Source organism: Rattus norvegicus, chromosome 2 (assembly GCF_021556685.1).
Source record: "Rattus norvegicus strain SHRSP/BbbUtx chromosome 2, alternate assembly SHRSP_T2T, whole genome shotgun sequence".
In the NCBI taxonomy this organism is placed as follows: Eukaryota; Metazoa; Chordata; class Mammalia; order Rodentia; family Muridae; genus Rattus; species Rattus norvegicus.
Window position 1 is genome coordinate 180,486,909 of NC_141535.1, and position 64,697 is coordinate 180,551,605.

The 64,697-nt window shown below is 38.5% G+C and overlaps 4 long non-coding RNA genes and 1 pseudogene across 4 annotated transcripts; 1 reads left to right on the top strand and 4 right to left on the bottom strand.

Annotated features, from left to right (window-relative positions):
* Nucleotides 1-9,406: 9,406 nt before the first annotated feature.
* Nucleotides 9,407-10,908, bottom strand: LOC147996374 (uncharacterized). The gene is made up of 2 exons (XR_015678147.1): nucleotides 10,829-10,908; nucleotides 9,407-10,016 (listed from the first exon to the last, which is right to left on the bottom strand). It is a non-coding gene; the product is annotated as an uncharacterized LOC147996374 (long non-coding RNA).
* Nucleotides 10,909-20,618: 9,710 nt separating this feature from the next.
* LOC102549828 (late cornified envelope protein 1E-like) lies at nucleotides 20,619-22,296 on the bottom strand. The gene is made up of 2 exons (XR_015678148.1): nucleotides 22,211-22,296; nucleotides 20,619-21,232 (listed from the first exon to the last, which is right to left on the bottom strand). It is a non-coding gene; the product is annotated as a late cornified envelope protein 1E-like (long non-coding RNA).
* An 8,283-nt stretch (nucleotides 22,297-30,579) lies between these two features.
* Fam136a-ps2 (family with sequence similarity 136, member A, pseudogene 2) lies at nucleotides 30,580-37,443 on the top strand (annotated as a pseudogene).
* LOC102551936 (late cornified envelope protein 1C-like) lies at nucleotides 34,463-36,137 on the bottom strand. Its single transcript, XR_015678153.1, has 2 exons — nucleotides 36,039-36,137; nucleotides 34,463-35,081 (listed from the first exon to the last, which is right to left on the bottom strand). It is a non-coding gene; the product is annotated as a late cornified envelope protein 1C-like (long non-coding RNA).
* Nucleotides 37,444-51,811: 14,368 nt separating the features above from the next.
* Nucleotides 51,812-53,550, bottom strand: LOC147996375 (uncharacterized). Its single transcript, XR_015678159.1, has 2 exons — nucleotides 53,405-53,550; nucleotides 51,812-52,412 (listed from the first exon to the last, which is right to left on the bottom strand). It is a non-coding gene; the product is annotated as an uncharacterized LOC147996375 (long non-coding RNA).
* Between the last annotated feature and the right edge of the window lie 11,147 nt (nucleotides 53,551-64,697).

Here is a 64,697-nt window from a genome sequence, read left to right on the forward strand (position 1 = left end):
ATGAATCCTTAAACATTCTTGCAAGTTTGCATCCATTCTGATACTTTAACAGTTGTGCCTATGTGGGTGCCCTTTAGACATCTACAGCAGTAAAACTCTGCATGGTGTATTTGGCTCAGCACCAAGACATGTTGAGGTCTCATTCTGAAAGTATTTTAGCCCATATCATGTCCCGCATAAACTACTACCATGGAATATTAAGGATAATATTTATGGGAATATATGAAAATCAATGAAATTTCAAGACAAGGATAAAAATGTTTCACAGAAACAGAATATCCTCTTACATGTTTTCCAACAAGCATATGTTCAAATGCTAAATATTTTGTAGGTAATATGCAGTTTAAACACACAATTGAGAGATAGCTCGTCTGTGGAGAATGCACACTGCTCTTAAAGAGAATCTGAGATTGATTCTAGCACCTAAGTGGGGCAACTCTGGACAAATTGTAACTTTAGAGTCAGAGCATGCAACAACCTCCTTTTAACTACAATGGTACTATAATACACTCAAACAAACTTGTACACATAATCACACACTGTAATCATACATACTGATCAAGTAAATTGACTCACATACATAGTGTCAAACACAAACACATAAAAACAAAGTTCAAATATATTTTAATATTTTATATATATTAAATAAAAATTAAATATTTGCCTTGGAAACAATAATTAAAAACAGCTGACTCAGACAGATACAAACAGCTACAGCCTAACAGAGAATGGAACCTGTGGCTTCTTATGAAGGAAGGATTGTGGGCTTTAAATGGGATAGAAACTCCACAGGAAGACTAACAGAATCAACTAACTTGTACACGTGTGGCTTTCAGAGTCTGAAACACCAACCAAAGAACATACATGGACTGGACCTACAAGTTCATGCACAGATGTAGCAGTTGTACAGCTTGCTATCCAAGAGGGTCCTGAAGAGCTAGAATAGGAGCTTTCCCAAAAGCAGCAGCCAGTATGAAGGATATGGTATTCTAGTTGAACTAACACGTTGGGCATCAGTGGGAGAGGAAGTACCTAGCCATACAGAAACTTGCAGTGCCAGGTTTTGGGCTACCCAGGAAGCCCTCACATGTTGTGAGGAGAAGAGAAGGACTACAGTAGTATTGTGGGGGATGGGTGAGTTGACTGGAAGGTGAGAGGTTATCAGGATCTAAAGTAAATATGGAAAAAAGTTAATATAAAAATGAAAATATTCAATACACAATGTATATAAAAAGGACCAAAGAAAACACAAAATTTTCCAAAATAATATTCCCTAATAATATTAATGGGGTGGTTAATACTAGAAATAATAGGTTTCCTTATTTTTGTCTGTTTCATTGTATTTGTCTTAGAAAATATTTTTATGTTAAACTTTGCATGAATTTGCATTTAATCCTCCTTTAGGTATATGCTACTCTGGTGTTAATATTAGAATGTTGCTGGATGTACAGAAGCCATGAGTTATGTCTAATGGAAATTGAATATGATTACTGGTACTGTCAGATGTCACATCACTGAGAAGAAAATTAGGAAAAGGATTAATATGGTGTTGAGAGAATGATGTTGATCACCTATAAAAATTAAAAACAGAGACTGAAGGAACACCCATTCAGAGCCTGCCCCACATGTGGCCCATACATATACAGCCACCCAATTAGACAAGATGGATGAAGCAAAGAAGTGCAGACCGACAGGAGCCGGATGTAGATCGCTCCTGAGAGACACAGCCAGAATACAGCAAATACAGAGGCGAATGCCAGCAGCAAACCACTGAACTGAGAATAGGCCCCCTATTGAAGGAATCAGAGAAAGAACTGGAAGAGCTTGAAGGGGCTCGAGACCCCAAAAGTACAACAATGCCAAGCAACCAGAGCTTCCAGGGACTAAGCCACTACCTAAAGACTATACATGGACTGACCCTGGACTCTGACCCCATAGGTAGCAATGAATATCCTAGTAAGAGCACCAGTGGAAGGGGAAGCCCTGGGTCCTGCTAAGACTGAACCCCCAGTGAACTAGTCTATGGGGGGAGGGCGGCAATGGGGGGAGGGTTGGGAGGGGAACACCCATAAGGAAGGGGAGGGGGGAGGGGGATGTTTGCCCGGAAACCGGGAAAGGGAATAACACTCGAAATGTATATAAGAAATACTCAAGTTAATAAAAAAAAAGTTTTTTTCTGGTACATAAGCTCAAGGCAAGCCTGATCCACTTGAGACACATCTCAAAAATCAATCAATCAATCAATCAATCAATCATTTAGTAAATAACTTTATACAGAAAAATTGTATTTTACTATCAAAAAAGTATCAACAACACTAAATGATTATTTAGTTTATCATACTATTTCTTAACATGAAATATAAAATTTATACCCAAACAGTTCTTTAAATAATCCTTTTGTCTTTACCTGAAAGTGTTTTTCAAATATCAGAGATGCCTTTCCTATTATAAAAAGATATTAAATATTTGTATTTTCGGAATTCAAAATCATTTTACTTTAGAATTTGTTAATAATGCTAATTAAAGTGTTACATGTAAAAAAAATACAGTCAGTGTACTTCTGCATAGGAGACAAGATCTAATGCCCATATGAACTCCCAAGAATGACTACAACAAATTAATTAGCAAAGACTTGTTCAGCCCCATATGTCACCTAGGAGAAATAAAGAGTTTCATGATATCAATAGCTTTCAGTATTTTATCTGAAATATTTTCCTTCCGACTCACAAATTTGTTTTTAGATGAATGATGTGATTTTTGACTCTTTGTTTATGATTTTTTCTAAAATGTATATTACAACTTTAGAAGCCTTAATAATGTAGCTTGATTCCACCTTTCTTTCTTTAATCTATTATGTTTAATATGTTCAAGAGCATTCCTTAAACTTTTTTGGGTTTATATTTTTTTCTTATAATCTCTAATTGAACACATTCATCCTGTACACATTTGGTGATGCATAAGCCTCACATTACCATCTTCGTTGATAGCTTAGGAACAGATATTGCTAAAGACTTGGATCACACTAATGGAACCTAACCTCTGAGACAGACTGAGGTATGTGTGGTCACATGACCTTGAAGGGTCAGTCACTGTTTTATCAGGGTTGACTTTATGCTTCTGCTCCCAGTTACTGGGAGAGGTCAGGAACTGATTCCTGATTTATCCAGTGGCGGTTATGCCAGGCTCATCTTGAGATTTCTAGGATGATGTGGCTGAGGCAGCTAGTCCATATTTGTGCTCTGGGCAAGACAACACCCAGGTCCTCAGCTGACTTGCCTAACCATAGGAATGTATGCGTAGCAGGCTTTCTGGAAGAAAACTAGAATCTAGCTTTCAGTGTAATCTTTGGAGACATAAAACTCTAGCCAATGTGAACACCATAGCTAGTAAATTGTGGTCAGACAGAGAGCTTCAGTAATGAGGTGGCATCTTTCATAACTGCCACCATATAGAACCAACCTAGAGATCCCTCACAGGTGGGGAAAAAGAAAAGAGGTAAAGAAAAGAAAAAAATATATTGTGCTACTACAAAGGAACGATTTTTTTCACTTGTTTGGTTAGAGTTACGCTACGATATTTTATTTTGTTTGTGGCTGTTGTGATGTGTTTTCCCCCTAATTTCTTTCTTAATGCCATTGTCATTTGTATACAGGAAGACTATTGATTTCTTGAGAGTTAATTTTATATTCAGTCACTTTGCTGAAGTTGTTTATCAACAGGAAGAATTCTCTAGTAAAATTTATATGGTTGCCTATGTATACTATCACATCTGATACATTTACTTCTTCCTTTTAAATTTGAAGCACTTGATCTGCTTTTCTTGTATTATTGCTGTACATAAAACCTCTAGTACTATATTGAATAGACAGGAAAAAAGTGGGCACTCTGTCCTTGCCCCAATTTTAGTAGAATTGTTTCAAGTTTCTCCTTATTTAATTTGATATTGTCCTGGTGTGTATTTCTTTAATTATATTTAGGTATGTACCGTGAGTCCCTAATCCCTCTTATAAAATGAAGGGGTGTTGGATTTTCTCAAAGGCTTCTTCAGTATCTAATGAGATGATCATGTGATTTTTTTCCTTTTAGTTAGTATGTATAACGGGTTACACAAAAATCTCATGTTCCAGAAGAAAAAATTAAAGAAGTTATCAGAAGATGGGAAGATCTATGCTTATGGATTGGTAAGATTAACAGAGAAAAGGTCATTCTTAGACAAATCATTCCTCATGTTCAACAGAATTCCCATAAACAAAATCCAACACATATTTTAACAGACCTTTAAAGAGCAATTCTCAACTTCATATGGGCATACAAAAAAAAAACAGATAGTAGAGAAAACAAACAATTCTGAACAACAAATTCATCTGGAGAATCACTATCCCTGACCTCAAGCTGTATTACACAGCAATAGTGGTAAAAATAATAAAAAATAATAACTCCCATGTTATTGGTACTGAAATATCCAGGATAATTAACAAAATTTATTCAAAGACTGAAAAATAAACCTATGCAACTATGGACACTTGATTTTTTTTCACAAAGAAGCAAAAAACAACAACAACAACAACAACAACAACAACAGCAACAAAACAATACAGTGATCAAAAGAAAGCATCTTCAGGAAAGAGTGCAGCCTGCAGGAAAATGCAATTGGGTATATATCACGCTGGACAAAACTCAAGTCCAACCGGATCAAGAAACTGAACATAAAACAAGGTACAGTAAACTTAATAGAAAAGAAAGTGGGAAATAGGCTTGAAGTCATTGGTATAGGAGAAAATTTTATGAACAGAAAAGGTACTAAGATCAACAATTAAAAATATGTGACTCCATGAAACTGAAAAGCTTCTGTAAGGCAAAAGGCACTGTCTTTAGGACAAAGTGGCAGGTTACAGACTAGGAAAAGACTTTCAGCAACTCCTCATCTGACAGAGGGCTAATATCAAAAACATATAAAGAACTCAAGAAGTTAGACACAACAAACAAAGATACAATTAAAAACTGGTTCTACAAAGCTAAACAAGGGAATATTTAAAGAGGAACCTCAAAGGGCCAAGAAGCATTTAAGGAAATCTTCAAAATCTTTAGTTAACAGGAAAATGCAAATCAAATAGACTCTGAGATTCTATCCTACAACAATCAGTAATGCTAAGATCAAAAAGTCAAGTAACAGCACATGCTGGCTAGGTTGTGGAGAAAGGCAGACACCCCTCCATTTCATATGGATTTGTAAACCTGAACAACTATGAAGGAAATCAAATCTGGCATTTTCTCAGAAAACTAGAAATAGTTCTACCTGAAATGCAGCTATACCACTCCTAGATATATACCCAAAAGATGCTGCACCAAACCACATGCACATGTCCTCCATGATGTTCATAGCAACCTTATTTGTAATATTCGAAAGCTACAAACATCAAAGATGTCCCAAATCCAAAGAATGGGTACAGAAAATGGGGTTCATTTACACACTGGAATACTATTCAGCTATTTAAAACAAGGGCAGCATGAATTTTAAATGAAATTAGAGAATATCATCCTGAGAGAGGTAACACAGTCTCAAAAGGAAAAGCATGGTATATACTCACTGGGAACAGGATATTAGCCATAAAGTACAAGAAAGCAGTGATGCACCCAAAGAACGTAAAGAGGAAGAAAGGCCCAAGTGAGGATGCTTGAATCCAACTTAAAGGGGGAAATATTAGTCGTAGGAGGCAGAAAGAGGGAGAGATCTAGTTGTTAGAGGGGATGGGAAAGGAAGTTCTGGGACAGGATCAGGTATGGGAAGAGACAAGAGGGCCAGAGAGCCAGGAGAATGATTGACAATATATGTCTTCCTATGGTGGAGGTGAGGGAATTAGGAGTTCTGGGGTGGGTTAGCCTCCTAGGACTCAGTGCGGGTGACCTCAACGAAGATGCCTTACAGTGGGGACATGGAAATTGAAATAGCCATGCAGATCCCTCAGTAGAGATATAATGACACAAACACAACCACAAAACTTTCTACCTAAAATTTGTTCAGTGTAAAAAGAAACAATGGCACAAAGACAGAGCTTTGGCAAGCTTGAAGGAATTGCCAACTAATAACTTGCCCAACTTGAGACCCATCCCATAGGCAAACACAAGACCCTGAATCTATTGATGATACTGTTATACTTGCACACACAGGAGCCTAGCATAGCTGTCCTCTGGGAGTCCCTACCCAGCAGCTGACTGAAACAGATGCAGATACCTACATCAACATTGGACAGATGATGGAGACACTTTTGCAAGACTTGGGGGGTGGATTGCATTGTCTGTTTTGGATAAGAAGCTCACCCAACGAGCTCTCAGAGTCTGAGCCACCAGTCCAAGAGCATATACTGGCTGGACTGAGAACCCTAGCACACATGTGGCAGAGATGTATCTGACAATCAATGTGGGTCTCCCAACAATTGGAGCAGTCATTGCCCTTAACACTATAGCCTGTCTGTACAAAACTTTTGACAATTGGTCTCTCTTGTATGACTTCAGCGGAAGATGATATTCCTAAAACTGCAGAGTCATGATGCAACAGGGTGGGTGATACCTACAAGGTCTCCACCCTGTCAGAGGGAAAGGGCTTGGGAGAAGTTTCAGGATACTGAGAGGTATGTGAGTATTAAAACGTAAGCAAATAAATAAGGATCTATAATAGTCCAAAAATGATTAATTAATTTGCAAGAAAATGGAGACAATAAATTATAATATTACATTAAAAATTTGATGTACTGAGGTGAAGTGATGTGTGTTCTCATATATGAAGAAATTTTTGTGGTTGAGTTTGTGTCATTATCCCCCTACTGAGGGATCTTCATGGCTATTTCAGTTTCCATGTCCCCACTGTAAGGCATCTTGGTTGAGGTCACCTGCACTGAGTCCTAGGAGTCTAACCCACCCCAGAACTCCTAATTCCCTCACCTCCACCATAGGAAGACATATATTGTCAATCATTCTCCTGGCTCTCTGGCCCTCTTGTCTCTTCCCATACCTGATCCTGTCCCAGGACTTCCTTTCCCATCCCCTCTAACAACTAGATCTCTCCCTCTTTCTGCCTCCTATGACTAATATTTCCCCCTTTAAGTTGGATTCAAGCATCCTCACTTGGGCCTTTCTTCCTCTTTACGTTCTTTGGGTGCATCACTGCTTTCTTGTACTTTATGGCTAATATCCTGTTCCCAGTGAGTATATACCATGCTTTACCTTTTGAGACTGTGTTACCTCTCTCAGGATGATATTCTCTAATTTCATTTAAAATTCATGCTGTCCTTGTTTTAAATAGCTGAATAGTATTCCAGTGTGTAAATGAACCCCATTTTCTGTACCCTTTCTTTGGATTTGGGACATCTGTGCTGTTTGCTGTTTTTAGTATTACAAATAAGGTTGCTATGAACATCATGGAGGACATGTGCATGTGGTTTGGTGCAGCATCTTTTGGGTATATATCTAAGAGTGGTATAACTGCATTTCAGGTAGAACTATTTCTAGTTTTCTGAGAAGATGCTAAATTTATTTCCTAAGTAGTTGTTCAAGTTTGCAAATCCACCAGAAATGGAGGGGTGTCTGCCTTTTCCCACATCCTAGCCAGCATGTACTGTCACTTGACTTTTTGATCTTAGTCATTCTGATTGTTGTAGGATAGAATCTCAGAGTCTATTTGATTTGCATTTTCCTGTTAACTAAAGATTTTGAAGATTTCTTTAAATGCTTCCTGGCCGTTTGAGGTTCCTCTTTAAATATTCCCTTGTTTAGCACTGTAGAACAGCCACCACAGACCCTGCAGATCTCTCCATCACCATCATCACAGCTCTGCATGCTGTAGCAGTGGTGGCAGCAGTGGCTGCTATGGCAGCAGTGGTGGCTGCTGTGGCAGTAGCCAGCAGGCTGGGGACTGCTGCTGACTTGGGTTTGGAAGATTAAGACAAATGATGCTGAAGGAGCACATGCTCAGAAGACTCCCCAGGCCTTGATGCTCTGTACTCTTGCTTCCCGTCTTGCCTTGCCCTCTGAATGCCTGAGATTTCATGGGAAATGTTCTGTATTCTCCTCAGAAAATGGCAATCCCTCTTTTCCTCTTTGTTGTAAATTAAAAAAGCCTTGATAATCATCCCTGACAAGATTGCTTATTTTTTTGTGGCTCATCCTATTTCTGATCTCGTAGTCGTCTTTTCTTGCCGCAGACCATGTTACCTAGAGCTATTGTCCTCCTTTTGATGTCTATGTATTTTTATGACGTTTTATTAACTGCTATACACTATGTGTACAACTTTATTTCTCTTTGTAATATTAAACTTGTTTTGATTAGGTAGAAATAGCAAGTCATTTCTCACAAATAAAAAACCAGGGGACAAACTCAGTTTCAGGTAATTTGAAGGTACACATCCACCTTATAAAGATATGCCCTTGTATGCCTTATTCAATTTGCAAGTGGTGGGTTCTCAATATTATTCAATGTGTACATTACTCTTTGAAGCATGCATTCTAAATAGTGTGAAAATATAATTTAACTGTACATTTGAATTACTGAATTTTATTTTGCTTAAGTTGTACATAGCAATGTGAACAAATATTACATTAACATCTATTTAAGAGAAGTGGACACTTGGGGCTGAAAGAGTAAGACAGAGCTCAGAAAACCCCTTTCTGTAAAAGTGACAGTAATCAATGATGACAAAATCTCTTTCTTACTAAACACAGAGTACAGACTTAGAAGGAAACCACAAGAACAAAGACAAATTAGTCTGAGAAACACTGCAGTGACTTTAATTAAATTAACACACAGAATAAGGAGGAGGCATGTGAGAAGACTTCCAGTCATTTAACTCTCCTCTAATGACCTCAACATTTGTGAAGGTTTCAGCAGGCACTAACAGAGGGGTAAGAAGGAGCGCATTGCCAATGGTCAGCTGTACAGAGTTCCCACACAATAGCACAGCAGTTACAGCAGCAAAATGACTTGAAGAAAAATGTAAGTCTCTGCATTTCTGTGCACCAACTTGGTTTACAGGATATGAACAAGCGTGTAAAGAGGAAAAGAATTGTGCTCCTTAAACCCATTTAATCTCAGTGTAGAATCATGGTCCTTCTAATGAGTGGCTAACGTGGACATACATATACCTTCAAATTAACTGAAAATGGGTTTGCCGCCTGGTATTATGTTTGTGAGAAATGACTTGCTATTTCTATGTATTCAAACCAAGTTTAATATGAAAAAGAGAAATAAAGTTGGACAGCTAGTGTACAGGAGTTAATATAACGTCATAAAAATACATATACATCTAAAAGAGAACAATAGCTCTGTGTACCATGGTCTTTTGGAAGAAAAAGATGACTACGAGATCGGGAAGAGAATGTGCCATGAAAAAATAAGCACTCGTCTTGTCAGGGATGATTGTCAAGGCTTTATTAATTTATAACAAAGAAGAAAGGAGGGATTGACATTGTCTGAGGAGAATACAGAACATTTTTCATGAGAATTCAGGACATCAGAGGGCAGAGCAAGGAGGGAGGCAGGGGGAGACAACAACAAACATTGCATATGTTTGTGCTTTCCAGCACCATTTGACTGAAATTTTCCACACCCAGGTCAACAGCAATCTCCAGACTGCTGGCTACTGCCACAGCAGCCACTGCTGCCACCACTGCTGCCACAGCAGCCACTGCTGCCACAGCAGCCACTGTTCCCACCACTGCTGCAGCATCCAGAGCTGTGGCGATGGCGACGGAGAGATCTGCGGGGTCTGTGGTGGCTCAGGCAGCAGCCTCCTCCCCCAGAGCTGCAGCAGCCACCAGAGCTGGAGCCACAGCAGCCACCAGAGCTGCAGCAGCCCCCAGAACCCAGGCTACAGCAGGAAGACACAGGCGGGCACTTGGGAGGACATTTTGGGGGGCATTTTGGAGGGCACTTTGGGGTTTGACACTTAGGAGGGCACTTGGCAGGGGGCTGGCACTGCTGCTGGCTCTGCTGGCAGGACATCTCAGATATGGGTGTTCAGGAGCTGTGAGAGAGTCATATATGCACATGAGATATAGTTATATGAAATCCAGCAGCACTGAATAAATATCTGGTGAAGATTAGAGAGTTTTGCTGTTCTTAATCTTCATACATGAAAGTGTATATACTATTTCTGAAATAATTAGCTGTTGGGGAGAGTACAATCATACCCTGAAGAATAATATTGTTTATGGTCAGTATCTTAAAGAGCTTTCTAGCACACTTAGAGAGCATAGTCTGCCCATGACAGAAAAATATGTAAACCCTGTTCAGACCATCAAGGAATATTAGCTTATGTTGTAAGATGAGAGGTCAGATGTACTCCAATTACCATCTGCTCTGAATAAGGGTAGAAAGGTTATTATAATTCTAGCACTGTCCTACTGATCAGAGAAATATGTGGACAAATCCTAGAAACAACAATTTTTTCCCAAGTCAAACTGAGATCCTGTTGGCTTTCCTTGCTCTAGCGTTTCAGTGCCAAGGAATGTAACCATTTTTATCTAAACATCAATTATCCTGGCTAACCTGTCTACATGCACAGTTATCTGTGCTGGATGTCCCATCCTAAGCAGCCCTATAAGCTAAAGGTTCTTGGTGCTCCACAGAGCTAAATAACACAAAGCTTTTCAGTTCTCTGAGTATCATGGCTGTACCTAGTGCCTTTCAAAGCCACCATGGTCTAATCCCACAGACTTAACGATGTGTTCTGATATACCAATGTGGCCAAAAGGAAGAAGGACCCTTCCCAGTGCCTCTCTAGCTCTAATCTGGCTCCCTCTGAAGTCTCTGCCCTTAATTCCAGTATACACTTACCTGGATGAGTGGCAGCAAAAGATCTGTGGTTACCTCAGCCAGTGAGTGGATGTAAGAGTCCAGTCCACAGGTCCTTTTATTCTGACCCTGGACTATGTCCCAACCTGTGAGACAGAGCCTGGAAATGAGATGCCCTGCCTCCTGACCCACATGGTTTTATGACAGATCATGAGAACATATAACTCATCAGCCTTCCTCTTTGCAGGCAAGGCAAGCTGCATCTTTCTTAGAGCATGACTTAGACATGAGATGAGGAAATGTATTCCTAGATCCTTAAACCCAGCATTTCTACAGAGTGTCTGCATTAGGCACCACTGATTTCCTTATCATTCTCCAAATCTGATGCTTCTTACTGTAATATGTGCCAATGGTAGGCAATGCTAAGCTAATAAAACCTTAAAGAAAATTGCATGTTGCTTCCTTTCTGGTACATTGACACCTGTGCCTATTTGGGTGAACTGTAGACATCTAGAGCAGTAAAACCCAGCACAGTAGATCTAGCTCAGCACCAAGATGTTGCAGTGTCCTTCTGAAAGTAGTTTTAGCCACTGATATTTCCCACTTAAACTACTGCCATGGAATACTAAGGACAGTATTTATGGGAATATATGAATGTCAATGAAATTTCAAGGCATGGATAAAAATGTCTCAAAGAAACATCACATCCTCTTATATATTTTCCAACAATCATCTGCAAAAAGCTAAAAAGTTGTCGATAATATGCAGTTTAAACACAACAATTGAGAGATAGCACACGAGTGGAGGATGCACACTGCTCTTGAAGAGGACCTGAGATTGATTCCTAGCACCGAAGTGGGGCAGTTCAGGACCAATTTTAACTCTAGATCCAGAACATGTAACACCCTCCTTTTCACAGTCAAAAAACCTGTACACATAAACAAACAGGTATACACAGTGATTAAATATAACTGACAAACAGACAGACAGGCAGACACACACACATTCGTAACAGTCTCAAACACATGCACATGAAAACCAAATTCAAGTATATTTTAATATATTTAAATATATTAAATATAAAACATTTGCCTTGTAAAAAATAATTAAAATCACCTCACTCAGACAGATAAAAACAACCTCAGCCTAACAAACGATGGAGTCTGTGGCCTCTTCTGGAAGTATAGGGAAAAGGATTGTGGGTTTCCAATGGGATAGAAACTCGACAGGAGGATTAACAGAATCAACTAACCTGGACAATTGTGGCTTTCAGACACTGAAACACCAACCAAAGAACATGCATGGGTTGGACATAGGACTTCATGCACAAATATAGCAGATGTACAGCTTGGTCTCCAAGTGGGTGCCAAAGAACTGGAATAGGTTCTATGCCAAAAGCAGTTGTCTATATGCAGGATATGCTATTCTAGCTGGGCTGCTATGTGTGGCCTCAGGGAGAGAGGAAGTTCCTAGCCTTACATAGACCTTAAGCCCCAGACATTGAGGATACCCAGAGCCCCCACATCTTTTAAAGAATAGAAGAAGAGGACTACAGTAGGATTGTGTGAGGGTGTGAGGTGACTATGAGGGGAGCAATTATCAGGATCTAGAGTAACTATGGAAGAAAATTAAATTAAATACAAAATAAAAAGATGAAAATACTCAATACATAATATATATGAAGTGAACAAAAGGAAATCCAAATTTTTCCAAAACAATATGCCTTAATAATAATAAAGTGGTGGTTGTTACCTGAGAGAATGTTTCCCTATTTTTATCTGTTTCAGTGCATTTGTCTTAGAAAATATTTTTATATTAGGCTTTTCATGAATTTGCATCTAATCCTCCTTTACATATATGCTTCTATGGTTTTAATGTTTCAACGTTGATGTATTATAGAAGTCATGAAATATATCTCAGGGAAATTGAATATGATTACTGGTAATGTAAGGTGTCACAGTACTAAGAAGAAAGCCAGGAAAAGGGTTAACATGGTATTGAGAAAATGATATTGATCACCTATAAAAATACAGTCAATTTACTCCTACATATGAGACAAAACAGTTAATAGACCATCTGCACTCCCAAGAATAACTACAACAAACCCACTAGCAAAGACTTGTTCAGCACTGTATGTTACTTAAGAGAAGTAAAGGCCTTTATGACATCAATGGTTTTTACCACATCATCTGAAATATTGTCCCTTCTGCTTTCAAATTTGCTCTTAGATGAATGATATGATTTTTGTCTCTTTGTTTATTACAACCTTAGGTAACTTAAAAATATAGCTTGATTCTAGCTTTCTTTCTTTTAATCTATGAAGTTTAATATAATCATGATGAATTCCTTAAATGTTTAGGAGGTTTATGTTTTTTCTTATAATCCCTAATTGAACACATTCATCCTGCACACATTTGCTGATGTGCACTACCATCTTCACTGATGTCTAAGCTTAGGAACAGATATTCCTAAAACTTGGATCGCCCTTTGATCCTTTGAGACAGAGTGAGGTATGTGTGGTCACATGACCTTGAAGAGTCAGTCACTGTATCATCTGGGTTGACTTATTCTCCTGCTCATATTGTTACAATAGCCTTAGTTACTGGGAGAGGTCAGGAACTGATCCCTGATTTATCCAGTGTCAACTATGCCAGGCTCACCCTGAGATTTTTAGGATGATGTAGCTGAAATGGCAGCTACTCCACATTTCTGCCTCTGGGCAAGACAACACCCAGGTCCTCAGCTGACTTGCCTGATCATAGGTATGTATGAGTAGGATGCTTGCTGGAAGAAGACTAGAATCTATCTTTGAGTGTGACGTATGTAGACTTATACCTCTAGCCAATGTGAACATAATTTCTAGGACACTGGACAGATTGAAGGCTTCAGTTATTAGATGATTCCTATGAGGCACAACAAGGTGAATCAAGACGAAGAAGCCCAAGGTTGCAATTGTGGAATAGTTTGTTGTTATCCATCTGCTCCCTAACTTCAATTAAGATCAATGGGAGAAAAATCATGCCAGGTACTAAAACCTAGACAACTATCCAGGGCCCATGAGTTCATAAATCTTTGACGAAAACTCACCACAATCACATTACTTCAGCAGCATAATCCCCAACTGCACTCTAAATATCTGTCCCTATACCCCACAGAAAAGTGCAGTTTTCAATCCCCATTAAGGAAAACTCCCTTCAAACAAATAGTCCTTAACGAAAACAACAGCAATTTGAACTGCAGATGGAGAGGACCAAACCCAACAGGAAGGTCTGTATAACAACGTCAGCAACTGAGGCTCAACTGTCAGTACGGAAGAGCCAGTGAAAATCTTGTAAGTCCAGATCAGAGAGTCTGCTGTAAGAATGTGTGTCCCAGTAGTACAATAGGTTAGATCCATAAAATCTCATAAACTTGGCTGCCTAAAAATGAGATGAACAAGAACAACTACAATAAACATTCCAAAGTATACAGAGGAAAGCCCTTGAGCCTCTGCCATACGGAAAGGACTACAGGCAAAAAAGGAATCCTGAGAGCAGAAAAAAATATTTCTCCCTTGGGAAGAGCATATCAATAAATTATCCAATACCAAATTGTTACCTATAAAAATGTACGTACAAATAATTTTATACTAACTGAGAAAGTTAAATTTAGGAATGTGTTTTAATTGTCTTGAACAGCAATTGCAAGAAAAAAAAAGAGAGTGATCAAGAATTTGAAAAGGTTCAAGGAGGGATGGATATGTGGTAGAGGCTACAGCAATAAAAGGAAATAGGAAGACAATATAGATGAAATGTAATTTCAAAATTTAGGAAAACTGTTACATTATACGCAATGCAAAAATTACCATGAAGCTACATAAGGACACAGTAAAATACAACTGAAAAAACAATTTTCATAGTGAGCTCAAACAGTAACATTCCATTTCTCAAAGTAATGTATAAAGCCCAAATTTCTTAGTGGCTATTATTCCTCCAAGAAGAGGTTGGTTACTCTCATAATATCTATGCCACTATTGAACCAAGGAGTCCATTACACCATCCCTGTCATTAGTATCGCTCTCTGGGTACACAGTCAGTTAATATTTTTGAAGAGATTTTTATCTTACCATTGGACAGAAACTAGCATAGCATGTTTTTACACTATTAAAGGTGTCCAGCAGGTTGTTTCTTCCCCCATCAGTACCAATGTGTTTTCCTATGCACTGTAACAAAAATAACTGGACCTTTCATCTAAAGGGTCTTAAATATCAACCCCTGGGCACAGCCCAAAGCAATTGCACTAGTTTATATTCTTTTCATTATCTCAGGAACAGATTGACCAACAATATGCATATCTAGGCTGAGTGTGAACCTATCCTATGCTATTCTAAATTTCAGAGAATCATTTTACCCTGGTGGTAGTAATACACACATATACATATTTCCACATGACATTATTAAACATCTATTGTGTTAGATTTTTTTCTACCCTCCCTTCACTGTCCTCTTCTCCTACTTCTGCCCTTTTGAATTTAGATGATATAGCAGGGGCTCTTAAATGACATAGTGGGAGGAATAAAGGCGGATATCCTCACACTTGAGGAAATCCATGAGCCAAAATATAACCAAGAAATTACAATTATATTAAATTATTAAAAAGGAAGCACATTTAAACACTTGTATTATCATGGTTGGTGTGATAGTATGGATGAACAGATTTTGAAACAATTACGAAACAGTAAATACATTAGAGCATCGAAATAGACTTAGGCACAGAGTTGTGATACTAATCTCCCTTGAGGTCAAAAGGGCTACAGAGCAATGAAACCTCATTCTCAGCCAATGTTATGAAGATTCTGGAAAAAGCAAGGATATATCAAACAGGGTGTGAATGAGATTATTTCATTAAAACTTGAGAATATGCAAGGGTGTGCATGTTCTCTACTCTTAAATTTGTTGCAGGACGTCTGAGAGGAGGGGAGGAGAGAATCAGGTCAAAAATTAGGAAAAAATGACCACTGTTGAAATGCCCTAAAATGAACCAAGAAAAAGGTCTTATACAATGTTTTACAAGTTTGATAGTGCAAGTTCAGTAGTATTGATAAAAGGGAAAACTGTATATACCATTAAAGAACTCAGGAAACATCCTTTTTCTATTGTAGAAGGTCAAAAATAAGAATGCTGTGAAATAAAATAAAGGAGGCAAAAGAGTTCTACACTGATACTTTATGACACTGAAGAAAGGCATTGGAGACAACATGTAAGATGGGAAAGCTTCCAACTTACATACTAAGAAAGTTACTATTGTGAAAATAATTATGTTATAGAAAGTAGTGTCCAAATACAATTCAATCTACACCAGATACAGCACAATAGAAATTTCAACTGAAATTTAAGAAAGCAAACATAATACTTATGTGGAATTGAAAAGAATGTACACCAACAAAGAAAGCACCATGCAAAGAATGAAAAGCACAATGCAGAGTATCACAATAGATACCTTCAAATTATATTTCAGAACTAGCTTGTTATATTAAATAGCATAAATTACCATAAACTGCCAGAAAATAATGTGTACACCAGTAAAGTAGACTTCAGGACACAGAAATAAATCAATGCAGGGTCAGACAATCTTTCACAAAAGTGCCAATAACATTAGAGTTGATTTTTGTGTACAAGAGCTAAGACTGAAAACCACTCAAGACAATGGCGGAGAAAAGGCTTCAAAGCATATAAATAGAGAAGTAATTTCTAAAAACAAACAAATGAAAAAACACAAATAGAGCTTCATTTTTAGGAAAAGGAATGATAAAGATTGAGGCTAACTTCAAAGTGTGTTCTAGGCGGATGGAGGTAGCAGGAAAGGGGCGGTTAACAGAATGAAGGAAAACTGTGGATCAGTATATATTTGGAGGAGAATTGGTGCCCAGACTACACAAAGAAGTAAAAGATTACCATGAAATCATGAAACTAATAAAAGGGAAATTGAAAACCAACACTATTCAGAGAAAGATAAGCAGTGACATATGGAAAATGTTTACTGTTTTTAGCCATCAGGAACATGAAAAAGAAACTGAAGCTCAGATTCCAGCCCACAGCAATCATCATGGCCACCATCAGAAGAGCCAATGGCAAGAAATGCTGGTGAGGATGGTGGCGAAAAAGAACCTCAAAACACAAACAAGAATTATTTTGGATCCAGTTACACCAACTCCAGGTATACACCAAAGACATCAGAGTCACCAGACCACAGCGACACCTACAGACTGCTGCGTATCACTGCATCTTTCATAACAGCCACCATACAGAACCAACCTAGAGATCCCTCACAGGTGGGGGGGGGGGGGGGGAAACAGATAAAGAAAAAAAAATGGGGTTGGGGATTTAGCTCAGTGGTAGAGCGCTTGCCTAGGAAGCGCAAGGCCCTGGGTTCGGTCCCCAGCTCCAAAAAAAAAAAAAAAAAAAAAAAAAAAAAGAGAAAGAAAAAGAAAAACATGTTGTGATTATACAAAGGAACGATATTTTTCACTTGTTTGGTTACAGTTATGTTAAGATATTTCATATTTTTGTGGCTATGGTGATGTGTTTAACTCCTAATTTCTTTCTCAGCCCCATTAACATTTCTATAGAGGAAGGTTATTGATTTCTTTGAGGTAATTCTTTGTCCAGCCACTTTGCTGAAGTTGTTTATAAGCAGTAGTAGATCAACAATTAATAAATGTGACTCCATGAAACTGAAAAGCTTTTGTAAGGCAAAAGGAACTGTCATTAGGACAAAGCAGTAGGTTACAGTTTAGGAAAAGACCTTCAGCAACTCTAAATCTGACAGAGGGCTAATATCAAATATATATAAAGAACTCAAGAAGTTAGACAACAACAAACCAAGCAATACAATTAAATACTAGTTCTACAAAGCTAAACAAGGGTATATTTATAGAGGAACCTCAAAGGGCCAAGAAGCATTTAAAGAAATCTTCAAAATCTTCAGTTATCAGGAAAATGCAGATCAAAATGACCCTGAGATTCTATCCTACAACAATCAGAATGACTAAGATCAAAAAGTCAAGTGACAGCACATGCTGGTTAGGATGTGGGAAAAGGCAGACACCTCTCCATTTCTGGTGGATTTGCAAACTTGAACAACTACTTAGGAAATAAAGTTAGCATCTTCTCAGAAAACTAGAAATAGTTCTACCTGAAATGCAGTTATATCACTCTTAGATATATACCCAAAAGATGCTCCACCAAACCACAAGCACATTTCCTCCATGATGTTCATAGCAACTTTATTTGTAATTCTCAAAAGCTACAAACATCACAGATGTCCCAAATCCAAAGAATGAGTACAGAAAATGGGGTTCATTTACACACTGGAATACTATTCAGCTATTTAGAACAAGGGCAGCATGAATTTTCCAGTCAAATAAATGGAATTAGGAAATACTATCGTGAATGATGTAACACAAACCCAAAAGGAAAAGCATGGTATATACTCACTGTTAACTGTATATTACTGTTAACTGGATATTAGCCATAAGATACAAGAAAGCAGTGATACACCCAAGGAACTTAAAGAGGGAGAAAGGCCCAAGTGAGGATGCTTGAATCCAGCTTAAAGAGGTGAAATGTTAGTCATAGGAGACAGAAAGAGGGAGAGATCTAGTTGTTAGAGGGGATGGGAAAGGAAGTCCTGGGACAGGATCAGGTATGGGAAGTGGCAAGAGGGCCAGAGGGCCAGGAGAATGATTGACAGTATATGTCTTCCTATGGTGGAGGTGAGGGAATTAGGAGTTCTGGGGTGGGTTAGCCTCCTAGGACTCAGTGCAGGTGACCTCAACCAAGATGCCTTACAGTGGGGACATGGAAACTGAAATAGCCATGAAGATCCCTCAGTAGGGGGATAATGACACAAACTCAACCACAAAAATTTCTACCCAAAATTTGCCCTGTGTAAAAAGAAACACTGTCACAAAGACAGAGCCAAGACTGAAGGAATTACCAACCAATAACCTGTCCAATTTGAGACCCATCCCATAGGCAAGCACCAGTCCCTGAATCTCTTAATAATACTCAGTTACACTTGCACACAGGAACCTATCATGGCTGTTCTCTGGGAAGCTCTACCCAGCAGCTGAATGAAACAGATGCAGATACCGACATTCAACATTGGACAGATGTTGCAGACACTTAAGCAAGATTTGTGGAATGGATTGAAGGGTCTGTGTTGGATAGGAACTTCACCCAAAGACCAGCAAGGTTAACTAACCTTGATACCTATGAGCTCTCAGAGACTGAGCAGCCAGTCCCAGAGCATATACTGGCTGGACTGAGACCCCTAACACACATATGGAAGATATGTATCTGACAATCAATGTGGGTCTTCCAACAACTGGACCAGTCTCTGCCCTTAACACTATAGCCTGACTCTAAAATACTTTTGACAACAGGATTCTCTTTTCTGGCCTCAGTGGAATATGATATTCCTAATTCTGCAGAGTCATAATGCAACAGGGTGGGATGATACCTTGAAGGTCTCCACCACATGGAGGAGAAGGGCTAGCGGGAAGTTTCGGGATACTGGGAGTTGTGTCATAATTTAAAATGTAAGTAAATAAATAAGGAACTATAATCTGTCCAAAAAATGATTAATTGATTTGCAAGACAATGGATACAATCAGTTATAATATTTTGTTAAAATTTTGATATATTGAAGATAAGTGATGTATGTTCTCTAATACAAAGAAATATTATTCATTATATATTCAAAATAAAATGTTATACCAGTTAACTGTTTTAACATATATTATTAAAATTTATTGTATTTCTGTTTATAATATTTTCATTTACATTTTATAATAAAGATATGCCCTTGTATGGCTTGGTCAATTTGCAAGTAGTGGGTTCTCAATATTATTCAATGTGTACATTACTCTTTGAAGCATACATTCTAAATAGTGTGAAAATATAATTTAACTGTACATTTGAATTACTGAATAATATTTTGCTTAAATTGTACATAGCAATGTGAATAAATATTGAATTAACATTTATTTAAGAGAAGTGGACACTTGGGGCTGAAAGAGTAAGACAGAGCTCAGAAAACCCCTTTCTGTAAAAGTGACAGTAATCAATGATGACAAAATCTCTTTCTTACTAAACACAGAGTACAGACTTAGAAGGAAACCACAAGAACAAAGACAAATTAGTCTGAGAAACACTGCAGTGACTTTAATTAAATTAACACACAGAATAAGGAGGAGGCATGTGAGAAGACTTCCAGTCATTTAACTCTCCTCTAATGACCTCAACATTTGTGAAGGTTTCAGCAGGCACTAACAGAGGGGTAAGAAGGAGCGCATTGCCAATGGTCAGCTGTACAGAGTTCCCACACAATAGCACAACAGTTACAGGAGCAAAATGACTTGAAGAAAAATGTAAGTCTCTGCATTTCTGTGCACCAACTTGGTTTACAGGTTATGAACAACCGTGTAACGAGGAAAAGAATTGTGCTCCTTAAACCCATTTAATCTCAGTGTAGAATCATGGTCCTTCTAATGAGTGGCTAACGTGGACATACATATACCTTCAAATTAACTGAAAATGGGTTTGCCGCCTGGTATTATGTTTGTGAGAAATGACTTGCTATTTCTATGTATTCAAACCAAGTTTAATATGAAAAAGAGAAATAAAGTTGTACAGCTAGTGTACAGGAGTTAATATAACGTCATAAAAATACATACACATCTAAAAGAGAACAATAGCTCTGGGTACCATGGTCTTTTGGAAGAAAAAGATGACTACGAGATCGGGAAGAGAATGTGCCATGAAAAAATACGCACTCGTCTTGTCAGGGATGATTGTCAAGGCTTTATTAATTTATAACAAAGAAGAAAGGAGGGATTGACATTGTCTGAGGAGAATACAGAACATTTTTCATGAGAATTCAGGACATCAGAGGGCAGAGCAAGGAGGGAGGCAGGGGGAGACAACAACAAACATTGCGGATGTTTGTGCTTCTCCAGCACCATTTGACTGAAATTTTCCACACCCAGGTCAACAGCAGTCTCCAGACTGCTGGCTACTGCCACAGCAGCCACTGCTGCCACCACTGCTGCCACAGCAGCCACTGCTGCTGCCACAGCAGCCACTGTTCCCACCACTGCTGCAACATCCAGAGCTGTGGCGATGGCGACGGAGAGATCTGTGGGGTCTGTGGTGGCTCAGGCAGCAGCCTCCTCCTCCAGAGCTGCAGCAGCCACCAGAGCTGGAGCCACAGCAGCCACCAGAGCTGCAGCAGCCCCCAGAACCCAGGCTACAGCAGGAAGACACAGGCGGGCACTTGGGAGGACACTTTGGGGGGCATTTTGGAGGGCACTTTGGGGTTTGACACTTAGGAGGGCACTTGGCAGGGGGCTGGCACTGCTGCTGGCTCTGCTGGCAGGACATCTCAGATATGAGTATTCAGGACCTGTGGGAGAGTCATATATATACTATATGATATATATATCAGACACAAGACAATGTTGTAACTTGTGCAATGCTGGTCCAACAGAAGCATTAGTGATCACCATAGAAACACCATCTACAGTCACTCCATTTATAATATGATCAGATTGTCAAGTCCTGTTCATCTTGTCTTTAAACATCAGGAACCATGCACATGAGATATACTATGTGAAATCCAGCAGCACTAAATAAATATCTGGTGAAGATTAGAGAATTTTGCTGCTCTTAATCTTCATACATGCAAGTGTATATACTATTTCTGAGATAATTAGCTGTTGGGGAGAGTACACTCATACCCTGAAGAATAATATTGTTTATGGTCAGTATCTTAAAGAGCCTTCTAGCACACTTAGGGAGCAAGCTCCGCCCATGACAGAAAAATATGTTAACCCTGTTCAGACCATCAAAGAATACTAGCTTATGTTGTAAGATGAGAGGTCAGATGTACCCCAATTACCATCTGCTCTGAATAAGGGTAGAAAGGTTATTATAATTCTAGCGCTGTCCTACTGATCAGAGAAATATGTGGACAAATCCTAGAAACAACAATTTTTTCCCAAGACAAACTGAGACCCTGACTTTCCTTGCTCTAGCGTTTCAGTGCCAAGGAATGTAACCATTTTTATCTAAACATCAATTATCCTGGCTAACCTGTCTACATGCACAGTTATCTGTGCTGAATGTCCCATCCTAAGCAGCCCTATAAGCTGAAGGTACTTAGTGCTCCCCAGAGCTAAATAACACAAAGCTTTCAGTGTCTCTGAGTATCATGGCTGTACCTAGTGTCTTTCAAAGCCACCATGGTCTCATCCCACAGACTTAACCATGTGTTGTGAAATATCAATGTGGTCAAAAGTAGGAAGCATCCTTCCCAGTGCCTGTCCACCTCTAATCTGGCTCCCCTCTGAAGTCTCTGTCCTTAATTCCAGTGGAAACTTACCTAGATGAGTGGTAGCAAAAGATCTGTGGTTATCTCAGCCAGTGAATGGATGTAAGAGTCCAGTCCACAGGTCCTTTTATTCTGACCCTGGACTATGTCCCAACCTGTGAGACAGAGCCTGGAAATGAGATGCACTGCCTCCTGACACCCACATGGTTTTATGACAGATCATGAGAACATATAACTCATCAGCCTTCCTCTTTGCAGGCAAGGCAAGCTGCATCTTTCTTAGAGCATGACTTAGACATGAGATGAGGAAATGTATTCATAGATCCTTAAACTCAGCATTTCTACAGAGTGTCTGCATTAGGCACCACTGATTTCCTTATCATTCTCCAAATCTGATGCTTCTTACTGTAATATGTGCCAATGGTAGGCAATGCTAAGCTAATAAAACCTTTAAAAAAATTGCATGTTGCTTCCTTTCTGGTACATTGACACCTGTGCCTATTTGGGTGAACTGTAGACACCTAGAGCAGTAAAACCCAGCACGGTAGATCTAGCTCAGCACCGAGATGTTGCAGTGTCCTTCTGAAAGTAGTTTTAGCCACTGATATTTCCCACTTAAACTACTGCCATGGAATACTAAGGATACTATTTATGGGAATATATGAATGTCAATGAAATTTCAAGGCATGGATAAAAATGTATCAAAGAAACAGCACATCCACTAATATATTTTCCAACAATCATCTGCAAAAGCTAATAAACGTGGTGGGTAATATGCAGTTTAAACACATCAATTGAGAGATAGCACATGAGTGGAGGATGCACACTGCTCTTGAAGAGGACCTGAGATTGATTCCTAGCACCCAAGTGGGGCAGCTCAGGACCAATTTTAACTCTAGATTCAGAACATGTAACACCCTCCTTTTCACACTCAAAAAACCTGTACACACAAACAAACAGGTATATACACTGATCAAATAAAACACACACACACTACCACACACACAGTGTCAAACACATACACATAGAAAACAAAGTTCAAATATATTTAAACATATTAAATATAAAATATAAAAGTATTTGACTTGGATACAATAATTAAAAGCAGCTGACTAAGACATATACAAACAACTACAGCCTAACAGGAGATGGAGCCTGTGGCCTCTTATGAAAGAATAGGAAAAAGGGTTGTGGGTTTCCAATTGGATAGAAACTCGACAGGAGGACTAACAGAATCAACTATCCTGGACACTGTGGCTTTCAGACACTGAAACACCAATCAAAGGACATACATGCGCTGGATCTAGACCTTCATGCACCTATGTAGTAGATGTGCAGCTTGGTCTCCAAGTGGGTACCAGAGACTTGGAGTAGGTTCTAACCCAAAAGCAGTTGCCAATATGCAAGATATATGCTGGGCTGTCACGTGTGGCCTCAGTGGGAGAAGAGCACCTAGGCATACAGAGACTTGAAGAACCATTCATTGTGTATAACCAGAGAACCTCCACATGTTTTATAGAATAAGAGAAGAGGACTACAGTAGTATTGAGGGTGAATGGGGATGAGGTGACTGGGAGGAGAGCAATTATCAGGATCCAGAGTAACTATGGAAGAAAGTTAAATTAAATACAAAATAAAAAGCTGAAAACATTCGATATATAATATATATGAAGTGGATCAAAGGAAACCCAAATTTTTCCAAAATAATATGCATTAATAATAATAAAGTTTTGGATGTTACCAAAGAGAATGTTTCCTTATTTTTGTCTAATTTTTTCATTTCATTTGTCATAGAAATATTTTTATATTAGACTTTAATGAATTTGCATCTAATCCTACTTTACACATATACTACTTTGTTTTAATATTTCAACATTGATGGATCTATAGGAGCCATGAGATATCTCTCATGAAAATTGAATATGATTACTAGTGATGTTAGCTGTCACATTACTAAGAAGAAAGCCAGGAAAAGGGTTAATATGGTGTTGAGAGAATGATGTTAATCACATATAAAAATACAGTCAGTCTACTCCTGCATATGAGACAAAACAGTTAATGGGCCATAAGAGTTCCCAAGAACAACTACAACAAACTCATTAGCAAAGACTTGTTCAGCACTGTATATCACTTAAGAGAAATAAAGACCTTTGTGACATCAGTGGTTTTTGCCACCTCATCTGAAACATTGTCCCTCCTGCTCTCAAATTTGCTCTTGGGTGAATGATATGATTTTGGTCTCTTTGTTTATGATTTTCCCCAAAATGTATATTACAACCTTAGGTGACTTAATAATGCAGCTTGATTCCAGCTTTCTTTCTTTTAATCTTTGATGTGTAATATAATTGTGATGAATTCCCTACACATTTATTGGGTTTATTTTTTTCTTATAATTCCTAATTGAAGACATTCATCCTATACATATTTGTGTGATGTGCATTACAATCCTCACTGATGTCTAAGCTTAGGAACAGATATTCCTAAATCTTGGATCACCCTAATGGAACATATCCTTTGAGACAGAGTGACGTATCTGTGACCACATGATCTTGAAGAGTCAGTCACTATTTCATCTGGGTTGAGTGTATTCTCCTGCTCAGGTTGTTAACAGTAGCTTTAATTACTGGGAGAGGTCAGGAACTGATCCCTGATTTATCCAGTGGCAGTTATGCCAACTCACTTGGGATTTTTAGAATGATGTACTGAAATGGCAGCTACTATACATATCTGTCTCTGGGCAAGACAACACCCAGGTCCTCAGCTGACTTGCCTGACCATAGGAATGTATGAGTAGGATACTTCCTAGAAGAAGACTAGAATCTAACCTTGAGTGTGACCTATGTAGACTTATCCCTATAGCCAATGTGAACATCATGGCTAGTAAAATGGACAGACTGGAGGTGTCAGTTATTAGGTGATTCCTGTGACCCATAACAAGGAGAATCAAGGCTATGGAGCTCAACGTTGCAGTCGTGGAATAGTTTGTTGTTATCCAACTGCTCTCTAATTTCAATTAGGATCTACTCAATGGGAGGAAAATCATGCCAGGTACTAAAACCTAGACAACTATCCAGGGCCTGTGAGTTCATAAATCTTTGAGGAAATATTACCACAATCACATTACTTCAGTAGTGTAATCCCCAACTGCACTCTAAATTTTTATCTGTCCCTATACCCCACAGAAAAGTGCAGTTTTCAATCCCCATTAAGGAAAACTCTCTTCAAAAGAATAGTCCTTAAGGAAAACAACAGCAATTTGAACTGCAGATGGAGAGGACCAAACCCAACAGGTAGGTCTGTATAACAACGTCAGCAACTGAGGCTCAACTGTCAGTACGGAAGAGCCAGTGAAAATTTTTTATTGGCTGCCTAAAAATGAGATGAACAAGAACAATTACAATAAACATTCCAAAGTATACAGAGGAAAGCCCTTGAGCCTCTGCCATACGGAAAGGACTACAAGTATCAAAGGAATCCTGAGAGCAGAAAAAATATCTCTCCCTTGGGAAGAGCATATCAATAAATTATCCAACACCAAATTGTTACCTATAAAAATGTACATACAAATAATTTTATACTGACTGAGAAAGTTAAATTTAGGAATGTATTTGAATTGTCTTGAACAACATTTGCAAGAAAAAAAAGTGAGTGATCAAGAATTTGAAAAGGTTCAAGGAGGGATGGAAATGTGGTAGAGGCTACAGCAATAAAAGGAAATAGGAAGACAATATAGATGAAATGTAATCTCGAAGTTTAGGAAAACTGCTATATTATATGCAATTTAAAAATTACCATGAAGCTATGTGAGGACACAGTAAAATACAACTGAAAAACAATTTTCATAATGAGCTTATTTCTTAAACTAACATATAAAGCACACATTTCTTAGTGGATATTATTCCTCCAAGGAAGAGGTTGGTTACTCTCACAATATCTATGCCAGTATTGCACCATCGAGTCCATTACACCATCCCTGTCATTAGTGTCGGTCTCTGGCTACACAGCCAGTTAATAATTTTGAAGAGTTTTTTTTTTGTACCTCACAGAAACTAGCATAGCATGTTTTTAGACTATTGAAGGTATCCAGCAGGTTGTTTCTTCCCCCATCAGTACCAATGTGTTTTCCTATGAACTGTAACAAAAATAACTGGTGCTTTCATCTAAAGGGTCTTAAATATGAACCCCTGGGCACAGCCCAAAACAATTGCAGTATTTTATAGTCTTTTCATTATCTCTGGAACAGATTGACCAACAATATGCATATTTTAGCTGAGTTGTGAACCTATCCTATGCTATTTGAATTTCAGAGAATCATTTTACCCTGGTGGTAGTAATACACACATATACATATTTCCACATAGCATTCATTATTAAACATCTATTGTGTTAGACTTTTGTCTACCCTCTCCTCACTGTCCTCTCCTCCCACCTCTGTCCTTGTGAATTTAGAATATGATATAGCAGGGGCTTTTGAAGAAGATAGTGGCAGGAGTAAAGTGTGAATATTCTCACACTTAAGGAAATCCATGGGCCAAAATATAATCAAGAAATAACAATTATATTAAATTATCAAAAAGGAAGCACATTTAAGCAATAGTACCATCATGGTTGGTGTGATTGCATGGATGCAGAGATTCTGAGACAACTACAAAACAGTAAATACTTTAAAGCATAGGAATAGACTTAGACACAGAGTTGTGATACTAATCTCCCTTGAGATAAAAAGGGCTACAGAAAAACCAGACCTCACTCCTAGCCAACGTCATGAAGATTCTAGAAAAAGCAAGGATATCTCAAACATTAAGTTAACGGGGTGAGAATAAAATTATTTCATTAAAACTTGAGAATATGACAAGGGTGTACACTTTCTCTTATCTTATATTTGTAGCTAGAAGCCTGAGAGGAGGGGAGGAGGAAGAGAATCAGGTAAAAAAAATCGGAAAAAAAATGACCACTGTTGAAATGCCCTAAAATGACCCTACATAAATATCATATACAATGTTTTACAAGTTTGATAGTTTAAGTTCAGTAGCACTGCTTAAACTGAAAACTGAATATGCTGTTAAAGAACTCAGGAAACATTCTTATTCTAATGTAAAAATTCAAAAACTAAGAATGCTGTAAAGTAAAACCAAGGAAGCAAAAGAGTTCCACACTAATACTTTATGACACTGAAGAAAGGTGTCAAAGACATAACAGAAGATGGGAAAGCTTCCAACTTACATACTAACAAAGTTATTATTATAAAAATAATTATATTATAGAAAGCAATGGTCAAATATAATTAAATCTTTACCAAATACAGCACAATAGAAATTCCAACTGGAATTTAAGAAAGCAATCATAATACTTATATGGATTTGAAAAGATCGTTCACCAACAAAAATATCACAATGCAAACTATGAAAAGCACAATATAAAGAGTATCACAATAGTTACCTTCAAATTATATTACAGAATTAACTCGTTTTATTAAATAGCATAATTACCATAATATGCCAGAAAATAATGTGTACACCTGTAAAGCAGACTTCAGAACACAGAAATAAATCAACACAGGGACAGACAATCTTTCACAAAAGTGTCAGTAACATTAGCGTTGATTTTGTGTATAAGAGCTAAGACTGAAAACCACTCAAGACAATGGGGGAGAAAAGGCTTCACAGCATAAAATTGGCAAGGAATTTCTAAAACAAACAAATGAAAAAATAAATAGAACTTCATTTTTTAGGAAAAGGAATGATAATTATTATGGCTAGCTTCAAAGTGCCTTCTATGCAAATGGAAGAAGCAGGAATGGGGAAGCTATCAGAATGAAAGAAAACTGTGCATCAGTATATATTTGGAGGAGAATTAGTTCCAAGACTACACAAAGAAGTTAAAGATTACCATGAAATCACACAACTAATAAAAGGGAAAGTGAAAACCAGTACGCTAAAAGAAAAGTAACCAGTGATATATGGAGAATGTTTAGTGTTTTTAGCCATCAGGAACATGAAAAAGAAACAAGAAACTGATGCTCAGATTCCAGCTCACAGCAGTCATCATGACCACCATCAGGAGAGCCAATGGCAAGAAGTGCTGGTGAGGATGGTGGCAAAAGAGAACGTCAAAACACAAACAGAATTATCTTTGGATCCAGTTACACCAATTCCATGTATACACCAAAGACATCTGAGTCACCAGACCACAGTGACGCCTACAGCCTGATGTGTATCATTACATCATTCTTGACAGCTAACATGTAGAAACAACCTAGAGATCCCCACATGTGGGGAAAAAAGAAAATAGATAAAGAAAAGAAAAATATGTTGTGCTTGAAGAAGAAACGGTATTCTTTCACTTGCATGGTTAGTGTTAAGCCAAGATATTTTACATTATTTGTGGCTATTGTGATGTGGTTTCTCCCTAATTTCTTTCCCAACCCCATTATCATTTATATAAAGGAGAGCAATTGATTTATTTGAGTTAATGTTATATTCATGCACTTTGCTGAATTTGTTTTTGAGCAGTAGGTATTCTTTAGTAAAATTTTTGAAGTTGCTGTTGTATTCTATTACATTGTGCAAAAACAATTATATGATTACTTCTTCCTTTTAAATTTGAAGCACCTGATCTACTTTTCTTGTCTTATCGCTGTTCCTCAAACTTCTAGGACTATATTGAATAGACAGGGAAAGAGTGGGCACCCCGTCCTTATCCCAGATTTTAGTGGAATTGTTTCAGGTTCTCTTTATTTAACTTGATGTTGGTATTGTCTTGGTGCATATTGCTTTTATTATGCTTAGGTATGTGCCTTGACTCCCTAATCTCTCCAAAACCTATAACATGAAGGGGTATTGGATTTTCTCAAAGGTTTTTCAGTATCTAATGACATGATCATGTGATTTTTTTCTTTCAGTTGATTTATATAATGGGTTATAAAAGAAACTCATGTTCCCGAAGAAGAAAATTGAAGAAGGTGTCAGAAGATGGGAAGATCGCCTATCCTTATGGATAGGTAAGATTAAGAGAGAAAATTTCAATCTTAGCCAAATCATTCCACATGTTCAACAGAATTACCATAAAAAATCCAAAACAGTTTTTTATAGACCTTTAAAGAGCAATTCTCAAATTCATATGGACATACAAAAAAACAAAAAAAAACTAAAAACAAAACAAAAAACAAAAAACAGAACATGGAGAAAAGAACCAATCCTGAACAGTAAGTTCATCTGGAGAAATCACTGTACCTTACCTCAAACTCTATTAGAGAGCAATAGTGTTTAAAAGAATAACAACAAAAATAATAATCTGCATGTTATTGGTACTGAAACATCCAGGATAATTAATAAAATTTAATCAAAGTCTGAGAAATAATTCTACAAATCTATGGACACTTGATTGTTTACAAAGAAGGAACAAAATGCATACATCGGAAAAAAGAAAGCATCTTAAGGAAATAGTGTTGCCTGCAGGAAAATGCAAGTAGATCTATATCACCCTGGACAAAACTCAAGTCCAACTGGATCAAGAAACTGAACGTAAAACCAGGTATACTAAGTTGAACAGAAAAGAAATTGGGATATAGGCTTGAAGGCATTGGTACAGGAGAAAACTTTATGAACAGAACAGGCACTAAAATGAAAACTAATAAATGTGACTCCACGAAACCGAATAGCTTCTGTAAGGCAAAAGACACTGTCATTAGGGCGAAGTGGTAGGTTACAGATTAGGAAAAGACCTCCAGCAACTCTACATCTGACAGAGAGCTAATATCAAAAATATATTAAGAACTCAAGAAGTTAGATACCAACAAACCGAGCAATAAAATTAAAAACTAGTTCTACAGGACTAAACGAGGGAATATTTAAAGAGGAATCTCAAAGAGCCAAGAAACATTTAAAGAAATGTTCAAAATCCTTAGTTATCAGGAAAATGCAAATCAAAATACCCTGAGATTCTCTCCTACAACAATCAGTAAGGCTAAGATCAAAAAGTCAAGTGACAGCACATCCTGGCTAGGTTGTGGAGAAAGGGGAACACCCCTCCATTTCTGGTGGGTTTGCAAACCTGAACAACTACTTAAGAAATCAATTTCGAATTTTCTCAGAAAACTAGAAATAGTTCCACCTGACAATGCAGCTATACCACTCTTAGCTATATACCCAAGAGATATTCCATCAAAGCACCAAGACATGTGCTCCATGATTTTCATAGCAGCCTTATTTATAATACTCAAAAGCTGTAAACAACACAGGTATCCCAAATCCATAGAATGAGAATAGAAAACGTGGTTCATTAACATATTGGAATCCTATTCGTTTATATTTAAAACAAGGACAGCATGAATTTTCCAGTCAAATAAGTAGAATTAGAAAATATGATTCTGAGTGCACGAGGGCATTGGCACGGAGCAGCTCAGGATCGCCAAGGCGGAGGTGCAGCAACTCCGAGTTCAGGAGGCTGTGGACGCCATGGTGAAAAGTGTAGAGAAAGAGAACATCCGGAAGATGCAGGGCCTTATGTTCCAGTGCAGTGCCAACTGCTATGAAGACAACCAGGCGTCTATGCAGCACTAATGCATAGAGCGCTGCCATGCACCTCTGGCTCAAGCCCGGGCCCTGGTCACCAGCGCTCTGGAAAGGTTCCAGGACTGCCTGGCCCGGTGCACCATACATTGCAATGACAAAGCCAAAAACGCAATGGATGCAGGAAATAAGGAGCCTCAGGTGAAGTGACAGCTAGACAGCTGTGTGGCCAAGTGTGTGGATGACCACATGAACCTCATCCCAGCAATGACCAAGAAGATCAAGGAGTCTCTGTCATAAAAAATGGCATTAAAATTGTTTGCCAGTGACCATTGGGGCTGAGGACAGGCTATTTACGGAAGAATGGAAGTTTAATATGTTAAGCAATGTTTACGAATGAGCAAAACTTAGGACACAGCAAGTTCCAGGCAAACTAAGCTCACTGCCAGAAACTGGTTCCTTTACATCTGGATCTTAGAAAATGAAGTGGAAAGAAGCTGCTGCTGAGATTTGGATCACAAATAGCTCAGAGGAGAAGTCTAGATCCTAAATATTTATGTGCAATGTTTGTTCTGTAGTAGAGATCAACCTTATTCCAAGGGCTGAGATTTCTACTACAAACATCCAGGCTGGTGGCTCTCCTAAAACCTGCTGGTAAAACCTGAGGAGAGGTGGGTCTCCTCAGAGAAGCTTGGCAAATCCTGTTCACCACAAGTAACACCACACCACCATGCATATGCTGTGAAACAAAACCCAGTAGGCTAGGGATTTAGAGAGGAAAGGGTCTCCTTTCCAAATCTACAGTTTGCTTGGTTTTGTCTTCTGTGCAAGGGCACACAGTGGATTTAAGATACAGGAGGGAGAGTGCTTTGAATAACTTCTAAAGGTTCCTAGTATTTTCTGGCCATCAAGATGGGAATGTCCATTTCTTCAAATTCTGTTATTCTAGAAGCCCCAGAAAAGCCAAACAGTGTCACAGTGTACATGGGAAACAGCTTTCTTCACTGACTTGTACACCAAAGTGACACATCCTCAGGAAAAGCAAGGGGGGCGGGGGTTGGTTGTCACTCACACGCCAGTCGCTGAGAATAAACAGGAGCTGTTGAGAAGTATTGGCCTTGGGTTCACAAAATAAAAGTGCAAACCCAGTATTAATCAGCTCTGAATTTACAGAGCCTTGTAGCCACAAGGAGACCTAAAAGTAAGCAACTTCAGCCAAGGAAAGCTATGGCCACTAAAGCAGGAGAAACACACACTTTCTTACCAAATGCCATTTTTTTTCTGGGGGTTTTGCAGTGCAGTGTTGCTGGGCCATCGTGGCACCTTATCTTTTGTATGAGTACTATGTTGAATTTATACTAATTAATTACTTGAAACATTAATACATCTGCTGTTTGCTGTGTCAAGCCAGCAACATATTTTCCAAGTGGATTGGTTTTTAAATAGTTTCATTGTTTCCAAAAAAAAGGAAGAAAAGAAAAAGAAAATATCGTTCTGAGAGAGGTAACACAGTCTCAGAAGGAAAAGCATGGTATATACTCACTGGGAACTGGATATTAGCCATAAAGTACAAGAAAACTGTGATGCACCCAAAGAGCTTAAAGAGGAAGAAAGGCCTAAGTGAGGATGCTTGAATCCAGCTTAAAGGGACTTTGCAGTTTATTTTTCTTGGCCAACACATTACAACCATTCTTGGATTTCAAGTAAAAAAAAAAAGAAGGCGGAAATATTAGTCATAGGAGGCAGAAAGAGGGAGAGATCTAGTTGTTAGAGGGGATGGGAAAGGAAGTCCTGGGAGAGGATCAGGTGTGGGAAGAGACAGGAGGGCCAGAGGGCCAGGAGAATGAATGGAAATATGTGTCTTCCTAGGCTGCAGGGGAGGGAATTAGGAGTCCTTGGGTGGGTTAGCCTCCTGGGACTCAGTATAGGTGACCTCAACCAAGATGCCTTACAGCGGGGACATGGAAACAGAAATAGACTGCCAGACCCCTCAGTAGGGGGATAATGACACAAACCCAACTACAGAACATTCTTCCAAAAATGTGTCCTGAATAAAAAGAAATGCTGGTGCAAAGACGGAGCCAACTGAAGGAATTGCCAGCCAATAACCAGTCCTGAATCCATTAGTAATACTCTGGTGCACTTGTATGCAGGAGCCTAGCATAGCTGTCCTCTGGGAGGCTTTACCTAGCAGCTGACTGAAACAGATGCAGATAATCACATCAAACACTGGAAATATGTTGGGGACACTTATACAAGACTTGGAGAGTTGGATTAAAGGGTCTGTGTTAGAAAGGAACCTCACCCAACGAGCTCTCAGAGTCTGAGCCACCAGTCCAAGAACATATACTGGCTGGACTGAGACCCCTAGCACGCATATGGCAGAGATGTAACTGACAATCAATGTGGGTCTCCCAGCAACTGAAACGGTCACTGCCCTTAACACTATACCCTGAAAAATACTTTTGACAGATGGCCTCTCTTGTCTGGCCTCAGTGGGAGATGATATTCCTAATACTGCAGTCATGATGCAACCGGGTGGGGTGGGGATACTTAGAAGTCTCGACCCTGTCAGAGGAGAAGGGCTAGGGGAAGTACAGGATCCTGAGAGATGTGTCATATTTTAAAACATAAGTAAATAAATAAGGAACCTAAATCTGTCCAAAAAATGATTAATTAATTTGCAAAACAATGGATACAATCAGTTATAATATTACATAAAAATTTTGATATACTGAAGTGAAGTAATGTGTGTCTCTAATACAAAGAAATATAAATTATTATACTTGTTAAAAAATAAAATGCACTACCACTTATTTGTTTTAACACATATTGTTAAATTTTATTGTATTTTGTGTTTATCATATATTCATTTACATTTTATACTAAAGCGATGCACTTTTAAGACTTCTTCAATTTGTAAGTGGTGGGTTCTCAATATTATTCAATGTGTACATTGCTCTTTGAAGCACACGCTCAAAATAGTCTGCAAATATAACTGTACATTTGAATTACTGAATTTTATTTTGCTTAAATTGTACATAGCAATGTGAATAAATATTACATTAACATTTATTTAAGAGAAGTGGACACTTGGGCTGAAAGAGTAAGACAGAGCTCAAAAAGACCCTTTCTGTAAAAGTGACAGTAACCAATGATGACAAAATCTCTTACTAAAAACAGAGAACAGACTTAGAAACCTGAAGGAAACCACAAGAACAAAGACAAATTAGTCTGAGAAATACTGCAGTGACTTGTATTAAATTAGCACACAGAAGTAGGGAGGATGCACATGAAAAGATTCCCAAACATTTCACTCTCCTCTAATGAGCTCAACATTTGTCAAGATTTCAGCAGCTACTAAGAGAAGGGAAAGAATGAGAGTAATGCCATTGCTCAGCTGTACAGAGTTCCCACACTATAACACAGCAGTTACAGCAGCAAAATAACTTGAAAATTGTAAGTCTCTACATTTCTGTGTAGCAGCTTGGTTTGCAGGATACCAATGAGAATGTAAGGAGGAAAGGAATTGATTGACCAATGAGCTGCTTGCTCACATTTAATCTCAGTGTAGAATCATGGTCCTTCTAATGAGTGGCTAACATGGACGTGTACCTTCAAATTACTTGAAATTGAGTTTGTCCTCTGGTTTTATATTTATGAGAAATGACTTGCTATTTCTACCTTCTCAAACCAAGTTTAATATTAACCATGGTCTGTTGTAAGAAAAAGATGACTCCGGAATCAGAAAGAGGATGACCCATGAAAAAATAAGCAATCGTCTTGTCAGGGATGATTATCAAGGCTTGTTTAATTTGCAACAAAGAGGAAAAGAGGGATTGCCATTTTCTGAGGAGAATACAGAACATTTCCCATGAGATTTCAGAACTTCAGAGGGCAGGGCAAGATGAGAAGCAGGAGGAGAGAGCCACAACCATTAGGGAGTCTTCTGAGCATGTGCTCCTCCAGCACCATTTGTCTAAAGTCTTCCACACCCAGGTCAGCAGCAGTCTCCAGACTGCTGGCTACTGCCACAGCACCCACTGCTGCCACCACTGCTGCCACAGCAGCCACTGCTGCCACAGCAGCCACTGCTGCCACCACTGCTGCAGCATCCAGAGCTGTGGCGATGGCGATGGAGAGATCTCCGGGGTCTGTGGTGGCTCAGGCAGCAGCCTCCTCCCCCAGAGCTGCAGCAGCCACCAGAGTTGGAGCCACAGCAGCCACCAGAGCTGCAGCAGGCCCCAGAACCCAGGCTACAGCAGGAAGACACAGGCGGGCACTTGGGAGGACACTTTGGGGGGCATTTTGGAGGGCACTTTGGAGTCTGGCACTTGGGAGGGCACTTGGCAGGGGGCTGACACTGCTGCTGGCTCTGCTGGCAGGACATCTCAGCTGTGGGATTTCAGGACCTGTGAGGCAGTCATAAATATATAAGACAAAAGACAATGTGGTAACCTGTCCAATACTGGCCCCAGAGAAGCATTAGTGATCATCATCGAAACACCATCAATAGTCACTCCATTTATAATATGATCAGATTGTCAAGTCCTGTTTATCTTGTTTTTAAACATCAGGAACCATGCACATGAGATACAGTTATTTGAAATCCAGCAGCACTAAATAAATATCTGGTGAAGATTAGAGAATTTTGCTGTTCTTAATCTTCATACATGCAAGTGTATATACTATTTCTGAGATAACTAGTTGTTGGGAAGAGTACAATCATAGCATGAAGGAGAGTATTGTTTATGGTCTTAAAAACCTTCTAGCACACTTAGGGAGCAAGCTCACCCCATGACAGAAAATATGTAAACCCTGTTCAGAGCACTTAGGAATATTATCTTATATTGTAAGATGAGAAGTCAGATGTGTGCCAATTACCAACTGCTCTGAATAAGGGTAGAAAGGTCATTATTATACTGGTACTATCGTGTTTATCAGAGAAATATGTGGACAAATCCTAGAAACAACACTTTTTACCCAAGCCAAACTGAGACCCTGTTGATTTTCCTTGCTCCAGCTCTTCAGTGCCAAGGAATCTAACCATTTCCATCTGAATATCAATTACCCCCCATAACCTGTCTAGATGCACAGTTATCTGTGTTGAATGTCCCATCCTAGCAGCCCTATAAGCTGAAGGTACTTAGTGCTCCCCAGAGCTAAATAACACAAAGCCTTTCAGTGTCTCTGAGTATCATGGCTGTACCTAGTGCCTTTCAAAGCCACCATGGTCTAATCCCACAGACTTAACGATGTGTTCTGATATACCAATGTGGCCAAAAGGAAGAAGGACCCTTCCCAGTGCCTCTCTAGCTCTAATCTGGCTCCCTCTGAAGTCTCTGTCCTTAATTCCAGTGGACACTTACCTAGATGAGTGGTAGCAAAAGATCTGTGGTTACCTCAGCCAGTGAGTGGATGTTAAGAGTCCAGTCCACAGGTCCTTTTATTCTGACCCTGGGCTATGTCCCAACCTGTGAGACAGAGCCTGGAAATGAGATTCCCTGCCTCCTGACACCCACATGGTTTTATGACAGATCATGAGAACATATAACTCATCAGCCTTCCTCTTTGCAGGCAAGGCAAGCTGCATCTTTCTTAGAGCATGACTTAGACATGAGATGAGGAAATGTATTCATAGATCCTTAAACTCAGCATTTCTACCGAGTGTCTGCATTAGGCACTGCTTATTTCCTTATCATTCTCCAAATCTGATGCTTCTTACTGTAATATGTGCCAATGGTAGGCAATGCTAAGCTAATAAAACCTTAAAGAAAATTGCATGTTGCTTCCTTTCTGGTACATTGACACCTGTGCCTATTTGGGTGAACTGTAGACATCTAGAGCAGTAAGACCCAACACAGTAGATCTAGCTCAGCACCAAGATGTTGCAGTGTCCTTCTGAAAGTAGTTTTAGCCACTGATATTTCCCACTTAAACTACTGCCACGGAATACTAAGGATACTATTTATGGGAATATATGAAAGTCAATGAAATTTCAAGGCATGGATAAAAATGTATCAAAGAAACAGCACGTCCTCTTATATATTTCCCAACAATCATCTGCAAAACCTAAAAAAAGTGGTGGGTTTAAACACATCAATTGAGAGATAACACACGAGTGGAGGATGCACACTGCTCTTGAAGAGGATCTGAGATTGATTCCTAGCACCTAAGTGGGGCAGATCGGGACCAGTTTTAACTCTAGATTCAGAACATGTAAAACCCTCCTTTTCATACTCAAACAAATCTGTACACACAAACAAACAGGTAAATACACTGATCAAATAAAACACACAAACACACACACACACACACACACAAACAGAGGACTACGGTAGGATTGTGGAGGGGTGAGGTGACTGGGAGGGGAGCAATTATCAGGACCTAGAGTAACTATGGAAGAAAGTTAAATTAAAAAGAAAATGAAAAGATGAAAACATTCACTACATAATATATATGAAGTGGACCAAAGGAAACCCAAATTTTTCCAAAATAATATACTCTAATAATAATAAAATGGTGATTGTTACCAAAGAGAATATGTTTCCTTATTTTCGTCTAATTGTTTCATTGCATTTTTCTTAAAAATATTTTATATTACATTTTCATGAATTTGCATCTAATCCTCCTTTATATATATGCTATTCTGGTTTTAATACATTAACATTGCTGGATCTAAAGAAGCCATCAGATATCTCTCCAGGAAATTGAATATGATTACTGGTAATGTCAGATGTAACATTACTAAGAGCAAATTTAGGAAAAGGTTGAATATGGTGTTGAGAGAATAATGTTAATCACCTATAGAAATACAGTCAGTTTACTCCTGCATATGAGACAAAACAGCTAATGGCCATATGAGCTCCCAAGAATGACTACAACAAATTCATTAGCAAAGACTTCTTCAGCACTGTATGTCACTTAAGAGAAATAAAGACCTTTATGATATCAATCGTTTTTGCCTCTTCATCTGAAACATTGTCCCTCCTGCTCTCGAATTTGTTCTTGGGTGAATGATATGATTTTGGTCTCTTTGTTTATGATTTTCCCTAAAATGTATATTACAACTTTAGGTGACTTAACAATGCAACTTGATTCTAGCTTTCTTTTCAATCTATAATGCTTAATATAATTATGAGGAATTCCTTAATTATTTATTGGGTCTATGTTTTTTCTTATAATCCCTAATTTAACACATTCATCCTGTACACATTTGGTGATGTGCACTACCATCTGCATTGATGTATAAGCTTAGGAACAAATATTCCTAAAATTGGATCACCCTAGTGGAACATATCCTTTGAGACAGAGTGAGGTATGTAAGAGTCAGTCACTGTATCATCTGGGTTGACTGTATTCTCTTGCTCACATTGTTAACAGTAGCCTTAGTTACTGGGACAGGTCAGGAACTGATCCCTGATTTATCTGATGGCAGTTATGCCAACTAGCCTATGGATTTTTAGGATGATGTAGCTGAGATGGCAGCTACTCCACCTTTCTGCCTGTGGACAAGACAACACCTAGGTCCTCAGCTGACTTGCCTGACCATAGGTATGTATGAGTAGCATGCTTGCTGGAAGAAGACTAGAATCTAGCCTTGAGTGTGATCTATGTAGACTTATACATCTAGCCAATGTGAACATCATGGCTACTACAATGGACTGACTGAAGACTTCATTTATTAGGTGATTCCTGTGAGGCACAGCAAGGAGAATCAAGACTAAGAAGCCCAAGGTTGCAGAATAGTTTCTTGTGGAATTGTTTCTTGTTATCGAACTGCTCTCTAATTTCAATTAGGATCTACTCAATGGGAGGAAAATCATGCCAGGTACTAAAACCTAGACAACTATCCATGGCCAGTGAATTCATAAATCTTTAAGGAAAAATTACCACAATCTCATTATTTCAGAAGTGTAATCCACAACTGCACTCTAAATATCTGTCGCTATACCCCACAGAAAAGTGCAGTTTTCAATCCCCATTAAGGAAAACTCCCTTCAAACAAATAGTCCTTAAAGAAAACCATGGCAATTTGAACTGCAGATTGAGAGGATCAAACCCAACAGGTAGGTCTGTATAACAATTTCAGCAACTGAGGCTCAACTGTCAGTACGTAAGAGCCAGTGAAAATCTTGTAAGTCTAGATCAGAGAGTCTGCTGTAAGAATGTGTGTCCCAGTAGTATTATAGGATAGATCCATAAAATCTCATAAAAATTATCAGAAAGCTACATAAGGGCACAGTAAAATAAAACTGAGAACAATTTCCATAATGAGTTCAGACACTAACATTACATTTCTCAAACTAACATATAAAACACAAATTTCTCAGTGAATATTCTTCCTCCAAGGAAGAGGTTGGTTTCTCTCATAATATCTGTGCTAGTATTGCACTAAGGAGTCCACTACACCATCCCTGTCATTAGTGTCGCTCTCTGGGTACACAGTCAGTTAATATTTTCGAAGAGATTTTTATCTTACCATTGGACAGAAACTAGCATAGCATGTTTTTACACTATTTGAACGTATTCAGCATGTTGTTTCTTCCCCCACCAGTACCAATGTGTTTTCCTAACTGGTCCTTTCATCTAAAGGGTCTCAAATATCAACCCATAGGCACAACCCAAAACAATTGTAGTACTTTATATTCTTTTCATTATCTCTGGAACAGATTGACCAACAATATGCATATCTTAGCTGAGTTGTGAACCTATCCTATGCTATTCTGAATTTCAGAGAATCATTTTACCCTGGTGGTAGTAATACACACATATACATATTTCCACATGGCATTCATTATTAAACATCTATTGTGTTAGACTTTTGTCTACCCTCCCCTCACTGTCCTCTCCTCCTACCTCTGTCCTTGTGAATTTAGAATATGATATAGCAGGGGCTTTTGAAGAAGATAGTGGGAGGAGTAAAGTGTGAATATTCTCACACTTAAGGAAATCCATGGGCCAAAATATAATCAAGAAATAACAATGACATTAAATTATCAAAAAGGAAGCACATTTAAGCAATAGTACCATCATGGTTGGTGTGATTGCATGGATGCAGAGATTCTGAGACAATTACAAAACAGTAAATACTTTAAAGCATAGGAATAGACTTAGACACAGAGTTGTGATACTAATCTCCCTTGAGATAACAAGGGCTACAGAAAAACCAAACCTCATTCCTAGCCAATGTCATGAAGATTCTAGAAAAAGCAAGGATATCTCAAACATTAAGTTAATGGGGTGAGAACAAAATTATTTCATTAAAACTTGAGAATATGACAAGGGTGTACACTTTCTCTACTCTTAAATTTGTAGCTAGAAGCCTGAGAGGAGGGGAGGAGGAAGAGAATCAGGTAAAAAATATCGGAAAAATATGACCACTGTTGAAATGCTCTAAAATGACCCTACATAAATATCATATACAATGTTTTACAAATTTGATAGTTCAAGTTCAGTAGCATTGCTAAAATGGAAAACTGAATATACTGTTAAAAAACTCAGAAGACATCCTTTTTCTAATGTAAAAGTTCAAAAACTAGGAATGCTGTAAAGTAAAATCAAGGAAGCAAAAGAGTTCTACACTGATACTTTATGACACTGAAGAAAGGCATTGAAGACAGCACAGAGGATGGGAAAGTTTACAACTTACATACTAAGAAAGTTATTATTATGAAAATAATTATATTATAGAAACCTATGTTCAGATTCAATTCACTCTTCACCAAATACAGCACTATAGAAATTCCAACTGAAGTTTAAGAAAGCAATCATCATACTTACATGGAACTGAAAAGAGCAGACACCAACAAAGAAAGCACAGTGCAAAGCATGAAAAGCACAGTGTAAACAGTATCACAATAGATACCTTCAAATTATATTCCAGAACTAACTCATTTTATGAAATAGCATAAATTACCATAAACTGCCAGAAAATAATGTGTTCACCAGTAAAGTTGACTTTAGAACACAGAAATAAATCAATGCAGGGTCAGACAATTTTCACAAAAGTGTCAATAATACATGTTAAAAACAGACTGCCTCTTCACTACCTGGGAAAGCAAAAGCTGAAAATCCTCATAAACAAGAAAAGAACCACATCTCTTTCACTACACTGTACAAAAATCAATATTAGAGGTATTTTTGTGTACAAGAGCTAAGACTGACAACCACTCAAAGCAATTGGGGGAGAAAAGTCTTCAAAGCCTATAAAAAGGCAAGGAATTTCTAAAACAAACAAAAAACAAATACAACTTCATTTTTATGAAAAGGCATGATAAAAATGGAGGCTAACTTCACAGTGCATTCTAGGCAAATGGAAGAAGCAGGAATGGGGAAGCTAACAGAATGAAAGAAAACTGTGGATCGGTATATATTTAGAGGAGAATTAGTGGCTAGACTACACAAAGAAGTAAAAGATTACCATGAAATCACGGAACTCATAAAAGGGAAATTGAAAACCAGTACGCTAAAAGAAAAGTAACCAGTGATATATGGAAAATGTTTAATGTCTTTAGCCATCAGGGACATGAAAAAGAAACAAGAAACTGATGCTCAGATTCCAGCTCACAGCAATCATCATGACCACCATCAGGAAAGCCAATGGCAAGAAGTGCTGGTGAGTATGGTGGCGAAAGAGAATGTCAGAACACAAACAGAATTACATTTGGATCCAGTTACACCAATTCCAGGTTTACACAAAGACAACAGAGTCACCAGACCACAGTGACACCTACAGACTGATGTGTATCATTACATCATTCTTGACAGCCACCATATAGAACCCCCCTAGAGATCCCTCACAGGTGGGGAAAAAAGAAAAGAGATAAAGAAAAGAAAAATATATTGCGCTATATATTGTGCTTGAACAAAGGAATGGTATCTTTTAACTTGCTTAGTTAGAGTTATGCTAAGATATCTTATATTGTTTGTGGCTACCATGATGTGTTTTCCCCCTAATTTCTTTCTCAACCCCATTATCATCTGTACAAAGGAAGGCTATTGATTTCTTTGAGTTAATTTTATATCCATGCACTTTGCTGAACTTGTTTATGAGCAGTAGGAGTTCTCTAGTACTATTTTTGAAGTTGCTTTTTTTTCTATCACATTATGCACAAACAGTGAAACAATTACTTCTTCCCTTCAATTTGTAGCTCCTGATCTACTTTTCTTGTCTTAGTTCTGTAATTAGAACTTCAAGTATTATGTTGAATAGACAGGTATAGAGTGAGTACCCCTGTCCTTGTCCCTGATTTTAATGGGATTGTTTCAAGTTTCTCTTTAATTTGCTTTTGGCTATTGTCTTGGTGTGTATTGCTTTTATGATGTTTAGGTATGTGCCTTCACTCCCTACTCTCTCCAACACTTATAACATGAGGGGGTGCTGGATTTTCTCAAAGGCTTTTTCAGTATCTAATAAGATGGTCATGTGATTTTTTTCCTTTCAGTTGGTTTACATAATGGGTTATATAAGAAACTCATGTCCCTGAAGAAGAAAATTGAAGAAGGTATCAGAAGATGGGAAGATATCCTATGCTTATGGATTGGTAAGATTAACAGAGAAAATTTCCATCTTAGCCAAATAATTCCACCTGTTAAATGTAATTCCCATAAAAAACCCAACACAGTTTTTTACAGACTTTTAAAAAGAAATTCTCAACTTAATATTAAAATACAAAAAAAAAACAGAGAATAGCAAAAACAAACAATCCTGAACAATAAAATTCTTCTGGAGGAATCACCATCCCTCACTGCAAGGTACACTACAGAGTAATTGTGATTTAAAAAACTAAAAAACAAAATTAATAACCTGCATTCTATTGGTATAGAAACATTCAGGTTAATCAATAGGAATTAATCAAAGACCCAGAAATAAACCTACACAACTATAGACACTTGATTTTTGACAAAGACCCCAATAAGCATACAATGGGAAAAGAAAACATCTTCGGGAGACAGTGCTGGTCTAACTGAATGTTTGCATGCAGGGGACTGCAAATAGATATATATTTATCACCCTGCACAAAACTCAAGTCCAAGTGGATCAAGAACCTCAACATAAAACCAGATACACTAAATCTAATAGAAGAGAAAATGGGAATTAGGCTTGAAGTCATTGGTACAGGAGACAATTTTATAAACAGAACAGACAATAAGATCAACAATTAATAAATGTGACCCGATGAAACTGAAAAGCTTCTGTAAGGCAAAAAACACTGGCAATTTAAGACAAAATGGCAGCTTACAGATTAGGAAAAGACCTTCAGCAACCCTATTTCTGACAGTGGGTTACTGTCTAGTATATATAAATAACCAAAGAAGTTAGACTCCAACAAGCCAAGTAACCCAATTAAAAACGTGGATGCAGTGTAAAGCAAGGGAATATCTAAAGAGGAATCTCAATGGGCCAAGAAAGCACTTAAAGAAATATTCAGCATCTTTAGTTATAGGAAAAATGCAATCAAAATGACTCCAAGATTCCATCCTACAACAATCAGAATGACTAAGACAAAAAACTCAAGTGACAGCACATGCTGGCCAGGTTGTATAGAAGTGGTACACTCCTTCATTGCTGATAGGATGGCAAACTGGAACAATTACTCAGGAAATAAATCTGGCATTTTCCAGAAACTAAAAATAGTTCTATCTGACAACCCCATTATACAGCTCCTGCACATATACCCAGAAGATGATCCACCATACCACAATGACACATGCTCCATTATGTTCATGGTAGCCTTATTTGTAATACCCAGAAGCTGGAAACAACCCAGATATCCCTCACCTGGAGAATGGGTACAGAAAATATGGTTCATTTGCACATTGGAATACAATTCAGCTATTAAAAGCAAAGTTATCATGAGTTTTTCAGTCAAATAAATGAAACTGGAAAATATCATCCTTAGTAAGATAACCTAGACCCAAAAGGAAAAGCAAGGTGTGTACTCACTGGTAAGTGGATATTAGCCATAAGCATAGGATACTTATGATTCACTCCACAGAGCCAAAAACCTTAAAGAAGAAGGAAGATCCAAGTGAGGATGCTTAAATCCAACTTAAAAAGGTAACAAATCAGTCATATGAGGCAGAAGGATGGAGAGATCTAGTTGGTGGAGTAGATGGGAAGGGGAATAGGAGCGCAGGATCAGGTGTGGAAAGAGACTAGGGAGAGGGCCAGGTGGACAGGAAAATGATTGGTGGAGGTAGGGAAATTGGGAATCCTGGGGTGAGTTAGCCTTCCAGGACTTAGTGAGGGTGACCTAAACCAAGATGCCTTCCAGTGGGGACATGGAAACTGAAATAGTCAGGCAGATCCCTCAGTAGAGGGATAACGACACAAAACCAACCACAAAATTTTCTACCCCAAATTTGTGTTGTCGAAAAAGAAATAGACAAAGATGGAGTCAAGACTGAAGGAATTACCAACCAATAACCTCCCCGAGTTGATACCCATCCCATAGGCATATGCCAGTTTCTGAAACTATTAATGGTTCTCTGTTATGGTTGCACACAGGAGCCTAGCATAGCTGTCCACTGGGAGGCTCCGCCTAGCAACTGGCTAAAACAAATAAAGGTACCCACAGCATACATTGGACAGACATTGGGGACTGTTATGGAAGAATTGTGGGAGGCATTGAAGGGTCTGTGGTGGATAAGAACCTCACCAGAAGACCAACAAAGTTAACTGCCCTGGACCCCTAAGACACTGAGCCACCAATCTAAGAGTATACACTGGCTGGACACAGGCCCCTGGTACATTTGTAGCAGACCTTTCAGTTATATATTATAATTAACTAAGACCATTTTATAAATTGTTTAAATTGTTAAGTGGTGATTTCTCAACAATATTGAGAGTGTACATTGCTCTTTATGGCATACACTCTAATTATTGTACAAAAATGATTGAACTTTACATTTAAATTAGTGGATTTTATTTTGCTTAAATTATACATAGCAATGTGAATAAATATTACAGTGACTTTCAGATATATTTAAGAGAACTGGACATTAGGGGTTGATATGTGGGTGAGTGCACAGAAGGACCCTGTCTGTGGGTGTGACAGTGGTAAATGATGACAAATCTCTTTTGTACTAATGACAGAGGACAGAGTAAGAAATCTGAAGGAAGCCACAAGATCAAAGGCCAATCTGGCCAAGCACTAATGCAGTGACTTGTATTAAGTTGAAACACAGAAGTAGGAAGCAGGCATGGGAAAAGTCTTCAAAACATTACTCCCCACTAATGAACTCAACATTTGTCAAGATTTCAGCAGACACTAACGGAGGGGAAAGGAGAGCCTTGCAAATGGTCAGCTGTACAGAGTTCCCACACGATAGCACAGCAGTTACAGCAGCAAAACAACTTGAAGAAAAATGTAAGTCTCTGCATTTCTTTGTAACAACATTGTTTACAAGAGACCAACAAGAATATATAAAGAAGAAAAGAAATGATTGACCAATGTGCTGCTTGTTCACATTTAATTTTAGTGTAGAATTATGGTCCTTCTAATGAGAGGGTAATATGGATCTGTGCCTTCAAATTATCTGAAACTGAGTATATCCCGTGGTTCTATAATTGTGAGAAGTTATTTTCTATTTCTATGTATTCAAACCAACTTGACTATTACAAAGAGAAATGAAGTTGTACAGATAGAGTACAGCAGTTAGTATAACATCATAGGAAATACATACACATCTAAAAGAGGACAATACCTCGAGTACATGGTCTGTTAGAAGGAAATGACAACAGACACGCCTGGAAAACCAGAAGAGACTGCAGTCTGCACACATTTCTGACGCCAGAGGAAAACACCAAACGCCATCTGGAACCCTGGTGCACGGAGGCTCCCGGAAAGGGCGGCGCAGATCTTCCTGGTTGCTGCCCCGCGGAGAGCTCGTAGGCAGCACCCCACGAGCAAACTTGAGCCTCGGGACCACAGGTAAGACCAACTTTTCTGCTGCAAGTGACCTGCCTGGTGAACACCAGTCACAGGCACACAGGAACAGCTGAAAACCTGTAGATAGAAAAAACTACACGCCCGAAAGCAGAACACTCTGTCCCCATAACTGGCTGAAAGAAAAAAGGAAAACAGGTCTACAGCACTCTTGACACACAGGTTTATAGGACAGTCTAGCCACTGTCAGAAATAGCAGAACAAAGTAACACTAGAGATAATCTGATGGCAAGAGGCAAGCGCAGGAACCCAAGCAATGGAAACCAAGACTACATGGCACCATCGGAGCCCAATTCTCCCACCAAAGCAAACACGGAATATCCAAACACACCAGAAAAGCAAGATATACTTTCAAAATCATATTTGATCATGATGCTGGAGGACTTCAAGAAAGACGTGAAGAACTCCCTTAGAGAACAAGTAGAAGCCTACAGAGAAGAATCGCAAAAATCCCTGAAAGAATTCCAGGAAATCATAAATAAACAAGTAGAAGCCCATAGAGAGGAGTCACAAAAATCCCTGAAAGAATTCCAGGAAATCATAAATAAACAAGTAGAAGCCCATAGAGAGGAGTCACAAAAATCCCTGAAAGAATTCCAGGAAAACACAATCAAACAGTTGAACGAATTAAAAATGGAAATAGAAGCAATCAAGAAAGAACACATGGAAACAACCCTGGATATAGAAAACCAAAAGAAGAGACAAGGAGCTGTAGATAGAGCTTCACCAACAGAATACAAGAGATGGAAGAGAGAATGTCAGGAGCAGAAGATTCCATAGAAATCATTGACTCAACTGTCAAAGATAATGTAAAGCAGAAAAAGGTACTGGTCCAAAACATACAGGAAATACAGGACACAATGAGAAGATCAAACCTAAGGATAATAGGTATAGAAGAGAGTGAAGACTCCCAGCTCAAAGGACCAGTAAATATCTTCAACAAAATCATAGAAGAAAACTTCCTTAACCTAAAAAAAGAGACCCATAGGCATACAAGAAGCCTACAGAACTCCAAATAGATTGGACCAGAAAAGAAACACCTCCCATCACATAATAGTCAAAACACCAAACGCACAAAATAAAGAAAGAATATTAAAAGCAGTAAGGGGAAAAGGTCAAGTAACATATAAAGGCAGACCTATCAGAATCACACCAGACTTTTCGCCAGAAAATATGAAAGCCAGAAGATCCTGGACAGATGTCATACAGACCCTAAGAGAACACATGTGCCAGCCCAGGTTACTGTATCCAGCAAAACTCTCAATTAACATAGATGGAGAAACCAAGATATTCCATGACAAAACCAAATTTACACAAGATCTTTCTACAAATCCAGCACTACAAAGGATAATAAATGGTAAAGCCCAACATAAGGAGGCAAGCTATACCCTAGAAGAAGCAAGAAACTAATCGTCTTCGCAACAAAACAAAGAGAAGAAAAGCACACAAACATAACCTCACATCCAAATATGAATATAACAGGAAGCAATAATCACTATTCCTTAATATATCTCAACATCAATGGCCTCAACTCCCCAATAAAGAGACATAGATTAACAAACTGGATATGCAACGAGGACCCTGCATTCTGCTGCCTACAAGAAACACACCTCAGAGACAAAGACAGACACTACCTCAGAGTTAAAGACTGGAAAACCACTTTCCAAGCAAATGGTCAGAAGAAGCAAGCTGGAGTAGCCATTCTAATATCAAATAAAATCAATTTTCAACTAAAAGTCATCAAAAAAGATAAGGAAGGACACTTCATATTCATCAAAGGAAAAATCCACCAAGATGAACTCTCAATCCTTAATATCTATGCCCCAAATATGTACCTACATACGTAAAAGAAACCTTACTAAAGCTCAAAACACACATTGCACCTCACACAAAAATAGTAGGAGACTTCAACACCCCACTCCCATCAATAGACAGATCATGGAAACAGAAATTAAACAGAGACGTAGACAGACTAAGAGAAGTGATGAGCCAAATGGACTTAACAGATATTTATAGAACATTCTATCCTAAAGCAAAAGTTTATACCTTCTTCTCAGCTCCTCATGGTACTTTCTACCAAAATTGACCATATAATTGGTCAAAAAACGGGCCTCAACAGGTACAGAAAGATAGAAATAATCTTATGCGTGCTATCGGACCACCATGGCCTAAAACTGGTCTTCAATAACAATAAGGGAAGAATGCCAAAATATATGGGGAAATTGAACAATGCTCTACTCAATGATAACCTGGTCAAGGAAGAAATAAAGAAAGAAAGTAAGACTTTTTAGAATTTAATGAAAATGAAGGTACAACATACCCAAACTTATGGGACACAATGAAAGCTGTGCTAAGAGGAAAACTCGTAGCGCTGAGTGCCTGCAGAAAGAAACAGGAAAGAGCATTTGTCAGCAGCTTGACAGCACACCTAAAAGCTCTAGAACAAAAAGAAGCAAATACGCCCAGGAGGAGTAGAAGGCAGGAAATAATCAAACTCAGAGCTGAAATCAACCAAGTAGAAACAAAAAGGACCATAGAAAGAATCAACAGAACCAAAAGTTGGTTCTTTGAGAAAATCAACAAGATAGATAAACCCTTAGCCAGACTAACGAGAGGCCACAGAGAGTGTATCCAAATTAACAAAATCAGAAATGAAAAGGGAGACATAACTACAGATTCAGAGGAAATTCAAAAAATCATCAGATCTTACTACAAAAGCCTATATTCAACAAAACTTGAAAATCTGCAGGAAATGGACAATTTCCTAGACAGATACCAGGTACCGAAGTTAAATCAGGAACAGATAAACCAGTTAAACATACCCATAACTCCTAAGGAAATAGAAGCAGTCATTAAAGGTCTCCCAAACAAAAAGAGCCTAGGCCCAGACAGGTTTAGTGCAGAATTCTATCAGACCTTCATAGAAGACCTAGTATCAATATTATCCAAACTATTCCACAAAATTGAAACAGATGGAGCACTACCGAATTCCTTCTATGAACCCACAATTACTCTTATACCTAAACCACACAAAGACCCAACAAAGAAAGAGAACTTCAGACCAATTTCCCTTATGAATATCGACGCAAAAATACTCAATAAAATTCTGGCAAACCGAATCCAAGAGCACATCAAAACAATCATCCACCATGATCAAGTAGGCTTCATCCCAGGCATGCAGGGATGGTTTAATATTTGGAAAACCATCAACGTGATCCATTATATAAACAAACTGAAAGAACAAAACCACATGATCATTTCATTAGATGCTGAGAAAGCATTTGACAAAAGTCAACACCCCTTCATGATAAAAGTCCTGGAAAGAATAGGAATTCAAGGCCCATACCTAAACATAGTAAAAGCCATATACAGCAAACCAGTTGCTAACATTAAACTATGTGGAGAGAAACTTGAAGCAATCCCACTAAAATCAGGGACTAGACAAGGCTGCCCATTCTCTCCCTACTTATTCAATATAGTTCTTGAAGTTCTAGCCAGAGCAATCAGACAACAAAAGGAGGTCAAGGGGATACAGATCGGAAAAGGAGAAGTCAAAATATCACTATTTGCAGATGATATGATAGTATATTTAAGTGATCCCAAAAGTTCCACCAGAGAACTACTAAAGCTGATAAACAACTTCAGCAAAGTGGCTGGGTATAAAATTAACTCAAATAAATCAGTAGCCTTCCTCTACACAAAAGAGAAACAAGCCGAGAAAGAAATTAGGGAAACGACACCCTTCATAATAGACCCAAATAATATAAAGTACCTCGGTGTGACTTTAACCAAGCAAGTAAAAGATCTGTACAGTAAGAACTTCAAGACTCTGAAGAAAGAAATTGAAGAAGTCCTCAGAAGATGGAAAGATCTCCCATGTTCATGGATTGGCAGGATTAATATAATAAAAATGGCCATTTTACCAAAAGCGATCTACAGATTTAATGCAATCACCATCAAAATACCAATCCAATTCTTCAGAGTGATAGACAGAACAATTTGCAAATTCATCTGGAATAACAAAAAACCCAGGATAGCTGAAACTATCCTCAACAATAAAAGGACTTCAGGGGGAATCACTATCCCTGAACTCAAGCAGTATTACAGAGCAATAGTGATAAAAACTGCATGGTATTGGTACAGAGACAGACACACAGACCAATGGAAAAGAATTGAAGACCCAGAAATGAACCCACACACCTATGGGCACTTGAATTTTGACAAAGGAGCCAAAACCATCAAATGGAAAAAAGATAGCATTTTCAGCAAATGGTGCTGGTTCAACTGGAGGTCAACATGTAGAAGAATGCAGATCGATCCATGCTTATCACCCTGTATAAAGCTTAAGTCCAAGTGGATCAAGGACCTCTACATCAAACCAGATACACTCAAACTAATAGAAGAAAAACTAGGGAAGCATCTCGAACACATGGGCACTGGAAAAAATTTCCTGAACAAAATACCAATGGCTTATGCTCTAAGATCAAGAATCGACAAATGGGATCTCATAAAACTTCAAAGCTTCTGTAAGGCAAAGGACACTGTGGTTAGGACAAAACAGCAACCACAAGATTGGGAAAAGATCTTTACCAATCCTACAACAGATAGAGCCCTTATATCCAAAATATACAAAGAACTCAAGAAGTTAGACCGCAGGGAGACAAATAACCCTATTAAAAAATGGGGTTAGGGGTTGGGAATTTGGCTCAGTGGTAGAGCGCTTGCCTAGCAAGCGCAAGGCCCTGGGTTCGGTCCCCAGCTCCGAAAAAAAAAATGGGGTTAGAGCTAAACAAAGAATTCACAGCTGAAGAATGCCGAATGGCTGAGAAACACCTAAAGAAATGTTCAACATCTTTAGTCATAAGGGCAATGCAAATCAAAACAACCCTGAGATTTCACCTCACACCAGTGAGAATGGCTAAGATCAAAAACTCAGGTGACAGCAGATGCTGGCGAGGATGCGGAGAAAGAGGAACACTCCTCCATTGTTGGTGGGATTGCAGACTGGTACAACCATTCTGGAAATCAGTCTGGAGGTTCCTCAGAAAATTGGACATTGAACTGCCTGAGGATCCAGCTATACCTCTCTTGGGCATATACCCAAAAGATGCCCCAACATATAAAAAAGACACGTGCTCCACTATGTTCATCGCAGCCTTATTTATAATAGCCAGAAGCTGGAAAGAACCCAGATGCCCTTCAACAGAGGAATGGATACAGAAAATGAGGTACATCTACACAATGGAATATTACTCAGCTATTAAAAACAATGACTTTATGAAATTCGTAGGCAAATGGTCGGAACTGGAAAATATCATCCTGAGTGAGGTAACCCAATCACAGAAAAACACACATGGTATGCACTCATTGATAAGTGGCTATTAGCCCAAATGCTTGAATTACCCTAGATGCCTAGAAGAAATGAAACTCAAGACGGATGATCAAAATGTGAATGCTTCACTCCTTCTTTAAAAGGGGAACAAGAATACCCTTGGCAGGGAATAGAGAGGCAAAGATTAAAACAGACACAGAAGGAACACCCATTCAGAGCCTGCCCCACATGTGGCCCATACATATACAGCCATCCAATTAGACAATATCGATGAAGCAAAGAAGTGCAGGCCGACAGGAGGCGGATGTAGATCTCTCCTGAGAGACACAGTCAGAATACTGCAAACACAGAGGCATATGACAGCAGCAAACCACTGAATTGAGAATAGGACCCCTGTTGAAGGAATCAGAGAAAGAACTGGAAGAGCTTGAAGGGGCTCGAGACCCCATATGTACAACAATGCCAAGCAACCAGAGCTTCCAGGGACTAAGCCACTACCTAAAGACTATACACGGACTGACCCTGGACTCTGACCTCATAAGTAGCAATGAATATCCTAGTAAGAGCACCAGTGGAAGGGGAAGCCCTGGGTCCTGCTAAGACTGAACCCCCAGTGAACTAGATTGTTGGGGGGAGGGCGGCAAGGGGGGAGGATGGGGAAGGGAACACCCATAAGGAAGGAGAGGGGCGAGGGGGATGTTTGCCCGGAAACCGGGAAAGGGAATAACACTCGAAATGTATATAAGAAATACTCAAGTTAATAAAAAATAAATTAAAAAAAAAAGAAGGAAATGACGACTACCAGATGGGAAACAGGATGAGCCAAGAAAAAAATGAGCAATGGTCTTGTCAGGAATGGTGGTCAAGGTTCTTTTAATTTATAACAAAGGGGCAAACGGGCATTTTCATTTTGTGAGGAGAATACAGAACATTTCCCAGGAGATTTCAGCACCTCAGAGAGCAGGGTGAGGAGGAAAGCAGGAGAAGAGAACAACAGGCATCGGGGTGTCTTCTGAGCATGTGCTACTCCAGCACCATTTGTCTGAATTCTTCCTCACTCAGGTCAGCAGCAGTCCCCAGACTGCTGGCTACTGCCACAGCAGCCACTGCTGCCACCACTGCTGCCACAGCAACCACTGCTGCCACCACTGCTGCAGCATCCAGAGCTGTGGCGATGGCGACGGAGAGATCTGCGGGGTCTGTGGTGGCTCAGGCAGCAGCCTCCTCCCCCAGAGCTGCAGCAGCCACCAGAGCTGGAGCCACAGCAGCCACCAGAACTGCAGCAACTCCCAGAACCCAGGCTACAGCAGGAAGAAACAGGGGGGCACTTGGAAGGACATTTTGGGGGACATTTTGGAGGGCACTTTGGGGTCTGGCACTTGGGAGGGCACTTGGCAGGGGGCTGGCACTGCTGCTGGCTCTGCTGACAGGACATCTCAGCTGTGGATGTTCAGGAGCTGTGAGAAAATCACACACATGTCAGACACCAGACACTGGGGCTCCCTACCCCATCCTGCCCTGACCCTGCCCAGTGGTATCACTTATCATCATAGAAGCACTATAGTCATTCCGTTTATAATATTCTCAGGTTGGCACATCCTATTCATCACGCCTTTGGGTCATTAGAAACATGAGCACATGGTATATCATTATCTGAAATTCAGCAGCACTAAATAAATATCTAGTGGCATTTAGAAAAGGTCTGATATTCTTAGTCCTCATACATGTGCTAGCATATATGCTATTTCAAAGATAAATAACTTATGGAAAGAACAATCATCCTTTGAAAATGGTTTTAGTTTAAGGTCAGTATTTCATAGGACCTTCTAGAACTCGTAGGAAGAAAGCTCAGCCACTGACAGAAAAATATGTAAATCCTGTTCAGACATCCATGGGAACACAAGCACCTCTTGTGAGATAAGAGGTCATGTGTATTCAAATTACCCTCTGCTCAAGCTAAGGGAGGCAATGTCGTGTAATCTTCGTGGTGTCCATTTGATCAGATAAATGTGAACAGATCCCAGAAGCAGGACTTTCCCATACCAAACTGAAATCCTGTTTCTCTTTCGACTCTAGCTCTTAACTGTCAGGGATGGGAAACTTTTTCTTCAGAAGCCAATTCCCCCTAAAAACCTGTCCAGATGTTTATGCTGAGTGTCCCATCCTAAGGGGTCCTACACACTGAAGACTGTTGTGTTCAACAGAGCCAGAGTACCCAAAGCTTTTCAGTGTCTCTTGGTAACAAGGCTGTGGCTAGTGTCAGTGTCTCTTGGTAACAAGACTGTGGCTAGTGTCTGTCTATGCTCTCCTTGCCTCACCCCTCAGATTTCATCATGTTTTATTATCTATCATTATGACCACAAGGCCAAGAGATCCTTCCCAGTGCCTCTCCAGCTCTAGTCTAGCTCCACTCTTAAAGTTTCTGCCCTTACCTCCAGTGGATACTTACCAAGATGAAAGGTAGCCCAAGATCTTTGAGTATCTCAGCCAGTGAGTGGATGGAAGAGCCCTGTCCATTGGTCCTTTTATTCTCACCCTGGGCTCTGTCCCAGCCTCTCAGACTGTGGCTGAACATGGGACACCCTGCCTCCTGACACCCACATAGTCATATGACTAGTGATGACAAGATGTTTCTTCCCAGCCTTCCTCTATGACATCCAGGCCAGCTACATCTTTCTTAGAGCATGACTTAGACAAGAGGAAAGGAAGTGGATTCCTGGATTCTTAATCCTGGTGTTCATACAGAGTATCCAAAGTAGGAACCAGTAATGTTTTCATCTTCTTCAGCTTTTGTTTTGCTGGTTTTAATCTGTGAGATATGCTGTTTGTAGCCCAAATCAAGCTAACAAAATATTGATCTTTCTAGTATGTCTCCTTCCACCTACTTACTTTCTCTCTGTGCATGCACTTTAGACATCTACTTTGCATAATGTAAAACCTTTCACAATGGAACTGGTTCAGCACCATGATATGTTGAGGTGTTGTCCTAAAAGTCAACTCAGCCTGTGTCATTTCCCACTTCAACTACTACAATAAAATATTAAGGATAATATTTATAAGAATATTATGAGAGTAAATAAAATATCAAAACAAGAATAAGAAATAGTGTCTTCCTGGCAGTAGTAGGGGATCATAGTAGAGTGTTTACAAAAACATGTGAAACCTGCTACACATACAATGAGGATTCTACGATTAAACAGTATAATATGGACTTAAGAAATGGTTTGCCATGAAAATTATATACTCCTCTAAGAGAGCACTGAGGTTATTTTCCAGAACCTGATTGGATGGCTAATGTAATTCCACTTCCAGGGGAAGAAACAATGACCACTCTTCTGACCTCCAAAGGCACAAGTTGTCAAATGCACATATGCACATATAGACATACACATAATATATAATTAAAATATTAATAATTTTTCCAACAATAATTGAGATAGTAGAAATCTTCAGTATATATTATCTATATGAAAATGTCACAAGAAAACTATTATTTTGTAAAATTAATGTACACTAATAATAGAAAAAGCATTGCTGCCTTCCAGAGTATAGATCTTATTTTGTTGTTTGAGTCTTCAAATTTATCTTCATAAGTATTTTTATACATGATACTTCAACGCATCGTTGGTTAGACCTATGATAGTATTATCTTTACTATTTCAGTGTTACTAAATATTCTATGAAATCCAGAACATTTCCGTCATAGAAAGGGCAAACTATTTATAGTGACATTATAGTTGAAGAAGAGTTCAGAAGAGAATAACACTTCTCATTTCTCAGATTGGATCACCTGTCCCCTGCTATTTCCTTCTCTATCACATGTCCACACCAGAGCCCTGGCAATGGTCGCATTTTACATTCCAAGTTTCTAAAGTTATTCCACATATGTACTCAGACCTGAATATTTAGATCTAGAAGCCTGTGATGAGAGAAAATATATGATTTTGGGGGGAGTCTGGGTTACCCCTCTCCATGTAATCATTCTATTTTCATCCATTTATATGCAATGTTCTTTTCATTTTTCTTTACAGTTATATATTTTTCTATAATGTGCATATGTATTGTGTTTTGATTATACATTTGTCCACTGAAGGGGCATTTTGGTTATTTCTCTTTCCTACCCTTTGTGAATAGAGCAGCAATGAACATGACTCAGCAAATATCTGTAGAGTTGGAGGAGGAGAAGCCTTCTTTTGTGTAGTTAATCAGAGTTGTCCTCAAACCTTCCAGGCTATTGTTCTAGCCTGTGGTTGTCTCCTAGAAGTGAAAAATAAGTACCTTTTGCTGAAGATAGCATGCACTTCAGACACAGGGTTCAGAAACCCATGAGCTAGAAATTTCAGATGAAAATGCCATGCACACTTCCAATAGGAGCGAAGCCACTAACAGTCCAATTCAGCTATAATTTCTATGAAACACAACTACAACCAGCAAGGCATGATAACCATAAGGATGCAACCAGTACACACATCATGGTGGGAACAAAAGTTCTCTAATTGGACTTAAAATCTGATAGCTAAGGGGGAAATCATGCCTGGTTATTGGAAATCTACTTAGGACATAGATCTTGTAGGATATTCTATAACCAACATTTTATTAAACCAGCACAATCCCTAACTGCATTCTAAACATTTATCCCTATAGCCCCAGATAAGTGTAGTTCTCATATTCATCAGTAGATGTAAACCATTACAGAAAACCACAGCTAACACAAATCAGAATTGTGGAGTTCAGACCTGACAGATACAACCACAATACTATGCCCATCCCTTAAGGTTCAATGATAATTGTAGAAATGGGGGTGAAAATTTTGTAAGATCCAGAGGAACAGGGATTAGTTGTGCAGTTATATCTCCTAGGACAGAAAATGCACTCAAAATTTCTCACAACATGACTATTTAGTCATGAGCTGAACAAGAATAACTCCAGATATGCTGACATGAACTGGGTAAACCTACGAGACCTCAATGCTACACAAAGAACTATAGGCAACTAGGGAATGCTATGAAGAGTAAAAATAGTATTTCCAGAGATGAGAACACTAATTGGTTATCCAAAACAAAATAGACAGCTCTTAAAATATGCAAAATATTATACAGACTATAGACTGGGCAGGTATTTAAGAACATACACCCACTCATGAGCACATGTGAGTATGTGTGTGTGTGTGTGTGTATAATATGTTTATGTATGTATGTATGTTTATGTATGTAACAATTTTTAAAAACTGAGTCCATGAATTTGAATGAGAGTGAGAAGGGTTTTTATAACCTCCTTTATGATTTGGAGGGAGAAAAGGAAAGGGAAAAATAATGTAAATATACTATAATCTCAAAAATAAATAAATAATAAAAAAGAATCAGTCCTCATTAATTCACAAGAATATGCTTGTGCCTTCATTAGGCATCTGTTCTCTCTCTCTCTCTCTCTCTCTCTCTCTCTCTGGTTTGCATTAGTTTTCTTCATTTGCATAGGCTGTACATGAAGGTACTATTTTGAGCTTGTATTTTTTTCAATGTGAGGCAGACAAAGGAAAATCAGTTTGAATTGAATTATTGACAAAACCTCTTCTGCATGAACGCTGATTGACTCTAGACTTGCCAAAATCTTGAAAAACATGAAGTTGGGTCACTTGAGAAGAGTAAACTCAAGTGAAATGTGGTAAAGATATGTGGCTATTAATAAACATGTATAGAGAGTCTACATAAAGAGATGAGTACCTCTATCATCTTTTATTATGTCTGTCTGTCTACCATCTTGCATTTTTCTAAATGCATCTACTTTTTACACATACCCAAATCCTATGGCAAAATACAGCACCCAAATCTCCTTTGTATATCAATGATTCTGTTGCAATATCAGATCCAACAAAAGGTGTTAACACTCCCATAAATCATTAGCAAAGACTTGTTCAGGACTATATTCCATTTAACAGGGAGCAAAATTATTATGCTATAGAGCCCTTTGTGCTACCTGTTCCTGAAGAAGTTCCCACTTGCTTTCAAAACTGTTCTTGGGGGAATGATGCTATTTTTCATCCTTTGCTTATGATTTTTTTCTTAAATATATACCATGCCCTTTAGCGCTCAAGATATTGAAACTGGGTTCCACTTTTTTCTTTCAATCCATCATATTTACTATAATTATCATGCATTCCCTTGAAACCTTTGTTAACAATTTGTGGACTTTTTTATCTTTAGTAGTCGAACACAGCATTATGCCTACAATATTTATGGTGTCTAAGTCTCTCACTAGCACCATGATTGATGTGTCAGCACATAAACAGCTATTCCTTAGGACTTAAGACACCACATGGAAACACCACATGTCTCTGAGACAGACTGAGTCATTTGTTTCAACATGATCTTGAGAGACTCACCACTGTCATACATGGTCTGACATTTGCTCTCCTATTTAGATTGTTCCAAACTGATTAGTAACAGGGAATAGGTCAGGAATTGATTCCTAGTTTCCATAATAATAGTTCTGTTTCTGGTCCACTCCTGATTTCTAAGATGACTAAGATGAAATGAATCTATTCCATACTCCTGCCTCTGTGCATAATTACACCCAGTTCCTCGACTGATATGGATGTGTATAGGTACGTATGAGTAGGATGACTGCTGAAAGAAGAGTAATGGACATAGGCTTCAAGCCAATATTAACACCTCAACTCACAAGTATTTGACACTCCTAGAGTTTTTAGCTACTGGGTATTTCCTAAATGTAAAACAAAGGCAAATTTTCTCTATCACATAGAATGTAAGCAAGCACTGGGAATTCTAAATGAGAAGCAATTCAAATGGAAAAAATATTCTTTTGAACAAATGCAGGGTTGATATAGAGATTTTTTTGTTGCTTTCTTTTGTTGAGCTATTTAACAATTAAAAATCATGAGACAATACCCTTATAAATAAATTTAATTTTTTCCCTTCTAATTTTTAAAGTACTTTATATATTTATATATTAGCCCTCTATTAGCTGTGTCACTTGTAAAAAAAAGTTTCCAGTCTGTAGGATGTGACTTTCTCGAAATGAGATCAAACTTTGCTTTGCAGAAGCTTTTCAGTTTCATGAGGTCCCATTTACTAATAATTGTAGTTCTTAGTGCCTGTGCTAATGGTGTTCTGTTCAGAAAGTCTTCTCCTATGGTAAAGCTAGTCCCACTCTTTCTTCTATCAGGTTCAGTATATCTGGTTTTATGTTGAGGTCTTTGATCCATTTGGAGTTGTTTTTTGTACAGGGTGATAAGTAGAAATTTATTTGCATTCTTCTATACACCGACATCCAATTTGAGCAACACCATTTGTTGTAGATATTTTTCCAGTGTATATTTCTAGTTTTATCTTTAATCAAAAGTTAGGTGTCCATAGGTGTGTGAATTTATGTGTCAGTCTTCAATTGTGATCCATTCATTGATATGTCTGTTTGTATGCCAATACCATGTTAATTTTATTAGTATAGCTTTGTAGTACAATTTGAAATCAGGGATGGTGATTCCTCCATAAATTCTTTTACTTTCCAGGACTGTTCTAACTATCCTGGTTTTTGCTGTTGTTGTTTTTGTTGTTGTTGTTGTGTTTTTGTATGAAGTTGAGACTTGTCTTTTCAAGGTTTATAAGGAATTGTGTTAGAATCTTGATGAGGATAGTATTGAATCTGGAGATTTCTTGGCTGCTTTCACTACATTAATCTTAAACATGGGAGAAGTCTCCTTCTTCTCAAATATCTTTCTTCAATGACTTGAAGTTTTTATCATACAAGTCTTTCAATTCTTGGTTAGAGTTGACCCAAGATATTTTATATTGTGAAAGACGTTGTTGGCTTGATTTCATTCTCAATTTTTCACTGGTCTATTGGAGGAATTCTAATTTTCTCAGTACGTATCCACGTACTCTGCTGAAAGTGTTTATGGGATGGATGCCCCAGGTGGGGAAGTCTCTGGATGGCCTTTCCTTCAGTCTTTGCTCCACACTTTGTTTCCACTCCTGTGAGTATCTTTGTTCCTCTGTATAAAAAGGTCTGAAACATCATTTTTCTTGAGTTTCATGTGGTTTGTGAATTGTACCTTGGGTATTCTGAGCTTTTAAGCTAATATCTGCTTATCAATGAGTGCGTACTATTTGTGTTCTTATGTGATTGGGCTACCTCACTCAGGATGATATTTTCTAGTTCCATCCATATGCCTAAGAATTTCATGAAGTCATTGTTTTGCTATTTTTAAAATATCACTTAGTTATTTTTATATCTGAACATACATCATGCTACCTGGACTTCATTGCATATCCCAGGGATTGGCAGAGACAGAAAAAAATTTAGTTTTAAATTTATTTTGTCAAGTATTAAAATGGTTAAACCATCTTGCTTCTTAAGGTCCCTTTGCTTATAATATATTTTTCCATATTTGTAGCCTGACATAATTTCTATACTTGATGTATTAAGGTATATTTCTTGGATACAGAAAAGGGATGAATTCTGTTTTCACATGCCAACAGGATGGTCTACTCTCCATTCTCTTAGTCTTTGTCTTTTTATTAGAGAATTGAGACTTGTAATGTTGAGAGATATCGATGGGCAGTGTTTGTTGATTCCTATTTTTTTTTTCAGTGATAGTAGTGGTGTTGATGATGTGTATACACATGTGTGTGCTTGCCCTCTTTTTATTTGCTCATCTGTGATTACTTATTCCCTGTATTTTCTTAGGTATGGTTAAACTCTTTAGGCTGGAGTTTGCTTTAAAGAACCTCTGTAGGGTTGAATTTGTAGATAGATATTACTTAAATTTGGTTTTATCATGGGACATCTTATTTTATCAATTTAATGTGACTGAAAAGATTTGATTAATATAGTAGTAGTCTTGGCTGGCATCTGTTGTCTCTTAGAGTCTGCAGGACCCCTGTCCAGGATCTTCTGGATTTTAGAGTCACAACTGAAAATTTGGGTGTTATTCTAATAGGTCTGCCTTTATATGTTAACTTGAATTTATTCTCTTGCAACCTTCTAATATTTCTTTGTTCTGAACATGACACTTGCTCAACCATGTTCACTACTGCTCTACTCATAGTAGTCAAATATTGGAGGTGCACAGGGACCAAGGAGAAGCAGGAGCAGGTCCTTTTGGTTGCTGCCCTCACAGAGAAATGAAACCCAGCCCTGAGGAGTGACTTCAGGCATGAGACCAGAGGTAAGAACAACTTTTCTGCTCCATGTGACCTACCTGGTGGACTCAGGAAACACAAAGGCAAAATTCCTCTCGGACCAGACACTTCTTGTTTCGGGCTGGCACCTGAACCTCACTGATCCCAGCCCACAGCTCCGTGCTCTCCAACAACATGGGAGAGAGAGCTGATAGCCCAGATGTTTGGGCAATCCTGAGATTGCAGGGCAGGAGAGACCACCAATTCTGCCCACCTTTGCCCACATCCCTGGCCCAACAGGACACTGTATAGGGCCTCTGGGCACAGGGAGATAGGGGCAGTCAAGGTGCAGGAGCCCTGTGGTCCAGACTGCGCCCATATCTGAACAACCCAGTCAAACAGCTCCCTGCACACAAATCCCATGGGAGGGAGAGCTAGACCTTCAGAGGGGCAGACACGACTGGGAAACCAGAGAAGACTACTTTCTGTCCACATTTCTGACTCTAGAGGAAAATGCTTAGCATGATCTGGGCAACCTGTGCACAGGGACCCAGGAGAAGTAGAGGCAGGCCCGTCTGGTTCCCGCCTTCAGGGACAGCTGAAAGCCAGTGGACAGGAACGACTGCACAACTGAAAGCAGAACACTCTGTTCCCATAACTTGGCTGAAAGAAAACAGTAAAACAGGTCTACGGCACTCCTGACACACAGGCCTATAGGACAGTCTAGCCACTGTCAGAAATTGCAGAACAAGGTAACACCAGAGACAATCTGATGGTGAGAGGCAAGCGCAGGAACCCAAGCAACAGAAACCAAGACTACATGGCATCATCAAAGCCCAATTCTCCCACCAAAGAAAACACAGAATATCCAAATACACCAGAAAAACAAGATCTTGATTTAAAATCACATTTGATCATGTTGATGGAGGACTTTAAGAAAGACATAAAGAACTCTCTTAGAGAAATGCAGGAAAACACAAGTAAATAAGTAGAAGCCCTTAGAAAGGAAACACAAAAATCCCTGAAAGAATTACAGGAAAACACAAACAGACAGGTGAAGGAATTGAAAATGGAAATAGAAAAAAATAAAGAAAGCACAAAGGGGGTTGGGGATTTGGCTCAGTGGTAGAGCGCTTGCCTAGTAAGCGCAAGGCCCTGGGTTCAGTCCCCAGCTCCGAAAAAAAAGAAAGCACAAAGGGAGACAACCCTGGATACAGAAAACCAAAGGAAGAGACAAGGAGTCGTAGATACAAGCATCACCAACAGAATACAAAAGATAGAAGAGAGAATCTCAGGAGCAGAAAATTCCATAGAAAGCATCAACACAATGGTCAAAGATAATGGAAAATGGAAAAAGCTGCTGGCCTAAAACACACAGGAAATCCAGGACACAATGAGAAGATCAAACCTAAGAATAAGTATAGAAGAGAGTGAAGACTTCCAACTCAAAGGAGCAGTAAATATCTTCAGCAAAATCATAGAAGAAAACTTCCCTAATCTAAAGAAAGAGATGCCCATAAACATTTAAGAAGCTTACAGAATTCCAAATAGATTGGACCAGAAAAGAAACCTGTCACATAATAGTCAAAACACCAAAAGCACAAAATAAAGAAAGAATATTAAAAGCAGTAAGGGAAAACGGTCAAGTAACATTTAAAGGCAGACCTATCAGAATTACACCAGACTTCTCACCAGAGACTATGAAAGCAAGAAGATCCTAGACAGATGTCAAACAGACCCTAAGAGAACACAAATGCCAACCCAGGTTACTGTATTCAGGAAAACTCTCAATTAACCTAGATGGAGAAACCAAGATATTCCATGACAAAACCAAATTTACACAATATCTTTCTGCAAATCCAGCCCTACAAAGGATAATAAATGGTAAAGCACAACACAAGGAAGCAAGCTACACCCTAGATAAAGCAAGAAATTAATCGTTTTGCAACAAAACAAAGAGAAGACAAGCACACAAATATAATCTCACACCCAAATAGGAATAAAACAGGAAACAACAATCACTATTTGTTAAAATCTCTCAACATCAATGGACTCAATACCCCAATAAAAAGACACAGATTAACAAACTGGATACATAATGAGGACCCAGCATTATGATGCCTACAGAAAACACACCTCAGAGACAAATACAGATACTACTTCAGAATAAAGGCTGGAAAACAACTTTACAAGCAAATGGTCTGAAGAAGCAAACAGGAGTAGCCATTCTAATATCGAATGAAAATGATTTTCAACCAAAAGTCATCAAAAAAGATAAGGAAGGACATTTCATATTCACGAAAGAAAGAACCAAGATGAACTCTCAATTTTAAATATCTATGCTCCAAATACGAGGGAACCTACATATATAAAACCAACATTGCTACAACTCAAAGCACACATTGCACCTCACACAATAATAGTAGGAGATTTCAACACTCCACTCTCATCAATATACAGATCATGGAAAAAGAAATTAAACAGAGACATAAACAGACTAAGAGAAGTCATGAACCAAATGGATTAAACAGATATTTGTAGAACATTCTATCCTAAAACAAAAGGAAATACCTTCTTCTCATCACCTCAATGTACTTTATCCAAAATTGACCATATAATCGGTCATAAAACATGCATCAGCAGATATAGAAGGATAGAAATAATCCCATGCATCCTATCAGACCACCATGGGCTAAAAATGGTCTTCAATAACAATAAGTGAAGAACGCCCATATATGCATGGAAATTGAACAATGCTCTACTCAATGATAACCTGGTCACGGAAGAAATAAAGAAGGAAATTAAAGACTCCTTAGAATTTAATGAAAATGAAGGTACAACATACCCAAACTTATGGGACACAATGAAAGCTGTGCTAAGAGGAAAACTCATAGCTCTGAGTGTCTACAGAAAGCAAAAGGAGAGAGCATATATGAGCAACTTGACAGCACACCTGAAAGCTCTAGATCAAAAAGAAGCAAATACACCCAGGAGGAGTGGAAGGCAGGAAATAATCAAACTCAGAGCTGAAATCAACCAAGTAGAAACAAAAAGGACTATACAAAGAATCAACAGAAGCAAAAGCTGGTTCTTTGAGAAAATCAACAAGATAGATAAACCCTTAGCCAGACAAACAGAGGACACAGAAAGTGTGACCAAATTAAAAAATCAAAAATAAAAAGGGGGACATAACAACAGAAGAAGAGAAAATTCAAAAAATCATCAGATCCTACTACAAAAGCCTATATTCAACAAAATATGAAAATCTGGAGGAAATGGACAATTTCGTAGACAGATACCAGAAAATGAAGCTAAATCAGGAACAGATAAACCATTTAAATAACCACATAACTCCTAGAGAAATAGAAGCAGTCATTAAAAGTCTCCCAACCAAAAAGAGCCCAGGTCTAGATGGTTTCAGTGCAGAATTCTATCAGACCTTCATAGAAGAACTCATACCAATACTATCTAAACTATTCCACAAAATTGAAATAGAGAGAGCACTACAAAATTCCTTCTATGAAGCCACAATTACTCTTATACCTAAACCCCATAAAGACCCAACAAAAAAAGAGAACTTCAGACCAATTTCCCTTATGAATGTTGATGCAAAAATACTCAATAAAATTCTTGCAAACCGAATCCAAGAACACATCAAAACAATTATCTAACATGATCAAGTAGGCTTCATCCCAGGTATGCAGGGATGGTTTAATATATGGAAAACCATCAACATAATCCACTATATAAACAAACTGAAGGAACAAAACCACATGATCATTTCATTAGATGCTGAGAAAGCATTTGACAAAACTCAACACCACTTCATGATAAAAGTCCTGGAAAGAACAGAAATTCATGGCCTATACCTAAATATAGTAAAAGCCATATACAGCAAACCAGTAGGTAACATTCAACTAAATGGAAAGAAACTTGAAGCAATACCACTAAAATCATGGACTAGACAAGTCTGACCACTCTCTCTCTCCCCACTTATTCAATATAGTTCTCAAAGTCCTACACAGAGCAATCAGACAACAAAAGGAGATCAAAGGGATACAGATTGGAAAAGAAGAAGTCAAAATATAACTATTTGCAGATGATACGATAGTATATTTAAGTGATCCCAAAAGTTCCACCAGAGAACTACTAAACCTGATAAACACCTTCAGCAAAGTGGCTGGGCATAAAATTAACTCAAATAAATCAGTAGCCTTCCTCTACACAAAAGAGAAACAAGCCAGAAAGAAATTAGGGAAACGACACCCTTCATAATAGCCCAAATATTATAAAATACCTCGGTGAGACTTTAACCAAGCAAGTGGAAGATCTGTATGATAAGAACTTCCAGTCTCTGAAGAAAGAATTTGAAGAAGATCTCAGAAAATGGAAATATCTCCCATGCTCATGGATTGGCAGGATTAATATAGTAAAAATGGCCATTTTACCAAAAGTGATCTACAGATTCAATGCAATCCCCATCAAAATTTCAATCCAATTCTTCAGAGCATTAGACAAAACGATTTGCAAATTAGTCTGGAATAACAAAAAACCCAGGATAGCTAAAACTATCCTTAAGAATAAAAGGACTTCTGGGGGAATAAC